We start from the raw sequence: 71,745 nt of genomic DNA on the forward strand, positions 1-71,745 counted from the left end.
CAATAGATATAGTAAGTAAGAAACCTAGCCAATCACTACGTTCTGTTTCGAAATTCGTTTACATACCTAGCTAGTAATTTTTCATAGTGCTTTTTTGGTAACATTAGTGTGAAATAGATGATTAGACTAATGATCATTGTCATGTAATTTGTTATGCTCAATCTTGTTTAAATTAAATTATTTTTCTTTGCAATTATTTGTTTATTGTGAAATAAATTATACACCCGACTGAAAAGTAGAATCAAGCATTGTCATTATAGTGAGTTGCTTAGTTTATATACATAATAGCAAGAAACATACGGTAAATTTTTCATGAGAGAAAAGCACAGATTGCAGATAAAATATTAATGGCCTGATTTAATCAAAGTGGGTTTATAAGAAATAAATAATAAAATTCAATTTACCTACTTTATGACGCAAATCGCCGCGGGATGCAAACAATTTTAATCTTTTTTTACAAATTAATTTACGCGTAAACTTAAACATAACCTGAGGGCAAACACGCGTGTAGGTAGACCCATATACCACGGTTACACTACACTACCATTTAAACCTATGATATATTACTTACTCATATAAACCACAAGCGGTTTTCCCGCGGTTTCGCTCGTGTCCCGTGGCAACTACTGACCGTACCGGGATAAAATATAGCCTATGTTACTCGGGAAGGATGTAGCTTTCCAACAGTGAAAGAAGCTTTGAAATGGGTTCTGTAGTTTCGGAGTAGGCGTACTACAAACTTTTAGTCGGCCGATAGTTGGCTTAGGCTTATAAAGCCATGTATTCACTGGGAAACAATGTTTCAGATACACAGTTTCTGAAACATCACGTAGATGTTTATAGCAACAATGTTTCGGAAACTCTGCCGTCCACATCGTCCACAGAAACAAAATTATATGTTTCTGAAACAAATAATTTTGTTTCAGAAACACGTAGATATTGTTTCTGAAACAGTGTTTATAAACAATTGTTTCTCAGTGAATACATGGCTTAAATCAGTATGAAGATGGATGGAAGTACACACGTGACAACGATCAGGTATTTGTCCGATATCAGATCGGCTAAAAACTCCACGATTTTCTAAAAAAAAAAATTTTTTTGCAACCACCGGGCCAACAGTTGGCCGACTGTTTAATGTCCAGTGTACGTACAGGCTTAAGGTTAGGGTACCACCAAACAAACAAAAAAAATGTTTCCTTTTTATTACATTAGTATAGAAAACAGCTGTAATGATGATAGATGGCTTTATAATCATATATTTTTGCACTACAAAAATGAGCTCATTATATTTCACACATAGTTTCAAGGATGACACGACTTGTAGTGTATTGCAATTGACGTGTGATTGAAGGCTGGAGTTAATATTAACGTTAAATATTAACTAAGCTTTAAAGTAATTAAGTTTGCGTAGCTTTTACTACGAGGTCAGATGTTGTTTTTTAGGGTTCCGTACCCAAAGGGTAAAACGGGACCCTATTGATTTCGCTCCTCTGTCCGTTCGTCTGTATCTCATGAACCGTGATAGTGAGAGAATAAAATAAATATTTTGGGGCATGCAACAAACGTGTGTTTTTTGTCCGTTTTATAAATAATGTTACGGAACCCTTCGTGCGCGAGTCTTACTCGCACTTGGCCGGTTTTTTTTTAAATATTTTTGATTGATGTGTTTGAATACTGTTGCGAAAGTTAAGTTTTAAGAAATCTGTCTTGTAACACGATTTTGTTCACGTTTTGAGGAAATACTTCCGTATTAGAAATAACAGGAGTCTTTCCCTTATACCAGTGGTTAAAACCGGTGGTCCGCGGACCACTGGTGGTCCCTGGAAGCATTCCAAGTGGTCCGCGAAGCTTCGCTTCGCGACGTTGCTATACGTTATCTAACTTTATTTTTATCGACTTATCTATGCGAGCGGGGGTTTTCGCATGGACGTATATCGGGTGTGTCGTACCTACCCATTCATGAAAATGTATGTTTTCGCTACATTTTACGTAATTTTGGTTTTGAGTCTTAAAAAAATATATAAATTTTGCGCTCGCTTCGCTCGCGTATTCAGAAACTATATGCCCTTGTTTTTGCATTTGTCAACAAACAAAAAGTTAAGTACGTTGGGGCTAAATTTACGTAATATTAGGTTTAAGACTGATAAACATTTTGAGCTCGCTTCGCTCGCGCATTTGGACTACATGACCATATGTTTATCTTTCTTTGCATCTGCTTACCTACAACTGCCGACATGCGTTTGAGTAGTACTGAACCAAAAATTCAGAAATTAGTAAAGAGAATGCAGTCACAAAAATCTCATTAAATTAAAATCAAAATTAAAATCAAAGAAGAAATGAGTGTTAATTAAAAAGTATCCTTGTATTCTTTATCATAGAACTCTCAATTTAGGTAAACCGATGGGGTGGTCCCTGGCAAGACAAACTTTAGTTAAAATGGTCCCTCATGACTAAAAGGTTAAGAACCACTGCCTTGTACCTATAATGTGTCAACGATTGTATATGTAAATGGTAGATGTTGTATAAAGTATACTTCTTTTATATGCAAATAAATTAGATTACATCATCATAAACAATAAAGTTATAAACATTAAATGTTTAGTTTCTGTGAAAACTTAACTGTCGTAACAATAGCAAGTAATTATAACATAAGTTAACTATACCAACAACAATTAAGTTAAAATACAGCATAACGTTCTAATCTTTTAATTTGTTTTTGATCATCATAAACTTATTCTATAGTAGCAGTCGCTCCTTGTAAAGCTCTGGTACTCAGCTCATCCGGTTAGACTGGAAGCCGACCCCAACATAATTGGGAGAAGGCTCGGCAGATGATGGTATCAATCAGCCTCTAATTTAAACTAAACTTTTAGCAAAAAACTAAAGCTAATTGTTTTGCAATTTACGATAGTTATTAAAATATCCAATGTTCTTCTATTTATTGGACACGAATTTAATAATACCTAAGTGATCACGATTCTATCGTCTCTAAGGCAGGACATTTTATTGTTACATAAAAACTTCAGACACATACAATTTCCTGACTACGCATAACGATCATAAACAAGAATCGATTCATAGAAAAACATCAATTATGAAACATTTAATCGAAAAATGTAAATCGATTTAATTTTATTATCATCTAAAAATAAGTTTATTATTTCAGTCTGACATTTGAAATATTTAGACAAGAAAGAAGCCTTTCTTTTTATTGGTAAAGCCAATTACGAAGAATAAATCTTATTTTATGTTTTAGTAATATTTCCTACAAATAATATAAATTAATTAAAGACTCTTCACTATATTTCTGTATTTGAAAGGCTGGTACATTCATAAGATTGCATCCTAAATACGGAGAGCAAAATGATTATGGAATATGTCATAACGCAAAATCTCCTAAGAGAGTAGTGCAGCAAATAGTCTGGTCTGGTATAGTTCGGCCATTTAGAGAATGCGTTCCTGACACGTCGCGATTGAACTGACGACGTAACTTTGCAATGGCGTTGCAGTTACGATAAAAATATTTTTGCTGGTTGTTTACCGTTTTAACAATTGAGGAGCATTAAAACAACATTATTATATCAATAATCAATGAATGTTATAATTTTGTGCCAAACTGAGTGTCAAATAACTTGGTAAATAAATTTTTCTAAATCTATACTGCGCTATTACAAGGTTATGTCAGCGGTTTATATTTTGTAGTGCTGTGCTAAAAATAACAGGCAAGTATCGTAATCTGTTCTTATACAGTTATAATATAAAATAATACGTTTTGATTTTCTTTTTAAGAATTGGAAAATAATGGACTATAAGACTTAATTATAACTTTTATGAAATATAAAAATAAAACTATGACCAAACCGCATTTTTATACTTAGATTAAAAATGGTAACCCCAAATGGCGTTATGGGCCGCCATTTTGTGACGCTAAAACAGTCGTCCGTTGTCGTTTCGTGCGCATAGACCACGTTTTTCAAGTGTTTTCGATCTGTTTTTATTTGATTACCCGGCTTTTGTTAGACCGAGATATCAGGATTGATTCTGTTATTGATAATAATATAATTATACATGTAGGCGAAGATGATGATGAAGACACCACCTCCTCAAGCAAATCGGAGTCTGATTAATATTCTGTTCGCACATTCAATTCAATGTACTTGTAACAAAGAATAAATAAAACAATTTTATTATATGAATATTACCTTTTTTTGGTTTCCACTTAAATAACTAAAATATAAAACAAATGATTCCGCCAATTTAAAACGAAAATAATCTTAAAATAATGCGGCGGTTCATTTTGAAGGAACGGTAACGAACTCAGTGTTATGTTGTGCCCATCACTAGTCGTGACTAACTGATAGGTGTCAGGAACGCATTCTCTGAACGGCCGAAGTATAGTGCAGCTGTCTGGGATACTATTTTCAAAATAAAATCACGAATCTTTGACAGATTGGTTTTGATTTGACAAGGATCCCGAACGCTTCGTTAGATCTAGTAACTGATCACGCCTTGTCCTACAAGAATGCGTTTGACCTACCTTCCTTATGGTATCTTCGCTATATTTCCTTCCTCAGTGTCTTCAAAAGATTCTGCTAAACAGGTAAATTGACATTACCAACATTACATTAACAGCAAAATCTGGGCCTGCAATATCTTGAAAAATCTCTATATTATGAGAAAGGTCATAGGCCTATCAAATACAGTGACGGTGTCTTTGTCAATAATCTTTCGGTATTGTAATTTTATCTTTTTGTGATCATTTAAGCATTTGTTCGTTCAAACGGTTGCACCATCATTAATCACAATAACCTTTCTTTGAATGCCTGAATAGTTAGAAACGTGATCATCTTTCTTTTGATTGCCATCAGACCAAATGTTGGAAATAGATACTTTTGACTGATAGCTCATTTTAGAACGAACATCAAGGTTGGTTATATCAGCTGTTATAGAATTTTTATTTTCTTTGATTGACAGGGATCGACCGTCAAAATCTATCCAATCTGTCTCCAATTTTATTTGAGGTTGAAACAATATATGTTTTCCGCTCCCATTGCTATTTGTAAAACTAACATTTACCCTGATCTTCTCCCTATTCATGTCATCTTTCAGCTAATCTATCCATGCTTTCTTTGGCCTTTTTCTCACTCTCTCTGCTTCCACTTAGTGGCATGTACTTAATCATTTCTTAACTCTTCTGTCTCTGGCTTCATTTAAAACTACCTCTAATCTAGGTATAAATTGTGGTTGGCCAAAGTTATGCAATTTTTTGAGACAATGGACGCGTTAATTAAAATCTTTTATCATAAAACAGTCCGAACAATTTCAAGGTTTTATTTACACTTTCTTCAAAAGAAAAATTAGATCAAAGGCTGATGCAACTTCATCAATATCAAACTCTAATGCAGCTAAAAGACAATAAGTACAATTAAATGGTAACATTGTTCCGATCAGTGTTGCCACACGTATTGAATCCTCTGGACTAAACAATCAGTACTTTATAATGGCGAGTCAGTCAGATTTGACTGATGGCTCGCATTCAATTTGTCCACGTCTTTTGATGACTGACTAATGGACTTTGAGCTACCTTTTGACAACCTGATGACGTCATGAGGACTGGTTTGTGAGATAATTGTTAAAGCGTATGCGTGTCCGGTTTAATGCGACGCATAGCGGCTTTTACGGATACAAAGACTTGAAAGTTATGGAGATAAAGAAATGGTATGACGTGATTTGTAGATCATCATTTAAGAATGGAACCCGAACCTGTTTAGAGAAGTAAGATATTATTTAGTGCTAAATATGATTTTATTAAGTCATTAAAGTTACCTAGTGATTTTGTCCTCCGGGGTACTTACTATTTTTTTTTTTAGTTTTTTTTTTACAAGAATTATCCAACCCGTAGAACGTTTTATTTGACCGTATGTTTTCAAAGTCTACATTGCAAATCTTAGGGCTTACAAACCAATGCCAATCACACTCTTTAGCAAAAACAAAAGCTGATCTACAAACCACAATAAACAATACACATAGTAACCTTAACAATAATTAAACTCGATCATTATCACGCGACAGGACGGCACAAAATCACGGTTTTGATAATCAAAATATAATAAAAAGAATAGGTACTTATCTACCGTCACGAAGATGCGTGGTCGTGGTACAAATGACCTGGACTGTTCAGTTCAATGTATTGGTTTTGATAATACGATGGTTGATTGAACTGAGGAGTTCGTGGTTCTGTACGTTATATTTTTTGCCAACTATAATAACATATATGTAAAATCCTCCACCGAGTTTGCCGTAAAAACTGTGCTCAGTTTTTCATTTGGTTTCACTAACAGATAAAGTGTTTCATGAGAAAATTTAAAGTATTAACTGAAAGTAGAAGTTATAATTATTTTATAGACAATTAGGCATATCAAATCTTCATCGCTCTCGGATTTATTTATCTACCTACCCAATGATATATCATTTCACGAAAATAATGTTATGTTATCGCTAACTACTCAAACAAATCTAGAATTGTCAATTGATATGGCTTTCTAAGCCGATATCAGGCATTTTTAAAAGATTGCTGGACCGAATATTTCAACACAAAGCTTGATAAAGAACATAGGCTACTTTTTATCCAGACGCGAGAAGTAGTTCCTTTGAGATGCGAGCGGAACCGCGGGAAACATCTAGTCACACATGATATTACCTAATTCCTTAATAGAAAGTCATTTATTCTGATTTCGAAGTGATGTACTCTTAATAGCCTAATTTACTTTAACGATACGCGTTATTTTTCACCTATCTACATATGGTAAAAGGTTTTCTCACGTAAAACGTCTCGTCTCGTATTAACTCGTTTTTAAAAGCTTTTTTTAAGATACAGATTAATAAATGTGTAGTTTTATAGGCATTAGTTTTGTAGTAATTATTTGGTAACCGTAATTATCTAATGAGTAGATTACTAGCAAGTTATATTTTTGTAGATGTCTTGTGTTCCGTATATTTTTATCTATTTTATTTCATAGCTTTACCTATAATTTTTACAAGTTATTTATGGAACAATATAACTTATTAATAACTTATTTTCAACAGTGTCTAGTTTCAAATTTAATTGATTTCGGTTTTACCAATATGATTCCTAAGTAAGTAAAAAAAAGCTTTTAATAAAACTGCTTATTAGTGCATTGGTGCAGTTGATGCAGTGTTAAGAAATCGGCTGACACTCAAAATGCACGAATAATTTTCGTGACCACTAGCCGTTCAATGTAATTATGCTCTTATGCTCAATAGTGCTTACCACGGTCAATACATGGGTGGTTCCTATCACACTTTGTAATGTTATGAATGATAAATTGTGATGTATCAATCTACATATAATTTAGGTTGTTCGCTAAAATTATTTAGTCATATTTAAGAAAAAATGGTTAAATAACAAACTACGTACGCTATACAAAAATAAAATGGTGTAAAAAAATACCCAAAATTTCCCAACAAAAAAAAATATTTTTACGATAGCAAAGTATTTTTAAGACGAATTTTCTGATCAAACATTAGATTTTACTATGTACTTACCGTCTGATTTATAGTCCAACATCTGAACATTCAAAACACATAATGCCTACAGCTAGGCTTTTATTAAGGCTCTAGTACTATTCTCATTTACAAATAATACATTTAATATCCACATAAGTTCAGCTGACTCATGGTATACAAGTACAAATTTCTCATGGACTCATCGGTTACAAAAACCAGGGTCCTGATTCTCCTAAGTTAATAATGTCAAAATTGAATAGAAATTGAATCGCAATAGCAGTTTTAACCATATCGGGCATTCTGCTACTAATATAAGACCAATCGTATTCCAACGACATTCGATTGGTTTGCTATTAGTCTGCTATTTTGGTGATTTTGGTCTATGCGGTAGTTTAGTTGTAGAGCAACTATCATATTGCAATCGTAAATCATTTGCAGACAAAATGATTCATTATTGAATGACAGAAAAGGATAAAAACGTTTATTTCAAAGAAAAAATTGCGGAATGCCACATACGCTTCAATCGATGAGTCGGGATTGGATCTCAGTCGAACGTGAATCGTATGTAGCTGAAGTAAAATTAGGAGAATCGGGCCCCAGATAAATAGCGGAAATGTCTCAATACGGCAAATTGTCTACAATTTCAACTAACTATAATAAGATATAGGTACCATAATTTGCCTTTCGATAGGCACATGTGCTTCGTAAGTATCTTGTAGGTAACGGCTGTAATTTCATGTGATAATCTGTAGTTGGTTTTGGATTACTTTATTAGACGGATGTCAATTTCAATCCTGTTATTGTTGCTAATGAGCTTAAATATAACTGTGTACTGTAGATTTTTTTCCAGACCTATACATATGTAGGGACTAAATAGTCTTCAATTAAAAGAAGATCCAAAATAATCACTTCTTAAAGACACAAAAAGTAAATATTTATAACACAATAATAATTAGCATAGTTTTTAAAAAGTTTCATTCACGCACTTTTTTCCAATTTCAGTCTAATCAAGATTTTTTAGTTGTTAGCAAATAAATAAAGATCACATTTTAAAACTAAAAATATGTCATTACAAGTCTAGTTATGTATCAAGAAAGAATTCAAATGGGAATCGTGGTTCTCAGTACATTAAACTATTAAACCCGGATGCGGACAGTTCTATATTAATAATAATCTCGCAATTAAAAACAATAATTAAAAAATAAAGGAACTCAACAAGTACCGACAAGCAAACACACATAGAGTGTGCACAGCAATTATAAAAATCATTTTATATGCATGCATGTTAAATGTTGTTAAATTGTTTTTTATTGTTTGCAATTATACTTAATATATACATGTTGTATATAATTTGTATATGCCTGTAGGTTGATGCGTAATGATTATATTAAAGTTACGATTTGTCCGTGAAAACAAAACCTCTAGGTAAAATATAATGGAGTTAGATATGACATCATTATGGTTAAAGTATTATAACCCTGCAGAAGTTAACTGTATAAAATTGTGAAGCTCAATGTACTTCAAAAACATTATTTCAGTTTAAGTATATTATTATTTATTAATCTTGTAAATAAGTCTTTACATATTTTAGTTGTGAATAAAAAAGGTCCTATTAAGTTATAATAATCAAGTTTTTACTGAAACTGAAAAGTAATTAATTTACTACTGATACTAATGCTAATGCCGTATGTCATAGTAATCTTAATTAACAATAACCTCTTAACCAGACATTTATGGGAAATAATTAATTCTCAAATGAAAGCAAATTAAATTTAGATTTCATTATCTTATTATTTTAAAGTACTTAAATCAGGTGCTTCACAAACGTAAATCTTACATTAGCATTGCTTTTAATTCCCACTAAAATACTAGCGAAATACTACTGTTTTTGCTACCAGACACATTGGAGCCCTTCATAAAATGTTCCGCAAAATCACTTATTGAATAAATGAAATAAAAAATAGTTAATAATAGGCCGTCTATAAAGGTATCATAGGCTAAAAAAAATCTCCACGGATCCCTGATAATAAAATAAACAAAGTAAATCCCACCATACATGGGTGATCACACACACACACACGTCACGCTCACAGTAATTAGAGTATCAGTAATATTGATCGAGTTATTGAGTAACCACACACACATACAAACATCGTGGAATCTTCACTATTAGTACTGTCAAAGGTTAGCTCCGTGAGCACAATTTTGAGTAACTTAGCATGGTGAACGAATTAACTTCATATAAATAGGATGCAGTTACTGTGATATGCACATTCGGTGATCATCCCGTGGTAGCACAACAGCTTTAGATATGAAGCTGGTAATATATTCTATATTTATAGTTGAAAATAAATAACAAACATTTCATAGAAAATATAAATCCAAATAAAAAAAAATGTATTCAAAAAATATCAGTGTTAATAATTCAAAAGTTTTCAAAAAATGGATTGCAGTGAAAGTTTCATTAAAAAGTGCAATTAAAAGTTTAATAAAAATAAAATTTTAAAGTAAACATTGACCTATGACATGGCAGGAGTATTCCGTAAACTAGATGATTCGTTCAAATCAAGGGCTTGCCTTTCTAACTGTGACTCAATCTATCATGACAAATCTGTGCCTTCAATTTGCCGTGCAATACAAACGTTTATTTTAAGTCTAATTTATTGAAATTTTATCTTTTCAGCTTATTATTTTATCAGTGATAGCGTGCAGCTATGCTGACAAATTGGACAGGACGTACTTGCCTCCTGCAAGTGCGGGCTCTGCTGGTGGAAGCCCAGGGTCCCTGACGGCCCCTGGAAGCGAACCTGCCTTTGGCCTACCTAAAGGCCCTTCGTCGTTTGGCCAGCCTGCTTCTCAATACAACGCTCCTGGAAGCCCTACGGCCGGACAAGGCCCTAGTGGTTTTGGACAGCCTTCAGCTTCTGGACAGTCCGGATTTGGACAACTTACCTCACAATACGGTGCTCCTACTGGCGCCGGCCCAGCCGGACAGGGCTCTGCGGGCAGACAGCCTGCTTCCCAATACGGTGCTCCTTCAGGTGCTGGCCCAGCAGGACAGGGCTCTGCAGGAATCAGACAGCCTACTTCCCAATACGGTGCCCCTGCTGGTGGTGCAAGCCCCGCGCCCGGACAAGGCCCCGCTGGATATGGCCAGCCTTCCCAATACAACGCTCCTGGTGATGCCAGCTCTGCTCCAAGCCAGAGTTCTGCTACCTTTGGCCAGGCACCTTTCGGAAGCCAAGGATCTCAAGACGCGGCTGCCTACGCCAGCCAGCCTCAGCCAGAACGCGAACGCGCCTCCATCGACAAGAACGCTGAAATCCTCAGATACGAAAACCAGAATGACGGTGAAACTTTCTCGTACAGTTTCGAGACTTCGAACGGCATTTCTGCTGAAGAATCTGGTGTAGCTACCGACGGTGTTCAGGCTCAAGGTGCCTTCTCTTACACTGGTGATGATGGTCAGCAGTACAGCGTGACTTACACTGCTGACGAGAACGGCTACCAACCCCAGGGTGATCACCTTCCTACTCCTCCCCCGATCCCTGAGGAGATCTTGAAGTCTCTGGAAGAGAACGCGAGGGCCGCGGCTGCAGGCACACAAGAAGGTTAGTCCATTGTTTCTCAACATTTACTTTTATGCCATTATATTAGTTATTGTCATATTTGTGGGAAGTTCTCTTGATCGTTCAAGTGATTATATGAAGCGATTGAATAACTTTTTTATTGATACAATGTAAAATCACGGGTTATAATCACGCGTGTTTTATATAAATTCGTTATCAGTTCCTATTAGTTGTTCCGTGTGAAACCGCTTGCAAAACTGTGACACACTGCACGAATCGATGAGTTAAATCAGTAAGGAATCTAGAACTCGAAACTCGACTCATCGCTTTACTTAGAATTGCTATTTCAAAGGTTCAGGTTTTACTACCATAGTTAATACCTACAAATTGAATAGCTGTTAGTTTACTGTGAATTATAATACCTATAGGCACTCATTTTGTACATCAACTGAACTTCGCGACCAATAACTCTGTAATTCCGAAATTAGCCTTTTGCCTCCTTGCACATACTTTTGTTTGTAAAGATATTTTAGTCTCAAGAACCTCTGCTTTCCTGAATTTGGTTGGCCACTATTAGGTACAAATAGAAAAAAAAATGAACTAAACATGTAAAATGTAAAGTCATTTAGCGCAAACTGTGAGTGGAGCTTAAAATAAAACTGAAACTATTTCAGTACTTCTTGACTAAGTTTTGTGATACACGAATGAATTCTGACACGTTAATTTCATGAGACCTTCGATATGATCTCATCACTAAATTCACATTATTATAATTACAATTTATTGAGTTACCAATGTTCAAGAAGACATTGACTGACATTGATTTCTGACATCATTTTTGAACCTTATGTTGGGTAACTTTAATTATAGCTATTAATATTTTAATAGCAGTTAAATCGCCTCTGTACTAATATGTTTTTTGCTAAATTACTATTACTTTTGGTTGGCACGATTTTTATGAGAAAATGATGCGTGATGGCGTAAATGTATGTCCGCAATTATATGTAGTAGTTACAAGTTCAAAAGTCAAAGTTAAAATATTGCAATACAGGTACTACGCGTATGTAACGTGTGTAACTTACTGATTGGGAGGAACTAATTTAATATTTTTTTGCACCAGGTGTAGTTTTTTGGTTCATAGTTGTTAAGTCTGTTAATTTACTAGCAAATTGGCTTATTTTTTTTTTGTTGTAATACCATCAAACAATAATTTATAACGATGTATCTTCACACAACATTGTATGTAACAACGTAAATGAATGTTAACGTGTAAATGAAAGAAACATATAAAGATCAAAAAATTATAATTCATCATATTTATACCTCTTAATCTAATCAATTGTAAATAATGTTCCAGGCGCCTACAACCCAGAAGAAGACAACAGCCCAGTATCCCAGCAGTACTACGGTGGAGCTTCTCCATCCTACCAGGGTCAAGGCCAGCCCGGCCAGGGTCCTGCCTCTCAATACGGAGCCCCCGCTCAATCCGGACCTGCTACCAGTGGATCAGGATTCCCAGCTCAACGTGGTCAGTCACCAGCTTCCCAGTACGGCGCCCCTGGTCAAAATGAACCTGCTTCAGCTTCATCAGGACCCCAAGGTTATGCTACCCAGCCTGGTCAAGGACCCACCTCTCAGTATGGCGCTCCTTCTCAAGCTGGAGCTGTGGACACAAATGGAATTGCTGGTTCCCCTGCTCAGCGTGGTCAGTCTTCCACTCCTCAGTTTGGTGCCCCTGCTTCGTCTGGATCTCAGGGTCCTTCGTCTCAGTTTGGTGCCCCATCTGCATCGGGCCCGTCTAAAACTGGAGCCCAGGGTGGAAGGGACTCAGGTTATCAGTACAATGCACCTGGAAGCGCTCCTTCTGGATCTGCCCAATCAGGACCTGCCTCTCAATATGGCGCTCCTTCTCAATCTGCTTCATCTGGTTCCAACAGGCCTTCTGGATCAAGGTTCCCGGCACAGGGTGATCAGTCTCCTGCCTCTCAGTACAATGCTCCTGTCTTTTCTGCATCTCAAGGTCCATCCTCGCAGTTTGGTGCCCCAGCATCCTCATCTTCTGGCCCAGCTAGGCCTTCTGGAGCCCAAGGTGGTCGTGATTCGGGCTACCAATACAATGCTCCTGGTGCGTCCCCATCTGGATCTCAAGGTTTCCAAGGCAATCAGGCTCCCGGTAACCGGTATGTTGCTCCTACACCCTCTGGATCTCCCAGGCCCTCAGGTGCTCAAGGTTTCGGCCCTCAAGGCAGCCAATCTCCAGCTTCTCAATATGGTGCTCCCTCTGCCACTTCTGACCCCGCTAGGCCAAGTGGACCTCAAGGTTTCCCCACTCAGGGCAGTCAAACTCCCGCTACCCAATATGGTGCTCCTAGTGCCTCTCCTTCTGGTTCAAACAGACCTACTGGAGCTCAAGGGTTCCCATCTCAGCCTTCAGGAATAAACCAAGCTTCTCCATTCGCTCCCGCTGGACCTTCTGGTAACAATGGCCCTGCTCGTTTCGGATCCCAAGGTCAGCCAGGACAAGGTCAGGATGTCGGATACCAATACAACAGACCTCAGACCCAATTTGGTGGACCTCAAGGATCAGGAGCTAGGCCCAACGCCCAAGGTTTTGCCCCATCAGGTCAATCAGGATTTGGTAATGGACCTGCTCAAGGATCAAGGCCTTCATCTGGTCCCGCTTCCCGACCCAGTGCAGGATTCCCCTCCGGTTCTCCTTCTGGCAACGGACCATCTGGTGCAGCTCCCGGTCCCATCGGCCAGGGCTCACCTTTTTCCAAGCCTAGCTCAGTAGGACAGTATACACCCTCAGGCCCAAGTGGCTCACCTAGCCCCGCTGGCTCAGGATTCCCCAGGCCAAGCGGCCCTGCTGGATCAGCTGCCGGACCCGCTCAGGGACCTTTCGGAACTCAACGTCAGCCTTCGATGCCTGGCTCTGGCTACGACTACAGCCGCCCTGGATCTCAGGGCTCTCAGGCTGGACCTGCTCAGGGAGCTCAACCTGGTTTCGGTCCTTCAGGCCAGAACAGACCCGGACAAACTGGTGCTCAGGCTGGTTCTGGACCTTCTGGCCAAAACAGGCCTGGCCAGACCGGCTCTCCATCTGGCTTCGGACCTGCTGGACAGAACAGGCCCAGCGAAAACTTCGGTGGACCTCGCCAGCCCCCAAGCTTCAGCCCCGAGGAAGGATACAAATACTAAACCAAGGATAGATTAATTAATTTATAATTAAGAGACAAGCAAATAGACAAAATGTAAAAAAAAAACTACGTAGTACGCTTATAAAAATATTTTGTACATATTTATACGAAATGTATATAATGTGGAGTCACTATGTGATTGAAATGTTAATGTAAATTAAATAAATGATGCAAAGCTAACACTAGCTTTTATTACATTTAAGAAACAAAGTGTTTCAATAAAGTACCTAATCCTTATTTTAGTCAAACTACCTCCCACTAAGATTTTTCATGACGGCATGTATATTGTATAAAAGTCCCTAATTAAAATAAAGAGAAAAAAAAAAGATTTTTCATGACATTTTATTCTTATTTTTCTGTACAATACACGACACGCGAATAAATAACTTTTTGATAGCCGTATCCATCAAAATAGTATTCTTCATTCACTTTTATTTCACGATATTATATAATCAATAATCCAAGCTTAATAATAGTAGAAATAAATGGTCTAAAATAATAACTTTACTAAGTTTTTTCTGAAGACAATATTGTAACAAGAAATCATTTAATTTTAATCAGTACCTAGCCGATTTCAAAGCTCCTTTAAATTATATCCCTTTTCCTACAAAAATAAAAAAGTGACTTAGGTACATCTGATTATCATCATTTTTGTAATACTGATGTCGGCAAACCAGAAAACTTAAAAAAGCTCATCCCATTACAGTTTCGCATGTAAAACCATCGAGTTGAAAATCTTACAATCTTTCTTCTAATCTGCTAGACATGATATAATCTATGATAGATCATCTATCATAGATATAAGGATAGATCATCTATCCTAATATATTTTATAAAATAAATATGAACCCTTGGGTAAGAGTCCAATAGCACTTTCATACTAGCGATTCCGAGCCGCAAATAATCTTATCGGTGTCATGTTTAGCACTTACTGTTACTGTAACAGCCTTTTTATCGTCCCGCTGCTGGGCACAGGCCTCCTCTCACACAGAGAAGGATTGAGCATTAATCACCACGCTTGCTTAGTGCGGGTTGGTGATTTCAGACTTTACAGTCCAGGTTTCCTTAAGCTGTTTTCCTTCACCTTTTTATCAGCCATTGGTGTCCAAGATATACTTAGAAAGTACATAAAAACTTAGAAGAGTTGCATTGGTACTTGCCTGATCTGGAATCGAATTCACACCCTCATAGTCGAGAGGTTGGTTCTTTACCCACTAAGCCACCACGACTTTTTTATCTTTAGCACTTGATAGTTTTATATTGCGCTGAGCGATTTCGCGCGGAAAAACCTAGTGGAAAATCCTCTAGTGTGTAAGAGCTTTTACGCCAGTTAAGACTACGTAGAAACATACATGTCGTCATAGCACGGTTGGTATTATATCAAGATACTCTAATAGATGTGGTGATCATCGAAGTCTATGGATTACAGAATAAATGAATAATACATGTACTATTACCAAGGAGACTATTACAAACTTGGTGGATGTATGGATCTTAGAGAATGTGGCAAACCGGGAACTCGTAGGCTTCACATGACATTTCAACGCACTATCTTGAAATGATATTTTTATTCATAAGGTAAGTACATAATGGGAGTATATAAGGAGGTACATAAGAAAGTTCATAAAGTAAATACATAAGGGGTGTACATAAGGAAGTAGTTTAGTTAGTTAGTAGTAGTTTAGTTATAGCGTGATGATATGTAGCGATAAAATGGGCTATCTAACACTGAAAGAATTTTTCAAATCGGTCCAGTAGTTCTTGAGATTAGCGCGTTCAAACAAACAAACAAACTCTTCAGCTTTATAATATTAGTATAGATTATTAGTAAATAATAGATGAATGCACTCGCACAGACGCACAAGGGTATGTAACTGCCAACTTTCTTAAGTACAACTGTCAATTGGCAAATTGTGTCAAACGCCACCGAGAGCTTTTGAGAAAACTTTATCACTAGGCCTCATTACGTCAGCAAATCTGCAGAGTGCGTGATAAGAAGAAGTGCATTAAATTCCTTAATAACATTGAACCTGCAAGTCATTGCGCCTCAGGCAACAATTCAATCTACTAACGTTGATGAAGGCTGCCAAAAACTTTAAACGCAAAAATAGCCTCATAAAAATCACTAAGCAAAAATAAAATATGACTTATGAACACTAAAAATCACTTTAAACAGTAAACTACGTCAATAAAGGCCTATAACCAATTGATGGTCTCCTATAAGCTCAATAAACGTTTAAAAAAAACACGTAAAAGTAATAACAAGCCCAATAATGGTTAGTAAACTAATTTAAACTAAATAATGTGTGAACTAAAGTGTTTGGAAACGGTTCACTTGCATCACGAGCACAGTCGTGTGAAGATGGCTCGGTATAGTGAGGACAGCGAGGCGTGGCATCATGATTAATCTATACTCAGTATAATAAAAATACGTGTGGCACTCGGGGACTGCCGCGGTAAAGCTATTGCATAGCATTCTGTATCAACTTATGCAATTATAATTATTTATTTTTTATTTAATAAATGCACTTTGTTCATTCATATTCAAAACACTTTATACACAAATTTTACAAGTACAGCCGTTCACTGTTGTAGATAAATACTTATACACCTATATACTTTCTCACAAACAGCTGATTATGTATTCGTCCGATTTCGGAGCAGCTCGTCTCGATTCGGGCGAGTTCCGTAAAGTCGTACAATACGTCTAATCGCACGACACACAGCGCCGTGTCGAAGACTGCCGAACTGACACGACGTTAGACGATGCACGGCCTTCAAGCCACACCTCCGTGCCCGTCGGAGTGGGGAGCGTGAGGTTTTTTCGTTACGGAATTTCTGGATTTGGTCCCCGCGCTCAAGGCCTGCGATAGAAGCTATGCAATAGCTTAAAAGAAAACATTTTTTTCTTTGTTTGTTTATTTGCAAACCACTGAACCGATTAGAAAAATTCTTTCACTGTTGGAAAGCTACACTCTTCCCGAGTAATATAGGCTATATTTTATCTCGGTAAGGGCAGTAGTTCCCACGGAACGTTGGTAAAACCGCGGGTAAATGGCTAGTGATTGATATTTTATTTATTGAGTTCAAATATTCGGTGATTTATGAGTACATGTGGAGTGTAATTACATTGATATTTATGAAGGTTTCGATGTATTGAGTGATGTATGGTCTTGATTGTGGCCTGCGGGTTAATGCTGGTTATTTATCACAATTACTTATGCGTGCTTAAAATAAATGCTCAAACATAATATTACGTGTATAACATAGATTATTTTTTTAAGTTGTCCGATTTTTAATATTTTATTCTTAATATTTTTTTTTGACAAATTAACATAAAAGAATAAATAATCAGAAATAATGTAAGATATTAAAAAAAATTACACCTTGATTTATTTCATTTTTTTTCTTTATTCAACTTTTCCGTAAGTACCTATATGGAAAACTTAATAAATTAAATAGAGAGCATAAGAATATTCCTTTTATTAAAAAATCCCAGTAAGCCTACATTATGTAGATCAACACTAAAATAATACTAATACATATTTTAAAACTAAACTACAGTCTAAAAGATAAAATATAAATCAAAAGAAGGGCAATGTGCCTGATCATGACTATATAGTTAAAACTTAAAAGGTAATTGTGCAAAGGCGCACTAATAACAGTGATCACGCTATCGACTGTGACGTTGGTTGCACAGATACTCATAAGTATACACATACACGGTCCAACATTTTAACTTTTTTTATTCGAATTGTGATTTTATTCTAAAGAGAGGAATGTTTGGTTTCGTTATTAAACATCGCTTCGGTTTTAAAACTAGGAATGGCACTTCAAATGGTCACATAAGATGTATGTTCTAGAAATAAATTATAATGCTACCTGAGTTTATATAACAGTCTTGCATTTACTGATCTTCTGCATCAATACTATTTATTTCCCACAGCTGCACCCAAGGGAGCACACATGGAAATAACTGCGTTTCTTGATAAATGGGCTAGTATCTAAAAAAAAACTCTGAAAAAATGTGAAACCATTATTTACCTGAGATAAGTGCGGTCAAGCAATCACACGTAACAAGTACAGAAAATTAAATGGAAACATTTATTTATTCCTAAAACTACTACATATTAACAGCTAAGAAAAGTTTCCTACATAATATTACAACATCAAATAAATTCGCAACACCACAATGTGGGTTCATGTATCGACACTCTAATGTTACGACCCAAACATCACACGTTGTTCTCCAAATGACGATAATAATAATAATACAATGATGCGCATAACCTGTGCTTTATGTACCTAACATAATACTCTACTAGCTGTGGCCCGTGGTTTCACTTGCGTATGTAGACTAGATTACATGGCCCTCGCAGATAAAATTTGCGATTGAATGGGCTACCTACTAGCACTAGGCATGCGTGTTGGTGAGCATAGTGTGAGGTATTTTTAGCTTCAGACATGGTAAGAGAAAAAAGGGAACAGAAATAATTAGGTACTTGGTACGAAAATTGCTTATACCCTTTCCCAATAGAAGCGCTTTATAAAATTAAAAGAAAATAATTTTTGAAATGATACTGGTTCCTGATATAAACAAACAAACAAACTTTTCAGCTAAATTCTATCAGTAAAGACAGTGAAACCTGTGTGCGCGTGATACTTTCAATTAGACCGTCTTGTAGGGTTAAATGTACTCGTAAATACTACGGTTTGTTCATCGACAATATTAGAAGGTGTTGCCAGGATTTGAGCACAATGAGAACTGAAACTTTGCAATATACGCTTGCATAATGTCATCGGCATCTATTTCCTATATGGACCAATAGTTCGAAGTTTTAGAGTGCATGTAAGACCTGATAAATAATGTAAAACGCGTCCTATGATAAATAATTTATATTTCTAGTATGCAGTAAGGTTGTAACAAAAACTGGTGGCTTTGGAAATGATTTAGGTGCTTCTAAATGTGCCTGTACTAATACATATTATTAAGCTCGACAGTTTGTTTGTTTAACAGATTTTTGAAACTACTAGTATGAATGAAATTAAATCTTTCAGTACCCACATAAAATAACAACAATTATTATTATTTATAACTAACTATACTCCATTTAAAATAACATTAGAAATTTAAGTAAACCTTTTTTACTGTTTGTTCAACCGATTTTGACTTCTATTGCGTTAGTAGTATGATTAATGGCGGCTGCAGAAAATACTTGGTATTGTAACCACTATTTTGCTTTCAATTCCGTTCTTTTGTCTACGGAATAGAAGTCAAAATCGGTTGAACAAACAGTAAAAAAGGTTTACTTAAATTTCTAATGTTATTTTAAATGGAGTATAGGTACATAGTAAAATTTTCGATGATTAGTAAAATTTGTATGTATAGAACAGTTGTCACGATAATATACGGACAAAACGGACGGAGAAACTAGTATTTAATAAGTATTTATAAAATCGGTCATTCCTAATGAGTGTACATATTGGCTTGACATAAAAATGTGGTACCTTCTTCATTTGGTCCCCAAGATGAGCAATTATTTATTCCTTTTTTACTTTGAATAGGTTTTAGTTCGTTGTATCGTTTTTTCTTAAGCAGCTTATTAATAGTACCTTATATGCACACAAGTAACATACTTACCAATATTTGTGTCACATAACTGAGCCTAGCAAGTACCAATATGCTTTTAATTTTATCTCGCAATCATCTCCCGAGTCTTTTCCCAACCGTGCTGGCATCGGCATCCAGTTTAACCGGATGCAGTTGAGTACCAGTATTTTACAATGAGCAATAGCCTATCTGACTTCCTCAACACAGTAAACCCGGTCAACCCAATACTGACTTCTGACTATCCCTAACGACTGTCATAGATGATCAATGACAGCCGGGACCTACAGTTGCCATCCGAAACACAGTCATTGGTGTCCCAGGTTTACTTAGAAAGTACATACAAACTTAGAACTGACCTGGAATTGAACCCGCAATCTCATACTTTTAACCTAGTAGGTACCAATTTGCTTGTTAATCCTATCTCACAATATAGCCCAAAAACTGTTAAAAATAATGGCCAACTAACACGTTTCTTAGTGAGTACTCTATTTATTCACTAAGATGAAGACATAAGACGTTATTAACTAACGTTGCCGCCTGGGCGGCGCGCGCATCACGCCGCAATATGAACCTATCACGTTTAGCTGTGGGTGCTTTGATTTAGTTAGCTTCTAAATTATCCGGGTGTTGGAAATGTAGTTCAAATTTGAAGATGATTTCATGGTTGATGTTTGTATTTAGCGGGTGTAATTACGTATTACCTCAAACGTTTGCGAAAGCTATTTTATTAAGGGACTAGCTGTTTGTTTAGTAGAAGTTACATCACTAGATGACCCACCCTTTATGCAGCGGAGGGGATTGTCAGCCTAAAATTCACAAATTTTACAGTATACCATACCAGGAACCATTTATGTTTCACAGACGTGGTAACTAAACTTACTTAAAAATCCTAAACGCAGCTAGTAGTACCTATACTTTATATATCAGTAATAAAATTTGAGTTTCTAGCTTTCGCTCGCAGCTTCACCCGCCTCTGGCTGAACTAATGCTTTCCTGTAAATTATTAGTGATTTCGTAGGTAAATGAAAGATTTCAAATATTCGTCAAATACGTCGTTATTTGTAGCGCTTTAACTACTAACCAGTTGAAGTATTTATTAAATCGCTTTGTAGCTTTACAGACAGGTTTGAGATGCAAGCATTGCATAACTGACTATTGTGGTTTCAACAAAGGTAAACGAGATCGAAAATCCTTACATTTAAAGCAACAAAACATGATTTAAACGGTACCTAATATTCACAATACCCATATTTATCTTCAGATTTATGTCACGCTATTCTCCGGCCATGATCTCTGAAAACGGATGCTGGGTAACTGTTTATTTAGGTCAACGCGAGATGTCTGATCTGTATCTAAACGTTTTGAGCTAACGATGGATTAGACAATAGAAGTTAAAGTTAAACTTGTAGATACATATAGTAAATTAATGTTTGATCGAGTCGTATTGTATAGGGTTTACTAGTGACCCGTAACAGTTTCACACGGGAAGTTTTTCTTTCTAATGCTTTTTACAAGTGCGAAAGACAGTGTGTAAAATTCCTGAACCAGATATACCGATAGTCTGAAGCCTGAGAAAGTACCTACATTCCTTCTATCCGGGTTTTTATAAGGGTACTGGAAGAAGTTCCCTAACTAGGCCAATGGAACCCAAGAAAATAGCTAGTAAGTATAAATTTTCCTTTGAATCACTGTAACTCTGGAAATTATATTTTTAATTTAATTTTTTTACTATGCTCTATTAATATTCATCGCTTTTTCATGCACAATTTATTCCAAAACCAAAATAGATTTGCATACTAACAAGATAATTGGCAAAATATATGGCTGTATTTAATTAGCAATAGCAAATCAAAACGAATTATATTTGTTATTAGTTATGAATATATTGACGTTTGTGTAATTAAGAGATTTTGAACGAGATTTGTCTTGATTATTTTTGCTGAATTGTTTGGACCCCACATGAGCATAATTACTTGAATCTGTTATTAATTGTTGAAGCACTTCTAATCATCAATGACACAGCCATTTTTTCATGATTTTCCATCGTCAAATCGGGAGGGGCCCGCTGTTGGTACAGCGTGAGGGAATTTCAGACACTTACTGGCTAAAACCCACCATGTTCTTTCTTAACTCTTTCAAACAATCCCGTAGCCCCGGCAGGCATCAATAGTATAGCCTAAGGTGCTACAATTACGACCGTTTCGCCATAATTACAAGCAACAGCAATTAAAACCCATACAATACAAAATCTAAAGATTCTCTAATTAACTTAATTGAATTCTTTGCAAAAGTCGAACCGTATTAACCTTTTAGAACATGATCTAAAAATCTGAATATTACGCAAAAAACCCAATTACTTTGTAGTCACTTATGTGTATTTAAATATTGCTGTAAATCGATATAAGTTTATTATTTGGTCGATATTATTTGGCAAATGTTAATTAATCACGATTTGGTCTGCTATCACAACGATCTTCGGAAGCCGATCCATATTGTAAGGTCATATCGGTGTAGGGTGACCATGCGTAGTTTATTATAGAGACTTTCTCTGAAGAAAACTTCACAGTATATATTTTTTGAGGTACGTACTCTCTGACTTTTGAATAAATCAAGGTAATAAAATTGATGAATGATGATTGATGTATGATTTGTAAAAATTGACAGATTATTGCAATGAAATAATTATAATTAATTTCTATTGTTGAATAATTATTTATTTGTTTTGTGAGTATCAATGTTACGTAGGTACAATCATGCCCTTGAAAATTCAGAATAAAAAATCGTTTTGCCCTTACGAGGCATTGTGATTGTTTACAATAATTAAACAATACATAACTTACAATAAAACTCTTAATAAACCTATTATTAAATCATGACTTCTATAAATGAAGAATTTAATTGCTGATTGATGCTTAAACAATGACAGAGCTTTCCGTCTCAAAAGGATCTTGATGTCACGTACAATAAAAGGTAATTAATATCTTGAGATTTCAAGGTCTATTTTGAACCCTTCTCACGTCCAAAATGTCAATAATATGTCATGTGAGCATTGTAGCATTATTGCAGTACAATGGTGGTTTTTATTCAAAGGATTTATTGATGTGTCATTAAAATACCTACATAAGTTCGACGAACTTCATTATAAAGGTTTTTGTATATTTTGTAGCTTTAGCTTTAATATAGAACTTTTTTATATGAACTTTTAAACTATACATTGAATTTTGGACAATATTTTAACACAATTTGATTTAAGACAAATAATTGCATTTTTTTTTTTAATTATATTTTATAAAATTTTGCATGCCTCATGGTAGAATGTACTGGACTCTACTTTCACTTAACACCATATTTTTGTACCTACATTCATAGCAAATAAATAATTTCATTTCATTTCATAGGATTTGTTAATCTGAGAAAGTAAATTGTAACACAAGCAAACAAGACCAAAAATCTATTTTGAACAAAATATTATTTTTATATTACTTTTCATCTTTCTTCATTTATTCTCGTCCACTTACTTTCTATTAGGAGTATAATTATGTCAATACATAATATTAAGTCACTCCAAAACAGACGTATAAGTTTCTGAAATGTGTTAATAGATTTATTTTTTTTTTTTCTAAAAAAGCTCTCCGCCCAAATGATGGTCACCGTACAAAAGAAGCTCGCAATGGAATTTGTAAGTGGGCAAGGTCGAAAATTGATGCGCGATCGAGACTAAGTGTCCGTATGCACGGTAATACGACCATTCAAATAGGATTTGTGTGTCAAGCGCACTATGTGGGAAGGAACCAAGCTTTGATGTTAATGTTCGTAGCCAATGCGTCAATGTGTTGTGGAGTTCAAGTTTAACTGAAACTATTACAAGAAAACGATGATTTGTAATATGTACAGGTACCAAGATGCCATCATCGTTTCCTTGTATTGACTAAAAACTATGTGAAATAATTTATTTATAAGGTTTTCTGACTCTACAGAGGTAACACTGGAAAACTTTCATTTAATTGCACAACATCATAAGAAAGTTTGAGGAAAATGTTTCGAATTCAGACATGTTTCAGCTAGAAAAAAAAAATGATAGACACTTTTTAATGGACCCTAGAAATATTATTAAAAGATACCATTGTTAAACCAGCTACAATAATCACCCATCCATCAAGATCTGCAGATACACTCAAAGTGCAAAAGATGACCTAACGAGGTATCTTGCATAAAGCCATCCCCGACAATTATACAAGTCCATCCTCGAAGTCATAATATCGTGATGATGAAACATCGGCCACGACTTGAGAAGAAGTAGATCGACCTACAACAAACTATATATACTGTACTGACGTTGTAAGGTTATCAGTTGCATCCACAGCTTCTGGGTATCAAGTTCATCTTACTAACAGCAAAACAAATAATAACAATGAAATTGGTGAGATAAAAGTTGGTTTGGATAGTAGAACAAATATTAGTTGTATCGATAAAAAATAACAAATATTTGGGAGATGTCAATAAATAGTTATATCTTGATCTAATAATAACCAGGATTTAAATGATCATGATTAAATTATAAACCCACAAACAATACTTAAATAATCATACTTATCTGTTTTTTCTTCTAGTTCATCGTGTTAGCCGCCGTCGCATTGGCCCAGGCCGCCAAATTGGACAAGACCTACCTCCCACCCAACGCCCAATCTTCAGCTGGATCTGCCTTCCTCGAAACTCCTCGTCTGTCCAACGGATTCCAAGACCAAACTGGTGCCTTCTCCAATGGATTCTCCAACACTGATGCTTACTCCCAGAATGGTGCTAACTCCCAGAATGATGCCTACTCCCAGAACGGTGCTTACTCAGGCTTCGAAACTCGTCCCGAGCGCGCTCAGGCTGCCTTCGAGAGGAACGCTGCTATCCTGCGTCAGGACAACTCCAATGATGGAGAGACTTACGCGTACGCTTATGAAACTGAGAACGGCATCTCCGCCGAGGAGAACGGAGTGGCGACCAATGGAGTCCAGGCTCAGGGCGGTTACTCCTACACTGGTGACGACGGCCAGGTCTACTCTGTGAGGTGAGAATTTATTTATCCAGACTGATATATTACTAGAAACAAAATTTGAACTTGGGCATGTTTAAAAACTATTGATATTAACAGGTACACCGCTGACGAGAACGGATTCCAGCCCCAGGGTGACCACCTCCCCACTCCCCCTCCCATCCCTGAAGAGATCCTGAAGGCTCTTGAACAGAACGCTCGTGATGAGGCTGCCGGTATCTACGATGACGGTAAGGATCTTAATTAACAATTCAGTTGGTTCCTGCCCTAGCTTTTACCAAATGATTTCAATAACAAATATTTTTCTTTGTCTGCAGGTTCTTACAGCGAAGGCAAATACGAGGGCACCAACCAACAACAGTACTACAACAATGACGCTCAAGCTATCAACTACAACAACGCTCCGTCCAACAACTACAATGATGCTCAGTCCAACAACTACAACAATGCTGATGCCGTCGTCACCAACAACGCTTTCCTCGGCAACGACGCTACTGGAAGCGGCAGCTCCGTCGCCGGCGTGCAGAAAGCGTACCTCCCTCCCTTCGCTCAGCGCAACAACCAGAGGAGCGGAGCGAGGCAATCCTCCTTCAACGCGAGAGACGGATACCGTTACTAGAGACTGTAGAATTATGATTGTTAAAACGACTTATTAAAATTAAATAATGTATTTATGACTAAAGTGATTTTTTAGTTTGCTTTATCAATAAAACCTTATTTAACCAACAAAAAAATAGGTCGATGTATAAGAGGCTTTAGAGAATCAGAAAAGATGGAAATAATGAAACATAAAACACATGAATTATAATAACAAACAAACGTCAAAGGAACAATCAGGATGTCTGGAACTTTGGACTCTAGTCTTGGACATTTCCGCAGTTTTCGGCCATTTTATAAGACATATTCAACCCGAGCAATATTTACAATTCGGCAGTGGCTCGCAAAAGTTCCGCTGCCTCCCTGTCAAAGGCCTCCTTCAAGCTGGGAGGATTTGCCTATAGTTACCGCACCGGGCCTGCGTTGGCGAGTGCTGTGTGGAATATTTTAGCTTCGGAAATGCTTCTGCCCATCAAGTAATTGGGGCAGAACAATGTTGGTTTACCCCCAAACACCCCTCTTCCCAATTCAGGAATTATAAAAATCCCCATAATATACGTAGGTAAATATAAAAGAACCAATATAAAAGTGTTTTTTATGCATGACATATACAAACAACATCAACGACGGTCGAATATTTCCACAAAATTAAGTATCATGTTAAAGTTAGATGTTATTTTGGAATAAGCTAAGTACTTAGATATCTCGTAGAACAAAAAACTCCTAATGGACACACACATTTTCTAGGAATTATTTACAAACGTTTTCCAAATTTTCTAATCATCAATGTTGAATGGCTCTTTTTCAGAAATGGTGAATCGAGAAAATATGAATCTTAACTATGTAGGGAATCAGATTTCTGAAAAAAGTATAGGTAGCTGCAAATTGTTTTGATAAAGATTTCAGTCATCTCTTTGCTCAAAACACACACAACAGTTTAACACCATACCTACAAGATATGTATAACAGCCATGATACATTTGACCCCTGAAATACTTCATCATCATCATCATCATCATCATCTCAGCCATAGGACGTCCACTGCTGAACATAGGCCTCCCCCTTTGATCTCCACAGATACCTGTTGGAAGCGACCTGCATCCAGCGTCTTCCGGCGACCTTTATAAGGTCGTCTGTCCACCTCGTTGGTGGACGTCCTACGCTGCGCTTGCTAGTCTGTGGTCTCCACTCCAGCACTTTTCGACCCCATCTGCCATCTGCTGCGAGCAATATGGCCTGCCCATTGCCACTTCAACTTGCTGATCCGGTGGGCTATATCGGTGACATCGGTTCGTCTACGGATCTCCTCGTTTCGGATTCGATCACGTAGAGAAACACCGAGCATAGCCCTCTCCATAGCTCGTTGAGTGACTTTGAGCTTTGAGATGAGGCCGATAGTCAGAGACCACGTTTCGGTGCCGTAAGTCATCACTGGTAACACACATTGGTTGAAGACTTTCGTCTTGAGGCACTGAGGTATGTCGGACGAAAAGACATTGCGTAGTTTCCCGAACGCTGCCCAGCCGAATTGGATTCGGCGGTTGACCTCTTTCTCGAAGTTGGACCTACCTAATTGGACTACTTGTCCAAGGTAGATATATGAGTCAACAACTTCGAGTACCGAGCTTCCAACAGAGACTAGGGTGGGCTGAACATGGACATTTGACATAATTTTCGTCTTGTCCATGTTCATTTTCAGGCCCACCCGTTGTGAAACTCGGTCGAGGCCCTCGAGCATCATACTGAGTTCCTCCATCGACTTTGCCATGACTACAATATCGTCGGCAAACCGAAGGTGAGTGATGTATTCGCCGTTGGTGTTGATGCCAAGTCTTTGCCATTTCAGGAGCTTGAAGGCGTCTTCCATTGCGGCGGTAAACAGTTTCGGGGAGATTACCTGAAATACTTACGAAAAAAATAAAAAAAATATGATAAAACCATTCCAGAATATGCGTTTTATGTAAGTTTTAGGTATTTGCGTATTATGGAAACATGCGAATTCGTATCTATGATTCGATTTGGAACTGATGTCTACTGATAAATATCAAAAAACTAATTCTGAAAACTTTGACTTTGTTTTTGAAGATTAGAAGCTGATCCCAACATTGTTCGGAAAAGACTAGATGAAATGCTGTTTACACCGACTTTTCACAGTTGCATTGTACATAGTTATACGCTTGACATTAATTTCGAAATTTCATCAAGGCATCAACTATCAATCTCAGTAGTTGTTGAGTTAGTCATTTCCTAGAGTCGATGCAACTGTTGCGGGTGCGGAAACTCAGGTGTCATCCCAATCATCAGAGAAATATTGACATGTACTTTGATGATATCATTTCCGTTTAGCTTAATTAATTAACTTAAGGTAATACGATTCATAAGAAACTACCTACATTATTGTATGTGACGTCATATACGTACTATACATTAAATACATACTGACAGTTAATTGGTCAAGGTGAACTAATGCTTCCGGTAACTGCGTTCCAGTTATTGACCCATCTGCTTTTTGCGCACATCACGATGTTACAATTTAAATCGGACAAGGTAATATTATTTTATACCAATCAAAATACATCATAGCTAAGAAGCATAAAATGATCGTTTCAGATGATCTAAAAAAAAGCCTTGCCCATTTATAGATTGGTAATTGACCATAGATACAAATATTTGATAAATCATACAACATATATTAAAATTTGACCCTAACAATATACCGGTACACGTTGCTAATATGTAACGAAACTTTCTTATCGGTGAGCTTCAGTAAAGGCCAACCGCAATAGAACAAGTTCATCCCCGAGCATCGCATCGTCATTAAGAAACATTGCCGCTACTTGCGATGTTACTAATTGATCTGCACCTGACTATATATACTGTGATAACGCGCAGAGGTTATCAGTTGCATCCACGACTTCTGGGCAGCAAGTTCAATACAACAATAAATCAAAAACATTAAAAATGAAATTGGTAAGCTGAAGTAGTGAAAGTGACCTAGTGAGTATTACTGTTTATCGAATGTAAAGTGTTGTTAAATATTAAATTATTTTTCAGTTTATCATCTTAGCTTCGGTCGCCCTGGCTCAGGCCGCCAAACTGGACAGGACCTACCTCCCACCCAACGCACAAGCTGCCGCAGGATCTGCCTTCCTCGAGACTCCTCGTCAGTCCAACGGATTCCGCGACCAATCCGGTGCTTACTCCAACCCCAACGCGTATGCCCAGACTGGTGCTAACTCAGGCTTCGAAGCTCGTCCCGAGCGCGCTCAGGCTGCCTTCGAGAGGAACGCTGCTATCCTCCGTCAGGACAACTCCAATGATGGAGAGACTTACGCGTACGCTTATGAAACTGAGAACGGCATCTCCGCCGAGGAGAACGGAGTGGCGACCAATGGAGTCCAGGCTCAGGGCGGCTACTCCTACACTGGTGATGACGGCCAGGTCTACTCCGTGAGGTGAGAATCCATCAATCCAGATTGCAATATGATTGCCAAATTCAACCACAGAAACAATGTTAAAATTATTGTTTTTAACAGATACACAGCTGACGAGAACGGATTCCAGCCCCAGGGTGACCATCTCCCCACTCCTCCCCCCATCCCTGAAGAGATCCTGAAGGCTCTCGAACAGAATGCTCGTGATGAGGCCGCTGGCATTTTCGATGATGGTAAACATTCAGCTTCTATTTCATGACATTAAAATTGTTTGTAGAGCCTTCGAGTTTTGGTAAAAGATACCTAAATGAGATCTGAATAAATTGTGTCTTTTATGTGTCCCAGGATCTTACAGCGAAGGCAAATACGCTTCTGATAGCCAACAACAGTATTACAACAACGCTGCTCTCGGCAACGACGCTACTGGAAGCGGCAGCTCCGTCGCCGGTGTGCAGAAAGCGTACCTCCCTCCCTTCGCTCAGCGCAACAACCAGAGGAGCGGAGCGAGGCAATCCTCCTTCAACGCGAGAGACGGATACCGTTACTAGAGACTGTAGAATTATGATTGTTAAGACGACTTATTAAAATAATTAAATAATGTATTTATGACTAAACTGATTTAGATGTTTGATTTATCAATTATTTATACCTTACCTAACCACAAACAAAATATTGATAGATGTATAAATGCAAAGAGGCTTTAGAGAATAAGAAATGATTTAAATAGTGACACACATAATACATGAAATATAATAGCAAACGAAAGTCTCTATAGAAGTTTCGAAAGTATAATTAGAAGATCTTTAGGAATTTTATAACTGTGGACTCTAGTCCTCGGCGATTCAGTAGTTTTCCCGCCATTTTACAAGCCACATTCAAACCCTGAAATATTTCTGCAAAACTTCCGCTCCTGTACAAAGGCCTACTCCAAGCTGGGATTATTAGCCTGTAGTTACCGCACTGGGCATGCGTGTTGGCCAGTGCAGTAGTTTAGTTTCGGAGATGCTGCTGCTAATCTCCTGATTATTTGGGCAGAATGAAGTCAGTTTGCCCCCAAATACCACTCTTTCCTATTCAGAATTTATAAAAATCCTCAAAATAAAAGTGTGTTTAATGCACTACAAATACAAACATGCTTTTAAAACAGTCGAGTACTTTAACTAGATTAACTATTATGTAAAGGTTATAAGCTATTTTTGAATATATAAGTAGTATAAAATCCACGTATGGTTTTTTTCTATGAATAATTTCCAACCGTTTTCCAAATACTCTTATTATAAATTTTGAATGGCTCATTTCATGAAGGGTGAACAAAGAAATGGGTCTTAACTTTGTAGAGAATCTGATTTCATATTGTTTTGATAAAGATTTCATTCGATATCAGCTCTTTGCTCAAGACACACACAGGCAGACACAGCATCCTACAACTCTAGTTTTATGCCAATCTCCCAAGATACAGCAGCCATGATACATGTCATCCTTGAAATATGCAAAAACTATACCAAAATGTGGAAAATTAGCGTTCTATACAATTTTGCGACTTAGTTAATTATGGAAACATACAATCGTATAATCTAGTGTCGACTGATAAATATTTATAAACAAAAAAAAATATTAAACTATTTTTTTGGAGAATAAAAGCTGACCCTAACACTGTTTGGAAAAGGCCAGGTGAGATTCTATCTATAGCAACTTTTTTTTCATAGTCTCCGTGGGCTGTTTGCTTGACATTGTTTCGAAAGTTTCATCATACCATCAACTATCAATCTTAATAACTTTTGAATTTGTCATTTCCTAGGCTTGAGGTATAACTCCAGAAACTCATCATCCTTATTGGGATATTTCTGTGATTATTGTCACAGAAATATTTTCATATACTTTGATGACATAATTTCCGTTTAACTTAACTAATTAACTAAAGCAATACTATCCGTAACGGATGACCTATATATGACGTTACATTTAACAGTCACTTGGTCAAGGTGAACGAATGTTTCCGGTAACTGCGTTCCAGTTATTGACCCATCTACTTTTTGCGTACATGACGTACGATGTTACAGTTAAAATCGGACAAGGTAATAATTACATACCAATCAAAATACGTCATAGTTAAGAAGCATAAAATTATCGTTCCAGATGATATAAAAAAAAGCCTTGTCCATTTATAGATTGCGAATTGTCCATAGATACAAATATTTGATAAATCATACAACGTATATTAAAATTTGACCCTAACAATATACCTGTACACGTTACTAATATGTAACGAAACTTTCTTATCGGTGAGCTTCAGTAAAGGTCAACCGCAATAGAACAAGTTCATCCCCGAGCATCGCATCGTCATTAAGAAACGTTGCCGCTACTTGCGATGTTACTAATTGATCTGCACCTGACTATATATACTGTGATAACGCGCAGAGGTTATCAGTTGCATCCACAGCTTCTGAGCAGCACGTTCAATACAACAATAAATTAAACATATTTGAAATGAAATTGGTAAGCTGACGTAGTGAGAGTGATCTAGTGAGTGCTACTGTGTATCGAATGTAAAGTGTTGTAAAATATCAAATTGTTTTCCAGTTCATCATCTTAGCTTCAGTGGCTCTGGCCCAGGCTGCCAAACTGGACAGGACCTACCTCCCACCCAACGCACAAGCTGCCGCAGGATCTGCCTTCCTCGAGACTCCTCGTCAGTCCAACGGATTCCGCGACCAATCCGGTGCTTACTCCAACCCCAACGCGTATGCCCAGACTGGTGCTAACTCAGGCTTCGAAGCTCGTCCCGAGCGCGCTCAGGCTGCCTTCGAGAGGAACGCTGCTATCCTCCGTCAGGACAACTCCAATGATGGAGAGACTTACGCGTACGCTTATGAAACTGAGAACGGCATCTCCGCCGAGGAGAACGGAGTGGCGACCAATGGAGTCCAGGCTCAGGGCGGTTACACCTACACTGGTGACGACGGCCAGGTCTACTCTGTGAGGTGAGAATTTATACGATGTAACAACCTAGCTTTGCTATCAAGTTGGCCTATGAAAACCTTTCAATAACTCAATATTGTTTCGTTTAGGTACACCGCTGACGAGAACGGTTTCCAACCCCAGGGCGACCATCTCCCCACTCCTCCCCCTATCCCTGAAGAGATCCTAAAGGCTCTGGAACAGAACGCTCGCGATGAGGCTGCTGGCATCTTCGATGATGGTAAGCCATCGGTTTCTAACATTATTTGTAGAGCCTTGGAGTTTTGTTATAGTTACCTAAATGAACATCTCAATAAATATTGTCTTTGTGTTCCAGGATCTTACAGCGAAGGTAAATACGCCACTGATAACCAACAACAGTACTACAACAACGCTGCTCTCGGCAACGACGCTACTGGAAGCGGCAGCTCCGTCGCCGGCGTCCAGAAAGCGTACCTCCCTCCCTTCGCTCAGCGCAACAACCAGAGGAGCGGAGCGAGGCAATCCTCCTTCAACGCGAGAGACGGATACCGTTACTAGAGACTGTGAAATAACTTGTTAAAATAAATTATATTTATTTCTAAATGTATTTGTTTGTATGTTGTCATTACGAATCCCTTTCAAGACAATGACATTAGATTAAATTGAGATAATTTCTTTTGCCCACCAGTTGTGGTTCAAACATGATGTCGCCTAGCGTAACTCGGGTGCCGAACAAAGATTAAAAGATCCCTGAATATGAAGATTGCCACGCAAATAGTCGATAAGTTACTGAGTTCAAAACTAGTATTCATAAAAATGAAATAAGAAACTACGAAAACGCCGAGTAACTTCATTACTTAGGTAACTAGCTTCTGCCTGCAATTTCGACCACGCCAAACAATAAATACGAGCATATCCAATTGACATTAATGCGAAGTAATCACTAGGCCACTCAAAAAAATCACCTTGTGACTTTGAAAATCACAAAACTTGCACTAAAGTGTTTGCCCTTCATATTACTACTTCATCCACCACGTGCACCTGGTAGCCTGATCATTACGCCGTGTCGTTGTTATTTGTGGGGCATCTTCTGATTGAAATAACTTGAAATCTATACGCATTCGCTAAAAGCATATTTGGAATACAAGGAGCAATTTTGTTGTAAATTATAATAATTAATGTACTTGTGATGAATAATGTATTAATTTGGACAAGGATTCATCCTTTGATGTAATTTTGTTACCAACAATTATTCGACAATTAGTCGTCTGACTCCTGACTACTGTTATTTGGAGGTTTCTCATTATGATTCTGAATCTTGATTTACTCTGAACGTAAAGTGGTGTTCAAATTGTTTAAATCATTCTATACACTCCACCTCATTAAATTTATTGATTGTTTACTTAATCGTAGCCTTTTCCCAACTATGTTTGTGTCCATGTTCAAGTGATTTTCATGGAGCCACTGCCTATCTCACTTCCTCAACCCGGTTTCTTAGGCAACCCGAAATGCCTTGGTGCATTTAGATTTATATGTCATGAAAGAAGTATATCCTGTACCCCTATAAAAAGGACCGTTTTCGTGCATTTCATTATCGTCAATCGGTTCAAGCGTTATAGCGTGAAAGCGTAGCAAACAAACAAAAACCAAATCTATGAGTAAGGATTCACGGTCGTATAATTTTTAGATCATGACATTTTGATGGTATGCTCTAATTTACCTTTCAAGGATACCCATACCTGATGACCGTTTAAGATGATGTTCATACATGTAATTATTTGTTACATCTTACAATCAATTGCTCAAGGTGAACTAATGGTTCCGGTAACTGCGATCTAGTTATTGACCCATCTACTTCTGGCGAATATCACGAAGTTACAGTTGCGTTATAAAGAGTCATTTCTTACTTATTTTATAAGTTATGGAACTGCATGGAAGGATGGCTTATCTTTTGTTGTCAATAAAGGTCTAAAAAGTTGCTTATGAGAAGTTCAAGTTTGTGGGGCTCGGGGCAATTCATGATCTATCTATCAACTCAACAGTTGCGTCATTGAAAAAGGAAGGCACAGCTCAAGAAGAAGTGTCATAAAAATTGTTTACTGAAATGAAATGTTCCATTCAAAAAGAAATTGCTCCTAAGACGATCCTTACAATACGATCTTATGAAATAAACATGGATTTAGACTAAATTGAAAAGCTTTAATTTCTTGTAAAAGAATTTCATTCGCGCCGTCCATTCACAGAATCTTATGTATTTTCACTAAAAAGCAGTGGTGCAACAAAATTCCCCTGATCTCTATCGGTTTGAAAAACATTTCTATATAATCTTAGGTCATCTTAATTACTATGCTAAATAACTTCCATGTGTTGTATAACATATAACTATTTAAACTTTCTTATCGGTGAGCTTCAGTAAAGGTCAACCGCAATAGAACAAGTTCATCCCCGAGCATCGCATCGTCATTAAGAAACATTGCCGCTACTTGCGATGTTACTAATTGATCTGCACCTGACTATATATACTGTGATAACGCGCAGAGGTTATCAGTTGCATCCACGGCTTCTGGGCAGCAGGCACAACAATAAATAAAAATACTAAAAATGAAATTGGTAAGCTGGCTTAGTGAAAGTGATCTAGTGAGTGCTACTGTGTATCGAATGTTAAGTGTTGTTAAATATTACATTATTTTTCAGTTTATCATCTTAGCTTCGGTAGCTCTGGCTCAGGCCGCCAAACTGGATAGGACCTACCTCCCACCCAACGCACAAGCTGCCGCAGGATCTGCCTTCCTCGAGACTCCTCGTCAGTCCAACGGATTCCGCGACCAATCCGGTGCTTACTCCAACCCCAACACGTATGCCCAGACTGGTGCTTACTCAGGCTTCGAAGCTCGTCCCGAGCGCGCTCAGGCTGCCTTCGAGAGGAACGCTGCTATCCTCCGTCAGGACAACTCCAATGATGGAGAGACTTACACGTACGCTTATGAAACTGAGAACGGCATCTCCGCCGAGGAGAACGGAGTGGCGACCAATGGAGTCCAGGCTCAGGGCGGCTACTCCTACACTGGTGATGATGGCCAGGTCTACTCTGTGAGGTGAGAATCCAGATCCAGAGAATCTGGATTGATTCAGATAGCAATATGATTGCCAAATTCAACCAGAGAAACAATGTTAAAATTATTGTTTTTAACAGATACACAGCTGACGAGAACGGATTCCAGCCCCAAGGTGACCATCTCCCCACACCTCCCCCCATCCCTGAAGAGATCCTGAAGGCTCTCGAACAGAACGCTCGTGATGAGGCTGCTGGTATCTTCGATGATGGTAAGCCTTCGGCTTCTATTTCATGACATTGTGATTGTTTGATGCGCCTTAGAGTTTATAGTATGAGATAATTAAATGAACATCTCAATAAATATTGTCTGTGTTCCAGGATCGTACAGCGAAGGCAAATACGCTGGCGATAGCCAACAACAGTACTACAACAACGCTGCTCTCGGCAACGACGCTACTGGAAGTGGCAGCTCCGTCGCCGGCGTGCAGAAAGCGTACCTCCCTCCCTTCGCTCAGCGCAACAACCAGAGGAGCGGAGCGAGGCAATCCTCCTTCAACGCAAGAGACGGATACCGATACTAGAGACTGTGAAATGACTTGTTAAAATAAATTGTATTTATTGTTAAATGATTTGTTTGTATATTTTCATTACGAATCCCTTTCAAGACAATCATTAGATTAAATTGAGTTTTTGTTGCCTACCAGTTGTGATTTAAATTTCATGATGTCTCCTAGCGCAACTCGGGTGCAGAACATAGATTCCTGAATATGAAGAATATCCATAGAATTAGTCGACCGGTAATTGAGTCCAAAACTAGTAAACATAAAAACGAAATATTACGTAAATGCCTAGCTTCATTACTTTGGTTACTAACTACATACATTAACAGTTTCTTCCTGCGATTTTGATCAGGTCATGTAGCAAATATGAGCCTATTCAATTTAACATCAATACGAATCTGTCAATTACTAGGTGATTCTAGCAACCCTACCACCTTAAAAAATCGCAAAACGTATAAAAAAGTGTTTGCTTTTTCACATTACTACTCCAGTCACCACGTACGCTTGGTAGCCTGATAATTATGCCGTGGTGCTGTTATGTGCATGGTGTTGGACTAACCATAATTATCTGCATTTTAAGGACTAGTATCCATATAATATAGTATTTTCGTCTGACTCTAGATTACTGTTATTGTGTTAGTGTTTGTTGTTATTTTGAGTTTTTCCATTAAATGCATCTTGATTTACTCTGGGCGTAAATTATTATTCAAATTGTCCAAACATACCTATTTCCCTTACCCACCAAAACATTAATTTTTATTATTTACTTAATCGTAGCCTTTTCTCAACTATGTTTGGGTCCACGTTCAGTTTAACCGGCTGCAGCTGGGTAAGTTCAAGAGATTTTAATGGAGTCACTGCTTATCTCACTTTCTCTACCCAGTTTCTTGAGCAACCCGAAACCTTATGGTAAAAGCACCCATTGAGACAAACAATAACAAATGTCATAAAGGAATTATGTCCTATCCCCGGAATAAAAGTACCGTGTTCGTGCATTTCATCATCGTCAATTGGTTCAAGCGTTATAGCGTGAAAGTGTAACAGACATACAAATAGACCAACTCCATGAGTAAGGATTCACGGTTGTATTATTTTTCGATCATGACATTTTGATGGTATGCTCTAATTTACCTTTCAAGGATATCCATACCTGATGACCGTTTAAGATGATGTTCATATATGTAATTATTTATTACATCTTACAATCAATTGGTCAAGGTGAACTAATGGTTCCGGGAACTGCGATCCAGTTATTGACCCAGCTACTTCTGGTGTATAATATCACGAAGTTACGAAGAGTGATCATCATCAGCCTATCGCAGTCCGAAGAGTCATTTGTTAATTATTTTATAAGTTATGGAACTGCATGGAAGGATAGCTTATCTTTTGTTGTCAATATAGGTCTAGAAAGTTGCCTGTGAAAAGTTCAAGTTTGTGGGGCTTTGGGAAATTCATGATCTATCTATCAACTCAACAGTAGCGTCATTAGAAAAGGAAGGCACAGCTCAAGAAGAAATGTCATAAAAAATAAGCTGAAAATGGAATGAAATGTTTCATACAAAAAGAAATTGGCCCTAAAACGATCCACACAATACGATCTATGAAATGAAAATGGATTTAGACTTAAGCTTTTATTTTCTGTAAGAGCTTTATTTCAATGTAAAAAAATTAAATCACGTGATGCAAAACGTCGTCCATTCTTCAATCTTATGTATTTCCACTAAAAAGCAGTAGTGCAACAAACTCCCCTGATCTCTGTCTGATAGGTTCGAAAAAAAAATCTTATCTTAAGTCATCTTAGTTGCTATGCTAATAACTACCATGTATATATTGTATAATAGTAATAACTTCCATGTTATGTACAATACATGGAAGTTATTACATATACCTAGTTAAACTTTCTTATCGGTAAGCTTCAGTAAAGGTCAACCGCAATAGAACAAGTTCATCCCCGAGCATCGCATCGTCATTAAGAAACATTGCCGCTACTTGCGATATTACTAATTGATCTGCACCTGACTATATATACTGTGATAACGCGCAGAGGTTATCAGTCGCATCCACGGCTTCTGGGCAGCAGGTTCAATACAATAATAAATTAAAAATATAAAAAATGAAATTGGTAAGCTGACGAAGTGTAAGTGATCCAGTGAGTGCTACTGTGTATCGAATGTAAAGTGTTGTTAAATATTAAATTATTTTTCAGTTTATCATCTTAGCTTCAGTCGCCCTGGCCCAGGCTGCCAAACTGGATAGAACCTACCTCCCACCCAACGCACAAGCTGCCGCAGGATCTGCCTTCCTCGAGACTCCTCGTCCGTCCAACGGATTCCGCGACCAATCCGGTGCTTACTCCAACCCCAACACGTATGCCCAGACTGGTGCTTACTCAGGCTTGGAAGCTCGTCCCGAGCGCGCTCAGGCTGCCTTCGAGAGGAACGCTGCTATCCTGCGTCAGGACAACTCCAATGATGGAGAGACTTACGCGTACGCTTATGAAACTGAGAATGGCATCTCCGCTGAGGAGAATGGAGTAGCGACCAATGGAGTCCAGGCTCAGGGCGGTTACTCCTACACTGGTGACGACGGCCAGGTCTACTCTGTGAGGTGAGAATCTTTACGATCTATAGTTCGGCCATTCAGAGAATGCGTTCCTGACACGTCGCGATTGAACTGACGACGTAACTTTGCAATGGCGTTGCAGTTACGATAAAAATATTTTTGCTGGTTGTTTACCGTTTTAACAATTGAGGAGCATTAAAACAACATTATTATATCAATAATCAATGAATGTTATTACGTCGTCAGTTCAATCGCGACGTGTCAGGAACGCATTCTCTGAATGGCCGAACTATGAGTTAGGTTTGCTATAATGTTGGCCTATGAAAACCTAACAATAACTCAATATTTTTTGTTAAGGTACACAGCTGACGAGAACGGATTCCAGCCCCAAGGTGACCACCTCCCCACTCCCCCTCCCATCCCTGAAGAGATCCTGAAGGCTCTGGAACAGAACGCTCGCGATGAGGCTGCCGGCATCTACGATGACGGTGAGGATCACAAAAACATTCCATTTTTTTTTTGAAAAAGCTTTTACATAAAGATTATGTTAATACATCCTCCCTATTTTTGGTCGCAGGTTCTTACAGCGAAGGCAAATACGAGGGCACCAACCAACAACAATACTATAACGATAACGCTCAAGCTATCAACTACAACAACGCTCCGTCTAACAACTACAACAATGCTGATGCCGTCGTCACCAACAACGCTCTCCTCGGCAACGACGCTACTGGAAGCGGCAGCTCCGTCGCCGGCGTGCAGAAAGCGTACCTCCCTCCCTTCGCTCAGCGCAACAACCAGAGGAGCGGAGCGAGGCAATCCTTCTTCAACGCGAGAGAGGGATACCGTTACTAGAGACTGCGAAATGACTTTGTTGAAATAAATTATATTTATTATTACCACTTAAATGTGTTATATTTTCTTATCACTAATGAACCCCTTTGAAAGCCGAATTATTTGAATTTCAGTAGATTAAAACTCTGATTATTATTTTTTATGTCCACCACCGGTGATTTTAATAATACAATGTCTTGCAGCTTAACCTTGGTTCAAAATCGCTTATACAAATCAAAAATACGAAGAATAAACAATAGTCTACGAGTTAATGGGTTGAGAAAAGATTACCCTTAAAAATCAATACACTAAGAAACTTAATAACTTTATTAATTTCTGACCACGTCAAATAAAACTATAAACAAGGATTCACGGTCGTATTATTTTAAAATCATGACTTTTTGATGGTATACTCTAATTTACCTTTGAAGGATACCCATACCTGATGACCGTTTAAGATGATGTTCATATATGTAATTATTTGTTACATCTTACAATCAATTGGTCAAGGTGAACCAATTTTTCCGGTAACTGCGATCCAGTTATTGATACATTTGTTTTTTCATTCATAAAGAAAATCTATTTTGAAATTATTTCACAAGTTATGGGAAAACATCACAGGATTGCTTGTGAAAAGTTGAATGCAGTCGTAAGATTTAATAATATTTGTGTGAACCAAGGAAATACATGATCTTTATAATTGCGTCATTATAATAATAATCATTACTAGAGAACTATGAAATGTTCCAGACAAACCAGCAATTATTTTTACTTAAACGACCCTTAGGTACACCACGATCTTATGAAAAGGACACGGGTTTGGATAAATATATTGAAATTAAGTTCAAAGGTATTTGTTCAAAACAACACTTTGCAATGTCAAAAAAATAACAAAAAAATTACTGATTCCCTGGTGCCTTTTCATTTGTGGTGATTTTATGTCAAAATTTCACTATAATCTTATGTATTTTTACAAAGAAGAAGTGGTGCAACAAACTCCCTTGTAACGTAAACCTGTCCGGTAGGTTTCAAGAACGTTGTTCTATCTTAGGTCATCTTAATTACTGTGCAAAATTACTTCCAGGTATTGTATTACATATACATACATACCTAGTTAAACTTTCTTATCGATGAGCGCACTATATTTTTGTAAAGGGCAACCGCAGAATCCCCGAGAATCGTATTGTCACTAAGAAACATAGGCCGCTACTTGCGATGTTACTAATTGATCTGCACCTGACTATATATATTGTGATAACGCGCAGAGGTTATCAGTTGCATACAGACCTTCTGGTCAGAAGGGCCAATACAAAAATAAATTAAAAATATTAAAAATGAAATTGGTAAGCTGACGTAGTAGGAGTGATCTAGTGAGTGCTACTGTGTATCGAATATAAAGTGTTGTAAAATATCAAATTATTTTTCAGTTCGTCATTTTAGCTTCAGTGGCTCTGGCTCAGGCTGCCAAATTGGTCAGGTCCTACCTCACTCCCAACGCACGAGCTGCCGCTGGATCTGACTTCCTCGGCACTCCTCGAGAGTCCACCAGATTCCTAGACGAAAGTGGTGCTTTATCCAATGTTTTTGCCGAAACCGATGTTTACGCCCAAACTGATGCTTTCTCAAGCTTGGAAAGTCGTCCTGACCGCGGTCAGGCTGCCTTCGAGAGGAACGCTGCTATCCTCAATCAGGAGATCCAAAATGCTGAAGAGACTTACGCGTACGCTTATGAAACTGAGAACGGCATCTCCGCCGAGGAGAACGGAGTGGCGACCAATGGAGTCCAGGCTCAGGGCAGTTACTCTTACGTTGGTGTCGACGGCCAGATCTACTCTGTGAGGTAAGAAAAAGAAACTTAACTTTGAATTGACACCTAAATGTGATAATTGTCCTATAACTCAAAAAAATTCTTTATCAGGTACACAGCTGACGAGAACGGCTTCCAGCCCAAGGGTGACCACCTCCCCACTCCCCCTCCCATCCCTGAAGAGATCCTGAAGGCTCTGGAACAGAACGCTCGCGATGAGGCCGCCGGTATCTACGATGATGGTAAGCTTTCTACTATTATATTCACATACCGTTAGACATTGAAAGCGTTCCTTATTGCCCTTCGTATTTAGGTGATGATTAATGTACTTATTTACTCCTTTATCTTTTCCCAGGTTCTTACAGAGAAGGCAAATACGCCAATGAATACCAACAACAGTACTACAATGCTGATGCCATCGTCACCAACAATGCTCTCCTCGTGCAGAAAGCGTACCTTCCTCCCTTCGCTCAGCACAACCACCAGAGGAGCGGAGCGAGGCAATTCTCCTTCAACAACGCTGTTCCCCGCTATGAAGCTTCCGATAGTGCTAGCTCCATTTATGGAGTCCAGAAGGCGTATCTTCCACCTGTAGCTCGAAGACATTCTTTCATTGCGAGAGACGGCTAGTGTTATTGAGACCGAGACTGATGTTTGTTACTGTAAAATAAATTATATTTTTGAACATTAAACGTTTTCTGTTTACAATTCTATCACGGTCAGTAAGTCGTATTCTGGTATGCATAGTTTTTCATAGTTTAATTTTCATTGCACCCAAAAAAAAACAAAACCCATACATAAATAATATTTATGTGGCTCATACAGCATGTCACAGCCTTTTTATTGTCCCACTGCCGGGCACAGGCCTCCTCTCACACGGAGAAAGATTGAGCATTAATCACCATGCTTGTTCAATGCGGGTTGGTGATTTCAGACTTTATAGTCCAGGATTCCTCAAGATGTTTTCCTTCACCTTTTTTCAGCCATTGGTGTCCAAGATATACTTAGAAAGTATGTATAAAACTTAAGAAGTTGCATTGGTTAACCTGGAATCGAACCCACACCCTCATACTCGAGAGGTTGGTTCTGTACCCACTAGGCCACCACGACTTTTATGTAACATGTATAGATTATAATACAATAAAAGTGGCTTAAACTTCAAAACATAAATTAAAAATAAAGAATCGTATGTCCAACTACAAATAAATGATTTTACAATACTGCATAAATGGCAACTAGTCTAGTACTTTACTTCGTTAAAACAAAAAGCAAAGCACAGAACTACGTGAAGTTATCAATGCCCTTGAAATTAATGTTCCAGTTCAACTATCTTGAACGAACTGTTTCACAAGGATCTTCATCATTAGACTACCCACACTGACAACTGTTAGTCGGCCGATAGTTTGTTTGGGCTCATAAATCCGTATAGATATGAATGGTAGAACGCACATAACAAAGATCAGGTATGTAGACTGTATGAGACTGACTAAAAACTTTGATTGAATTCACGATTTTATTTAAAAAATATTTTCTTCCAACCATCGGCCCGTTGCGTTGGTAGCAATATTTTTGAATATATTTCATGAACTTAATTAAAGTTTTTAGAAAGTCGGTTTAGTACCAAATAAATACCTGGTTGTAGTTACGTGTGTACTTCCATTCATCTTCATTCTGATCTATGAGCCCAAACCAATCGGGCGACTAAAATTTGCAGTGTGCGCGTACTCTTACTATATAATACTACAAATTACTTAAAGATAACGTGTCGTGATGTGTAGCAATTGAAGTTACGTGTATTAAGATTAAATTGAATTTTAAGACGGCATTGCACAAATGGATGAGTAGGCTGCTGTCTAGATCTGTTTGTATCGGATAACCTTGTGCAATGATCTGATTTGATGTATTTGTAGTTCATGAAGTTTGCGCAATTTAAGTTCTTTCTTTGGTATTCTTTACCTTTAAAAGATACACTATAACGAATCTCATAATGAGATGATAACAGGAGATTTATGTAAACCCGTAGCATTGATGAAAAGTTTATACTAATCAAAATTTGACTTCTCTATTTTATTGGAAAAATTAAGTGTTGATTGGACAGTTATTTGGCCACATATTAAGGGAATTTTTAAAACATGAATTTGTCTCTCTGATCTGTAATTTATGTTTTGGATGATGAACAATTTTGAAAAATAATGTAAATTCTATCAAAAATTACATCATTATTATTCAGCAATAATTTGAGTTTTCAAAGTATTCATTTTCACGAGCACGAATTGTTAAATTACAAAAAAATAGTGCTAGAAACTCCAAATGACTCAATGATGAAAAATCTAACAGCAATTTGTTTTACTAATCCCACGATAAGCGTGGGATGGGAAAGACTATTTACTTTATCACGATAACTTCGAGATTTTAACTAAGAATTTAATGCTTGATAGGGATTTTATAATGTTTCGTTTTATTTTGTTCTTGTTAGCACATTTATCAGTATTTTTTAATAATTTGTTTTAACCTGATGTGATTTGTAACGTTCAAGTGTTTTAAAATGACGTCAGTTACAATGTGCTTGGATCATGTTTTACAGGACAGTTATCATTATTATTATAATTGAATAAAGGATACTTAAGTTGTAAGTTGTATAATGTAAACATTAGAAGAAGAATTACCTAAGTAGTAAAAAATGCTGAACCTGTTATTCGATTTTTCAAAATTGTCCTTCTTACTAAGGCTGAACTTTATGATTGCATCTTAACGTCGCAAGGCGTAAGAAAATTTATTTTTCTTGTACTTTTAGTTATCAATTTCTTGATCAATGTAGCTGACGGGTATATCTGTAACTGCTTAGTTGAATGAAAAATTAAACCATATAAAATATCGTAAAAAATATGTATAATTTATTTTCAGATCATTTAACAATCATATTTCAACAGTCTCTAGTAACGGTATCCGTCTCTCGCGTTGAAGGAGGATTGCCTCGCTCCGCTCCTCTGGTTGTTGCGCTGAGCGAAGGGAGGGAGGTACGCTTTCTGCACGCCGGCGACTGAGCTGCCGCTTCCAGTAGCGTCGTTGCGGGCAAAAGCGTTCCTGTTGAAGGCAGGTTGTTGGGCCCTGATTCCTTGGTTGTTACGTTGAGCGAAAGGCGGGAGGTACGCCTTCTGGACTCCGTTGATAGGGCTACCGCTTCCAGCATTGTTGCGGGCGAAGGCGTTGTTGTTGAAAGCGGGTTGTTGGTTGTTGCGCTGAGCGGAGGGAGGAAGGTATGCCTTCTGGACTCCAGCGATGGGGGCTTGAGCGTTTTGGCTGTAGTACTGTTGTTGGTTGTTGCTGGCGTATGAGGCGTCACGGTATGATCCTAGAAAAATAGAAAGGATATGGATATCAATGTTGTTGGACCAAATTTTCATAAATATTTAACATCTTCAGTGGTCAAATGTTTTGCTCACCATCGTCAGATTTGCCGGCAGCAGCAGCACGGGCATTCAGTTCCAGAGACTTCAAGATTTCTTCAGGGATGGGAGGAGGAGTGGGGAGATGGTCGCCCTGGGGCTGGAAACCGTTCTCGTCAGCGGTGTACCTGATAAAGAAATTATTGAGTTATAGCACAATTAGATATAATTGGTTATTGGTACTTAGGTTTCAGGTCAAATTTAGGTGTAATTTTCTCACCTCACAGAGTAGACCTGGCCGTCGTCGCCAGTGTAGGAGTAACCGCCCTGAGCCTGGACTCCATTGGTCGCCACTCCGTTCTCCTCGGCGGAAATGCCGTTCTCAGTTTCATAAGCGTACGCGTAAGTCTCTCCATCATTGGAGTTGTCCTGACGGAGGATAGCAGCGTTCCTCTCGAAGGCAGCCCGAGCGCGCTCGGGACGAGCTTCCAAGCCTGAGTAAGCACCAGTCTGAGCATACGCGTTGGGGTTGGAGTAAGCACCGGATTGGTCGCGGAATCCATTGGACTGACGAGGAGTCTGGAGGAAGGCAGATCCTGCGGCAGCTTGTGCGTTGGGTGGGAGGTAGGTCCTGTCCAGTTTGGCGGCCTGAGCCAATGTGACGGCGACTAATACGATGAACTGGAAAACACAATACAGTTAGTCTTAATTTCCTTATGCAATTTTGATAGTTGATCAAGTCATTATATTTTTTAATTTTACTGATGTTTTGTATTTCTCAAAAATAATCTTATAATTTTCACGAAATTTTATAAGTACAATGTTAAGTAGCAATTTGGAATATTTTTTGCTTCCTATAACATCCTTTTCCATTATTTTCAGTTTGTTTTATTTAAAGTACATTTTTTTTGCTCCAAATATTGTTACTAGCTCACCAATTTCATTTTTGCTGTTTGTAAGATGAACTTGCTACCCAGAAGCTGTGGTTGCAACTGATAACTCTTCAATGTCAGTTCACTATATATAGTTGTGTGTAAGTCGATCTACTTCTTATTTACAAGCACATAATATTTCATAATCAAGATTCTTGTTCGAGGATGGTTCAGTCTAATTGTAGATGGCCTTAGCCAACTGATTGAGATAGCTCTGATATTAAAAGGTGTAATCATGCTATTGAACTAGATAATGATCTGGTTTTCTATTAGGTTTGGGAGGTCAAAAGTCAGACGCTATAAATCAAATATATTCAATCCAAATTCTAATGGAGTAATGAGGTAAAAGTAAGGTCTGTATGTTATGTGGATAGCCGTCTTGTATCATATTATGGCGATGTATTACCATAATTACCCGAAGATGTGTAAAGTTTATTAAACTGGTGCGATTTTTTTAAGCTTGAAGCTTTGTTTTGCCTACTACCAGGAGTATTATCATCATCATCATCGTCCTCTTGTCCTTATAGTATAATTTCAGTTAGTCCAATTTAGCACTTCCTCTTCTTCAATAGTTTGGTGTCTAACGTCATCTCACAAGTAATATTATATTCATTCTTTGTTTATGCTGTAATCACTTAAGACAAAAAATAATAACGATACAACAATAAATAAGACATCAACGTCAAAATCATCGTTAAACAAACACCTGAATAAATCTTTTTCTGCAAATCTAAATTACCTTTGTGGTTCATGCATAAAATCATAAAATAAAGTACTAGTACCAGTGATCAATTATATCATTATCTCGACAGTCTCGTTAGCCTAGTGGTCTAAAAGAACTGACTAATTTTAATAGGAGCTTTTGGTTCAATTTTAATATAACAATGGTCGGCAATGTTTATAAGTTTCCAAGACTCTATAAACATCGCTAAAACTGAAATTTTCTTTTTTGCGAAACCGATGAAGAAGTTTAAAACTCTAATTCTGTTCTAAATATGTTTCCTAATGTATTATTATATTCGTCTACAATAGGGGCAAACATTGGCCTCATTTGAAGATGTACTATTTGTATGTCAAAACCTTTAAGATGCACCTATCAAAAAAATCCTGAGTCATTCTTGACTGACACATAAACAAAACATTTTGACGCAGATCCATTTAGTATCAACAAATCTACATACAAATATGCATATCTAAACCTAACATCAAACAGCCATCATTCACATTTTACAACAGTAATAACATTACTTTTACTGAAACTATTGAACATTGCTACATAGAGCTTTTGATAGCATTCGAAACATGGAGAACAGAATGACTAGCGGAGGTACCATAGCGCAAAATCTGCTTAGAAAGTAGCGCGCTAAAATGAGGGTGTTCGGGGGACAAGTAACGTTGCCGTCTACGCTCTTATACGCCTTCTTTGGGCCCGCCCATTTTTTTTATAATAGCAAGAATCGTTGACAGATGTGTCAAAGAATCCGAACTCATCGTTAATTCACTCATGACTGATCGTTTTGATCATGCGCGCCTTTCGTATTTGACCTAGAGGAAGGTGCCTGACCTACCTGTCTTACGGTATCTCCGTTCATCTTTCCTTTCTCCATGATTCGAAGCTATTTATTTTAGTGTGGTATCATCGCGAGTATTGAGTTTAGAAGAGTAAGATATCGAGGTGAAGGTCGGACATTATTGTAGCGTTAGTTCTGAATTCGGTACGTAGGTGGCGCTAGATATCGATGTGTCTAAAATCTTTTGTAGTGCTTTAGTTGGTGGTAGGACTTTTTTGTAGTGCTTCTTTGTATTTTCCCTCTTTATTGTTTTGTGATTATGTGTCTCCTAACGTTAAATATAATTAAACATTTGCAATTTAATAATTTGTCTTGATAACATTTCTATGTTCGTGTGTCTCATTAAATGTCTGCAGAAAAGTAGAATTTCTAATACAATGGACTATCTTTTATTAATATCGTTGATCTGAAACTATTAAAAATTTATCATCATTTGGGCATCACACACAGTTTCATCACCACGAGTTAAAAAAAAAAACTTAGTATCTTAGTACCTAAAGCAAGTAAGTATCGTGGTATCATCCTAAATCGATATAGTTCTCGCAGCATTATGACATGGATCGGTATTATAATCGAATGATTCGTTGCATCACTTTTATAATGGCCGCCCATTCATAGCGTTAAGGTCAAGCTGTATTGAAGAAAATTTGTAGAAAATATAGTTACCGGCACGGATATTGAGCTCTCGACGGAAGAGTGGGGATCGCTTTGCGCACTATACACATAAGGCAATAAACCAATAAATCGCTTCTGCGCAGGTGAAGGTCAGGGCTCAATATCCGTGCCGATAACAATATCACATCGTAAATGAGAACATTTTGTAGTTTGAAAGCAAGATTTTGAAGGGATGAAAAATTATCAAATAACTCCTCATTATTATGTGAGAGACAAGTGAACAAAAAAAATGAATAAGTAGGTACTAAGTGATATTATAGAGCTGCATAGTTTGTTAACTTGAAGGCGCTAATCTATGGAGTACTGGGAACGATTTGAAATGTTTTTTTAGTTGTTTATAACTTTGCATGCTATGCATGACGTAGTTTCCACTGGATTTGAAGGGAAAAAAATTGTTTTGAACGAAAACTGTGGCTGCCTTGACTTCTAAAAAGCGGATCGTAATCTGCTACTAAATGCTGGAAAAATATTCCCCCGCCAATAAGAAATATCAAAACTCTTGGTGCTTTTAGAACACACCTACGAAAGTTCCTTATTGATTCACAAAAACAACTTGGTATGACGATCTCAAACACGTCCATAATATAGCGATAGCAGCATGTCGATTCTATAAAATATCACAACTCACTTCGACATCACTCTCACTTCGACTTCGATCTAAAGGTAGAATTCCGTGGACGCGACAATAGTCAACCTTTGAAAATGTATGGCACCGTTGTCGAGGCCCGTGACAGTCGCGCGCGGCCGACGAATTTCGTAAGCTGCTCGCGGCATTGTCAAAAATTTAATTCTGGTTTTACTAAAATTCTATAGATGTTATTAAGCGCTAGACCATGTTGAGAAGCGTACGGCCGCGAGCGGCTCACGAAATTCGTCGTCCGCGCGCGACTGTCGCAGCCCTCGGCAGCGGTGCCATACATTTTCATAGGTTGACTTTTGTCGCGCGCGGCTGCGACAATCGCGACCCACGGAATTCTACCTTAAAGTTTCGTGATTGACATTGTCAAACTACACTAGCGCTTCACTATCGAGCGTGTTGACAAGTTGAACTAAATCAAAGTCGAGATTTTGACAGATTTGTCAAAATCTGTCTATCTATAGGGGAGGTAGGGGAGAGATGGGCAGTTGGGAGACATGATCAAATCAGAATAAAAGGGGGGTCCTTTTATTCTGATTTCTGATCATAGTTTTGTTTTTTTTTAATTGGGTAGTTTACGTTACCGACTGGTAACGGTGTTCATCCATAGACTATCTGTCATTTCTGTGAGTTGTCAAGAACAAACACTCGTAAAAGTACTTAAATATTTTGTTGCGGTTTCGGATCGTTATAAAGAGAAAACTAATGAAAGGTATGTGTATTTTCTATTATTAATTATTGATTGTCAAAATCTCCAGTTACAATTATAGTAAGTCGATGCAATCCACACCTATTATACCTTTAGAAGAGAGTACTACAGCAATAGTTAATGGGCCCCACGTTTTTATTTTAGTCTAATATGACCGGGACCACCTACGTAGGTTGACAGGTAAGTAACTATTTTTTATTTTCTAGTTTTCAGTGCACATAAGATAAAACCGTTTAACTTAAAAGTTTTTTTACCGATTTTTTTTTCATAAACTAAGTCAAAAGTGTCCCATGCTCTCTATGGTAGGGAGGCTTTTCTTCGTCAGTGAAAATTTGTGAGGTTATAAATCTGCGCGAAAAATCCTTTATAGAATCTTGTTTCAGGTACCGTTGCCAACTTGATCTAGAGACTATTATATTTAAAATAGTGTTTAAATAAAGTTCTAAGTGTTTTAAAGTGATTAAGTGCCTACATTTAACGATGGCTAGAATGTTTTTGCTTAAATCTTTATTAGAAGAAGCTCATGCTTAAGATAATTTAGAAAAGCGTCAACAATCTGCTAGAATTCGTAGTTTACCTTTATTAACTCGCGATGATGACTATGTGAGCATATATAGATTGTCAAAGGAGCTAATTGACCAACTGGAGTCTGATTTACTGCCCCTGATAAAGCCCACAAAACGTCGAGGCAAAGGACTTACAACTCGTGTAAAAGTAAGTATTGACACAGTTTATAGTTGAAAAATTGTAATCAAGCACACAATAATAAGAAAAACACTTAGTTCTTAATAAGGAGTATTCCCTTTATGTGGTTTCCCCGCCAGCTGATATGTTTTCAAAAGCCTCTGTACTTCAGTTATAATATTGGTATTCTCTTAAGCATGAAAATAACCAAATTGGTCTCAATTTTGTTTTCACTAAATCCAGATTTATTGTTTCACAGATACTATGTACTTTATCATTCTTGGCTAGTGGCAGTTACCAGAAGGTTATTAAAGAGGGCATCAGAACTTATTTATCGCAACCGTCTGCATCTCGTTGCATAAATGAAGTAGTGGAAGCTCTGAACAATCCGGCCGTAGTAAAAAAATATATAAAGTTTCCTCAAAATCAGCAAGAAAGGCAAATTTTAAAAGAAAGGTTAGTACCTAGATATAATATAATTTTAATATTATTATAATTAAACTGACCCTTTTATTTTTACAGTTGATCATGTTATATAGTGATTATTGTAAATTACAGGTTCTACAAAAGGTTTGGGTTTGGAACACACTTGAAACCAAGACTATCGGCTATCGCATAAGTGGTTTGCTTTAAGGAATGTGAAGTGGTTCTAACATACTGCTGCAAAAAAAAATACTGCTAACCTTGGTCCACTGTTTGTGGGTTTTGATGGTGCCACCTATACTGTTTAAGCGCACGGCTAATTCCTCCCACTGGCTTCGACTTCGCTCTCTGGCATTTTGCGTTCTCACGAAACCCTTCGCCAGGCCAGGGTTTTGCTCCATAAACTCAACCAGAGTTTCAACCTGAGCCGACGAAGGGTGAGACGACCTGTCATTTGGACTGAAATTATTGTTGGATTAATAAAATAAACACTTCTTTAATTAATATTATTTTTAACTTTATAACAAGAAATATAAAATTACTTCATGATTTTATCACAATTACGGCGAAAACCGGCGAAAACAAACAAGCTTAAACACAATATGAAGACAGAAGATACCCGATATATTACTTTCCTCTATGACAGAAGAGAAGAAAATATTGTCCACAGATTAATAATGGTATTGGCGCTGTCAGTATTTTTTTTCGTAGGGTAAGCATAGATTATATTCACAGCACGAATTTAGAGATTTCTGTTTATTTTATACTTAAAAGCTGCCTCAAATGCCTTACAATAACAAATTATAACTAAAACATCATATTTAGCTAAAATTCTGTGTCAAAACTGATAAAATTAAAAACTGATTAATCTCGGTTGACATTTTGTCGAGTGGGGAAGTCACTAGCACAGCATTGGTCGATGTCGAGCTCACTTCACTTCGCAAGTGATTAGGTGATGTTTACAGAATGCAAAATCAAGGTCGTTCTGAATCGAATGCGAAGTGAGAGTGAATAGCGAAGTGAAATGCGAGTTGTTGTTCGAATTTTATAGAATCGACGTGCAGGCAGGCCTTGGCCCTGTTGCGCCCCGCTGGGGTTGCTGACAGTATTCTACTTGTGTAGCCCTTTCATTTGATACCCATATTGAGGGGGCTGTGCCATTTTGTGCCGGCGGCCATATTGGATTTAATTAAAGGTGTATACAAAATTTCAGACCAATCGGTTGACAGGAAGAGGGTGAAATTTGAATTACTAAATTTGATCCAAGAATAAATAATAAAACAAACGGGGTGAGCTAAATAAAACCGTTTAAATATCTCGTAATGTTGAAACTGATTGTAATTTTTAGGAAAGCTCTTTCATTATATCTAGCCGAATATAAGAAATGGCAATAAAAGTTGATAATGATCTGTAAAATCTGATTTTTTATGCAATAAATTGTGAAAAAGTGCCCATCCCTCCCCTACCTCCCCTAAAGTATGAAATGACATTACGAATCGAAGTGAAATGCGAGTTGTTGATCGAGTTTTATAGAATCCCAGTACAGGTGCCGTGATGGTGTTTCGTCGCCGTATTCCGGTGCACTCGTTTAAGTCTGAGATAAATAGTACTAGTAGTTTACACAATAACACATTTTTACACTTCAATGTTAACCACACATAGTTCATATTCAAACACAACACATACACAGAACATAAAACACTTATTTCAAATACACACAGCACTGAGCACACACACTATTCGTCTACTCAACGTCCGTGCATTATTTTAGGGATCCAGCAGAATACCAGCGTCAGGTATTTTACCTGACACATGCTGAGCTGGGCATCCATTCGGTGCAAACTGCACCGCGTCGTTAATTTCTGTTTATATTTTATGTCTGTCTTTCTACCCACTTTTTGTTTTGTATTTCTTATTGTGTATCTTTATGGTGTCCTTTTGTTTGTCCTGAATAAACGTTTTATCTATCTAATTTTGCATGGTAAATATATGATAAAATGTGTTCAAATATTCGGAAAAAACTTTTTAAAGCACACAATATACCCCTTAACCAGCAGTGCAGAGTTCACGGTCGACAAAGTAATTATATAGACAATAATGACCATTATCTTACAGAAGAGGTCCGATCGTGTGCTCTATGACCTTTCACTGTATTTGTATTGTAAGTTCAATGGGAGAGAAATGACGAAGTAAATTGACTTAGATTTTGAAGAAGAATCGTTGACTAATACGGGATTATTTTTAATTCCCACTTACGTACAAATGTACAAAAGAAAATTAACTAATAAATACGCAAACAAAACTTCTAAGCTACGTCTATAAAGAATGGGAAAGTAGAAATAAGAATAATAATAATGGAGTCCTGACCGATTTATCGGCCTATTCGGCTCTAAAGAGCCATATTAGGCATAGGTAGTCATAGTGCACAAGTATTTACACATTCATAGGTGCACTCCCTATTCTTTTACTTTCATAGCCCGGTGGGACGGCAATCCGACACGACCGGAGAGAGTACAGACGCAGGACCAAGATTCACCAACGTGTTCTTTGATGAACGGATGCATCACCACCAACAGCTTTTATTTCAATTTGGAGGTTTTTTCCACAGTTTTTCTTCAATGTACTGCACTTTGTAATATTTTGCTATAGTTTGATAAGTGTAAGCTCTTTTGCCATTTATTTTATTAAGGGATCTAAAACATAAAAATGAACGTTCAGTTTTTGCTGTTATACACTTCGAAAAAATATATCATATACCACCATATACGCCAGTTAAATTAAACAATGATTTATGACTATTTACATTTGCAACCTTTTAACAATGTCTAATTACAATGATACACATAATTAATCTCAGGTGTTATGAGGCCGCTAATGATTCATTGTCTAATAATCATCATCATTATGAATTCCTATCAGATATCCTCTTATTATGTCAGTGTTTCGTGAAATGTTACAATGATAAATAGGTTTAGTCATGGCGAGAATTGTCTAGATACTAAAATTAATAAGAAACGAGACCACAGTAATATCTGGATAAACGAAAAATTCGTATTAGACTAGCTTCGGTTTCACCCGCATCTCGTGGGAACTACTCCGTGCAACCTTTTAGATAAATGGGCTATCTAAAATTGATTTTTTTTTTATCGGTTTAGTAGTAGTTGATCGCAGTCTAGCAAACAAAGAAACAAAAGTTTTTCAACTACTGAACGTGAAATATCTGGAAAGCTTTATATTGAGTATCCATTTTGTTTTCATGTCGGGGTAGGAAATAACAGCACTATCTCATGAATCTATTAATATCAGTTAATATGTTAAAGGACCAATAAGACAGTGCTCTAATTTCCTAAATGAAAACAAAAGGATCCCCAATCGAAAGCTTTAACAAACTCATTATGTCACTTTCAAAACGTGGGCAAACATTTGTCACCAACAAATTACACTATTATACAAGCCATAATGCCAAGGCCCTATAATTTTACCACGTGATGAAATAATAATCAAAAAATACGCCTAATAATTTTGTGTTTAGTGACAGCAACAATTAGAGGATTGTCACGCTGTCTGTCTGTCACGTACCCACGAACATCTAAATGGTCATTATGGGTTTGTGGGTGGTATAAATATCATTTGTTTTTTTGGGATTGTCACACATCTCAATTGAGTCCTGGTGAGGATACAACGACAGAGATGAAGTGGCTTTTGGTATGTGTCTAATAACAATTTCACTTGAAATCCATTTCAATATAAAAAAAGTTTTTATCAATAAAGTAAAAATGGAAAGTAAAGATACTTTTCAATTAGATCATAAACATTAAATTTTCTTTTAAAGTGCAAATCGATCCTGGTGTACTTTTTTGTGTCCTGCAGTGTAAAGTGTAATGAGATCGAAAGCGTTCTTAGTGTGTAAGCACCGTCAGTGACAATACGTAGCGACAATAATCTGTCATTAAGGATTAATACAGTAATGTGTCTTCATTGTGTCTTCATCTAACACAATAGGATACATTTATTAGTATAGAATAGTGTCTGAGACTATCCGACTATTGACGCCGGGCAATTACTTAGGCTAGTTATGTGGAACAACTAGATCATCCATATAATTTTCTTAATGTTCTTTCCTTTGTATTTTTCAGATAACCCTGGCCATTGGCCTAGCAACTTCCGATAAACTGGACCGCACCTACCTACCACCACCTGGTGCTCAATTCTCTGGAGGCATCCTGGGGAGTCATGATGCTCCGTTGGAACCACCTCATCATTTACAACCAGGATTAGAAACTGCCGTAACCGAAGGACAGCTAGGACCTCAAACTAATATTGGAATAAACGGAGGAATAAACTTTGGGGATAAGATTCCTAAAGTTCCGTTTAACTACAATCCAGATAAGTTTCCGACAACAACAACTTCTTATGCTTTTTCGCAGACAACAACTTACCCGCCTACTGAAGGTTTTGAAACTACACCTCTGCCGATCAATCCTGTCACTGGATTACCAATTCAATTGGAACAGGGCAACATCCCGTTTGGACCTCAAGGAGCGCAGAATATTCAGAATCTACCAGGCTATGCTATCAATCAAGTACCAACCTATGGGACAACTGTTCAGCCTGCATTTATTCCTGGAACCAACAATCAGTTAGCTAACCAGCCAACAAGTCAATATCCAGGACAAAATATTATTACGCCAGGAGTCGTTGCTCAAACACCAGGAAAAGAGTATCAGACGTACGGTGTAAACCAGGGGCAGGTACAATATCCCGGACAGGATATAATTAAACAGCAAGGAACTCAATACACTGGTGCTCCTGATATCAATCAAAGCCTTAATCAATACCCAGGACAAAATGTGGTTTATCCGGGAGGTCTTCAGAATATTCCTGGAGCCACTCAAGGTTTGGTTCAATATCCTACCCAACAGACTTATACTGGTCAGCCTGGATTCACTTCAACAACTGCTGCTCCTACGAACTTACAGCCTAGTGGCAACCAATACGGTATAGTTATTAATCCTGATGGCTCTCAAGGTAGTTATTCGGGACAGCCGATAAATGTCCAAAACTTGGGGGAAATACAAACTACCCAATCTCCTTTCCCAAACCAAGAACAACTCAATATTGGCAGTAACCCAGCACAGTATCCTACTAACAATCAAAATTATGATATATCTGGATCAACGCCTTCGACCATACCTTCTAATTACTACAACGGTGTCTCTAGCACAACTTCTCTGCCAGAAGTACCATCATCTACTTCAGCCTATCCTATCCGTCGAGTTTATCGCCCAGAAAGACCACAAGCTGCTGCTGATAGGAACGCTGTGATTCTTAACTATGAGAACATACGTACTCCAAATGGCTACTCATACAGTTTTGATACATCAAATGGAATACATGCTGATGAAAGTGGTATCGTAGATAATGGAACTAAAGCTCAAGGATCGTATTCATACATTGGTGATGATGGAAAAGAATACAGTGTTATTTACACTGCTGACGAGAACGGTTTCCAGCCTCGCGGCGATCATCTACCAACCCCTCCTCCTATTCCTGAAGCCATTCAAAAGGTTATTGAACAAGCTGCTAAAGATAAACTCGCTGGAATATTTGATGATGGTAAGTAAATAAACTTTTAACTTATTTTCTCATGAGAAATATTATGTACAACTGCTAGTGAAGTAAAAGCAAATCCATATAATTAATCAATTATACTAATGCATTGTTGCAAGTTGTACAATTGAACTTTAGATTGTGATCTGGTTATGCAGGAAATGCAATCTATTCTATTGTTTAGAAGTTCAGCAATAAATGTACCTAATTGTTATAATGTCTTCTAATAAAATTAATTTTAATTCAGGATCGTATGATGAAGCTAAATACGGCGATAATAAATATCAAGGACCTGCAAACCGTCGCCGACCACAAAATGAAAAACACAAGGGCAGATTTGACAACAAACATCCCAAAGGTGGGCAAAAGGATCTCGCAGTAATCAAACCTATCGTAGGGATTGTGGACGAAGAATATGATGAAATTATTCCTCAAGATCAATTCAATAACAATGATCGGATCACTGATAGCAGAAAAAGCTCAAATGGAAAGTTACCGGTAGGTATGATAAATGATGGCTCTTCAAACAGAGGCACTAGCAAAAATAACATCCAGATTACTGAGCCAACCAAAACTATTTTGGGAGAAGGTGATGTATTGCTAGGAAGTGTTGATGAGTATGGACGGCCAGGAAAGAAACAACTTGACAGCTATGTGAAACCAGAATCTACCGGACGTCCTCCTTTATCAAATGGGAATATCTCGCCCGTAGATGCGAATGGAAATACCGTTCAAAGTAATGTTTCTGGAATGAAAAATCGTGAAGATGTTGGCAAAAACAAATACCCTGGAGCTCACGTAGATATTAGTGGAGAGTCGATACCTGGCAGTCTTGGTGATAATGATAGGCAGTACAATAATCCTAACAAGGCTGGATTTTCTGATGGGCAGAATAAGCAGTCTAAGTACACCAGTAGTACTACCACTACGCCGATAGTTGCCGATATTAACCAAATAAGGACACAAAAGATAAAAGATGATAAAACACCTGGTTCTGAAAGAACTAAATACAGTCAGAATCGCAACAACATACCACAGACGGAAACTCCAACTCAAGGAAACAACGAAACTCCTTCGATCTCAGATTATATTAACAATGCTGATAATGTTCCAGTAAGAAACCAACAACGAACTCAACAAGACGACAATGGGTATTATTACCAGCAACCAAACACCAAATTTGAACAGAACACCTTCCCAACACGATTCAATCCCCAAGAAGTATCATCAACTAGGAAACCAGATCAGGGTAGAAACGAATACCTACAAGGAACCACTCGCAGACCCTTTATAACCCCTAATGTATACGATAAAAATGAGAATATCATTAAGGAGTTTCCACAGTCCAATACACAATCTACGAGCCGAAGACCATTCATGACTATAAGAGTAACCTCGCCTGCAGGCAATTCTTACACTGATTACGATGATGGACAAGATTACGTAACCGATCAAGATATTGGTGATGACAGAATTTATTCTGATAAAACACTTCCTCAAAAAAGTAGAACTACTACTAGACCTTCGATTTATCAATCAACTCAAACCACGTCCGGGCCTCAATTCACTCCAGGTGATCAAAGAAAACGTGTCAACCAAAAAGGTTATGTAACTCCAGGACAAAGGACCGAATATTCAGAAACTGTCACGCCAGGATATTCTTACGAGTCGACCACACCCATGTTTGCTCAAAATTCTCGGTTTGGTACCACTCAAACTCCCCGAACAATGAAACCTCAACAAAATGGTTCATTGGCTAAAGTTATTGAATCTACTTTTGGTGTGGTTAGGCCTGTTAGTACTCAATCTCCATCACAAAGGAGGCCATCGGACTTTGAATATAAGACTTCAATTGTAGGGTCTGGCTACCCAACAACTCCCTCAATACCTGGTTACAATTTGGTGTCTACAACCCCTGGAGTGTCCTCGCCTCAGAACTACTACTCTTCTACACTTAGGCCTTCTCAAGAATACTCTACTACATCAATTCTACCACCAACGTCTGAATTCACAAGATACAATAACAACGAAGGTTCTGGCCCGTCTTCTCCTACGGCATTAAAACCTTCACAAAATGATGGTAGCTTCAACACTGGCTATCATTATGGACCTCCTAAATCTGATCATTCTACCGGTTTATCAAATCCTAACCCATCTCAAATTTCTGCAGTAGCTCCAACGCAGTCAAATGGTAATTACCAATCTTCTTACCAACAAGGTCCCGGAGGCTTTCCGAGTACGACTACAGCATTCCCAACAACTGGAAGTCAAGGGACTTATGGTCCTTACCAAGGACAGTATCAAAATGGCCCTTCAACGCCCGGTTATTCTACTAACATTATATCTTCTACACCAGGAAACAAACCTGTTTTCCAATATCCTGGATCTGGAACATATAATCCTCAAGGCACCGCTGGTTCTGAATATGGACCTTCGAAACAGTCTTACCCATCTTCTGAATCACCCTCAACTACAGGCACTACTCCAGGTTCCTTCGTACCATCGAGAACGTCTGCGCCAGTTCAAGATTACTCGACTACCTATCGCCCTGGTTTCCAGACCACAAAAGACTCATTTGTAGGTGGTCCTACAGTTGATGGCTTCGGTAGACCAATCACAACTGACCAGGGTGGTTCTTATCCTGGTTTCTTGCAGACTACACGAGGACCAAGTACAGTAGGACCTGACTATGAAGGCACTGGGTCGACCGCATATCCTGAGACTTATGTTAAGTCTAAAGTTATTGGAGAAGACTTCAGTGGACCCAAACAGCAGCAAAGATTCGATCCTAAGACAGGTTATCACTATTAATGATTGATGTGAATTGGAGATATTTATTTTTGTTATATTTGAGCAATGTTGAAAAGGAATAAAGAGTTTTGAACTTAAAATTATGAAGTTATATTTTCTAAAATTTTAATAATCAGAAGGCAATTGAAACTTGCTTCTAACCAATCGCTATTGCGACTTTATAGCTTTATTTTATTCATAGAGTTTATAAATAAAACAAAGTTTGTACTTAAAAATAAATGGGTGATTGATCATCTTCATTCAACTGTACCGGCCTACACTTGACACACCTGTTTTGGTCTAAATAATGATAAATGTATGTTATAAAATTATACATAAACACCATCATTAGCGATGATACACAAAAATCTAATCAAGGAAAGATTCATTCAATTTCCTATATCATTACCGCTTCACACACATGCAGGTAATTACTTTACAGTAAATGTCAAGATCAATATGAAATCTAGATCATTTAATACCCACACGTAGACTGATTAAACTGCATACATTTAAAATCAATTTAATTTGCATAAAAATACAGTTATAATTGCACAATTATTGTTTTTTTAATCAAACAAGTCACGTTTAAAGGATGCCGCGGTATAGCTCTATAAACACACAAATGTATTAAATAAGTGGCTTCTTGAATAGGATAACATTTCAGACCTATACGAAAATTGATAACTTTCAAAAGCTCTGTCTTAGGAAATACAAAGGTATTATTACAAACATGATACAAACAGATAAAGCTCCATCTACACATTAGCTTTGAAAGTCAATGATTCATAATGCGAGGCTGCGTACGAGTCGCACTCACACATGCAAATTAGCAATGTGTTGCGCCTAAACAAATATAGATGGCGCGTTCCCCAGTGGTTTCGAAATGTAATTTGTCGACAAAATGAAAATAGACTAGCTTTTGACAGAAAGTAAAATTATTTTGAGTTGGTTTCTGTTATCTAATCCTCAAATACATTATTTATAACGGTAGTTTAGGGTATGTTCTGTTCTTGTTGTGGTCAGCTTCCAGTGGAATCGGATTTTTAGCTGTGTTCCAAGTTGACGTGCTCATCTGTGATGATGATGTTCAGCTGTGTTAATAATATCGGGCGAAAACCTAGGTTAGCTGCAAATCTTTGCAAGAAACTTTCTAGCTTCTCACTATTTGTCACGACTACCATTCTAACTGAAATGGTGTAACACATATCATTAAAGCATAATTACAGTAAATGATACACTTGATAATTTAGCAACAAATCTATTGTTCTAAATAATCTAGAGAATAAATTGATCATCACAGTCGTATCTGATGTGATATCGTGAGAAAACCTACACGTTTACAAACTTATAGCAGTCGTGTGTGATTATGACGAAAGCACTAATGTGGGCCTAGATTGAAGTAATGAATGTAATGACGTAACGTGAGCAATTGTTAAATTATATGTACTATCCTAAAAACACATGATGTACATAAGTAAAAAGAAAAACATAACTTCAACCTCGTTACTTTTGGCAAAAATACACTCTTCTCAAACAATATTGATTTAAGAGTGATCATTATGATTTTTTTTCTTTACCTTTTACCTTTTCGAGTAGGATCTAACGTTACGATTACAATAGTCCGTTTGTCTTGGGTATCTTGTCTGTCTAGGACACGTTTACCGGCGCTTGCGCACCGATGAACTGTTTACTCTAACAAGGCTCTCTCACGTTTGGCATGGCTTTCACTGATATCTTCTATTTCATTGTTACTTTATGTTGAAACTTCTTTTTGTTCAATGATGACGCAATGGACCCACTGCTGAAAACGGTGATACAATACCAACTAATTCAGTCAGTAATTATTTATTTATTAAATACTTTTTTTACAACGGTGTATTTAACGCATTTACTCCATTGTTCACGTTTCTTCTGTCATTAAAATAGAATAATGATTCAGACTTGGCAAAACAAAAACTTAGCCCTTGATAAAGGAACGTCGATTGGATTACAGCTCAAGTCCCATAAGTCATAAGTTTACAGGCACGTAAAATACAATTGAAATATGAATATTAAATACTGCATACATCTTACCTGTAACATTGCATTATTGTTTAATGATCTAACATTGAAAGCCAACATTCAAAACCAATAAATCAATATTTCAATACAAATGCTGAAAGCTTCAAGAAAATCATGAACATTAATGTCTTACCGGATAACGATAGAGAGGATCGTTCTATGAACGCAGATTATAACAATTATCCTATTCCTAGAATTGATGAAGTAATAAAAGCCTATTAAAATAACGATTGCCTAATAACTAATAACGTTCAAATAATGTTGTTTAATGAACTCGCATCTTTTGATCCTACTAATGTTATTAATGCGAAAGTTTGTATGTATGGATGGATGTTTGTTCCTCTTTCACGCAAAAACTACTGCAGGGATTTTGTTGAAACTTGACAGTAATGTAGCTTGTTCATCGGAATATACATGAGCTGCTTTTTATGCCTGTGCTGGAAGCTGTGCCTTTAGGAAGCGAGTGAAACCGCGATCAGAAGCTAGTTTAATATAATGGTAGTTACTGTATGCTATAGTTTTTTATTCGTCTTCGTTTTTGTTGGTCGATAATGGCTTCGGGTCATTTTGGATCCGGTTGCTTTTATTTTGATCTCAAGGTTAAAGATGGGTTATGTTTTTATTGAAGGGTCTTCTTAAAGCTTTTTATTGAGAGCAAAGTTGTCTTTTGTTAACGTATTAATTGTCAGTTTTTGTTCTTATTTCTTCATGTGTAATATTTTTTATTGTTCATATTAATTTTGCTACGTTGGATTCAGTTTTATTCATATTATAGTATATATTGTATACAATCAACTGAATATAAATATTATACGGCTTGTTTTATGTTAAAGGACTTTTCAGTTAGCAAATGATAATTACTGGTTTGGTGATTTATTATTCTATGCTTTACTATTTTGACAATTCATATTTGCTACAACATGAGAAATGATCTATCCTCCACTATCATTAAATAAAACAAACACTCGTATTCTCACGTTTCACACACACATTATAAACTCACTTTAAGACCCAGATTAAGCAAATTAATTAATCATGAGGCTGTAAACAATATTCTAGATGCAGACGCTACTAATCCTGATCGCATTAGTCACAAATAAATCAACGGACGAGAAAGGTCACAAAGTCACTATAGACACTGACAGGTTGGCAGCTGAACGCCCACAAAGTCAATTAAGGCACAATCCACCATCGCGTGGGTTAGGCAAAGGATATGACAAATAAATAATAGACTACTGAATAATTTTAGTCTTTATGTACTGAATATCTGTGTTTAAAATGATGATGATAATGAAGACCTTATTGTGAATGTTGGTATTAATTTTAGAATGTAGTAACAGTTGGATGACAAAACTTTAGTGAGTGATGTGGTATTTGAAACTCAACTAGGTGTAGCTAATTTTGATACGATCACCACGATAAGTAGTTGAGTATCATTATATTTTGCGTGAAGCTCGATACTTGATAATTATAATTTTACTCTGGTAGAGACAGAAAGCCGTTCTTCTCCATACCATAAGCAGAAAGTTTGTATTTAATTAATTAATGCTTCAATGCTTAACTCAAGTTGTACCTGAGAATATTAGCATGTCATGCCCTCCCCAACAAGAGCGTGTGACACCATACAAATGTTTTGCGAAGACCCAGAATCCGTTCATAGCAATCGTGAGACAAAAACTATAATCGAATTAAAATTTAATGTTCAATAGCTGCACGTAGGATGGCAGGAGGATGATAACTATCTGCACTTGTAACCAAGCAACAAAGTGAATGTAGTCCGATCCCAACAAATTCTTAGAAAACGAACACTTTTAATCTTGAACTAACATTAAAACTTGAATTCTATGCATTAAGACCTACCGGCGATCCTTTCATTTCATCTGATGTAAGTCACGTCGGATCGTGTTGTACAATATCAATTCCGTATCGTGTAGCCGCACCCTATACTGAGTTCTCTTCACATTGACATGCCTATTATTTCTCGGATATAAATATATGTTGGAGCATTCGGATTGACACATCGTGATGTGTATGAAGCTTCTTTGCTGAGGATTTCTATAACCTATCCGTAGATTGTTTTGTTACTAGGGATTGAATTTTAACGTTATCGCCTTAAAATAACGTGGAATGACGATTGTCGTGATTCGTTGAATGGAAAATTAGAGCAAGAAGCTTACAAAAAACCTTAAATAAGAAGTTAGCGTACGAGGTTTCTAAAAACAGGTTTTAGTTGAAATTGCATGTCTGAAATAAGTAAAAATAATTTCAGAGAATGTAAACTTTTCATTACCATTTTTTGCATAATGTGAATACTTCTTAAGTTATCTGTTTTATAGTCTTAAGCCAAAGGTGGGTAAAACCACGGGAAGCAGCCATAAAATTATAGGAATAGCCTCATAAAATTATAGGATCTATGGAAAGAATGGGATGACCTACTCTGCCGATTACAATACGGAGGCATAACATAAATTATGATCGTGAATGCTCCTCTTACTGATATTAATATTATGAACTTTATTAGGTACTGTCGGAATCTAAAGTAAGATTGTAAACGCGATCATAATATTAATACGGATTTATTTTCTACATACAATGATGTCTGCAAAGAAGATGGATCAAAATTGCCCCACGTCCTATAACAATGTGACGTATCTCAAAAAAAAGATAAAAATGTTTAAAAAGATATGACATACTCTCTAATTCATTTTTTTTACACCTTCATACGAAAAAAATGCTTTAAAAATTGTTCAGGCGCTGTTATGAAAACATCGTTCATAGGACTATTTATGGACTATTTTATTACATTATTTTTTTGTTTGATAGGGTATACCTCACAGGTGGTCCCATAATCATCAGGTCAGGATCTGATGATGGAAACCCTGAGAAATCCAGGGCAACTTTTGAAAGTTGTAGGCATGCGCAGGATAAAAACTTGACTATAAGGTGTATGTCTTATAACAATATGCAACAGTGAAAGTTTGGAGCTGACCTGATGATGGAGACGAAAGAAGGTCGAGGGAACTCGACAACCGAATATGTAAACTACCTCGTGTTTGGGCTCATATTATTTGTATTGAATAGACCTTTGCAACAGTGAAGGTTTGAAGCTGACTTGATGATGGAGACCAGAGAAGGGCGAGGGAACTCGACAACTGAATATGTGAACTGCCTCGTGTTTGGGCTTATATTATTCGTATTGATAAGAACTTTCCACTTATGCGGATAGTGACAACTGTGCTTGTCACTGAAAAGCCAAAAATAAAAATAAAAACTTTTTACAATAAAAAAACTTCCAAAAACACTGAAAAGCAAAAAAAAAATAGTCTTAGGAGCATCGGCCTAGAAGTCGGCGGGGAAATAAACTTAGGTACATCCTTTAGACACCGACTTCTGAGGTAGTTTAAATATTTTCTTGTCGAGTTCCCTCGCCCTTCTCTGGTCTCCATCATCAAGTCAGCTTCAAACCTTCACTGTTGCAAAGGTCTATTCAATACAAATAATATGAGCCCAAACACGAGGTAGTTTACATATTCGGTTGTCGAGTTCCCTCGACCTTCTTTCGTCTCCATCATCAGGTCAGCTCCAAACCTTTACTGTTGCATATTGTTGTAAGACATACACCTTATAGTCAAGTTTTTTCCTGCGCATGCCTACAACTTTCAAAAGTTGCCCTGGATTTCACAGGGTTTCCATCATCAGATCCTGACCTGATGATTATGGTACCACCTGTGTGGTATACCCTATCAAACAAAAAAATATTTTAATAAAATAGTCCATAAATAGTCCTATGAACGATGTTTTCATAACAGCGCCTGAACAATTTTTAAAGCATTTTTTTCGTATGAAGGTGTAAAAAAAATGAATTACAGAGTATGTCATATTTTTTTAAACATTTTCATCTTTTTTTTGAGATACGTCACATTGTTATAGGACGTGGGGCAATTTTGTATGGATTGTGATCCGTCTTCTTTGCTGATTTGCTATGCAGTAAAGTTCTAAATTGCTGCTAAACTGTAACAACGATTATCGAGCATTTAAAATGTTTTTTTTTAGTTTGGAATTACTGATTAAAGTGTGAATTAACTGTGGCAAGCACCTACCTTTAGTACCGTTCTAAATTATAGAACATAAAATATTATAAAGCTATAAAACCCCATAGATTTTAATAGCATCATCTAACGAAGCACTAAACAGTTGGCCACGATTGGACAAGAGATTATACTCCTCAAATATTTGTAATAACGTGAGCAATTCAAAGATTCCTCAGTCTAGTAAAGATGGCATGTATTAGGATAGGAGCGGCAAAATGGCGCCGGAATCTAGTTTTTTGCAAACCGTACATCTTAGGCCTAAATACACACACAACACAAACGTCCAGTTTTCTTGAACTGCTGTTTACTGTGATACTTTTCGTTTAAAATAATTTCTTTCTTGAGGTTTTGAGCGCTATTATCAACCTCGTTAGGTTTGACTATCCCATCTCCCTATCCATTTCCCAACTATCTTGGGGTCAGCTTCCAGTCTAAACAAATGCAGCTCAATACCAGTGTTTTACAAGCGACTGCCCTATCTGACCTCCTCAACCCAGTTACCTAAAAGTTAAAGTAAAAAACATTTACTTTGAAAATTGAATGTGAATAATAATGGTAGGTAAACAGTAGTTTAAAGAAAACTGACGCTTACGTTGTCGGTATACTTGGGCCTCGGACGTGCATTGCATAAAGTCTAAGTCTGCAGACGAAAGGGCTGCCAAGGTGAGGGTACGTCCTAAAATAGAGTGCAATAATTATAACAGATTGAGTTGTATTTTGTGTCTGGATTAGACATTAATGTATCTCTTTTATAGCAGTATTTGTCAAGACACTTCTACTAGTGTTCTATTCAATTTTGATTAAATATCGCCATGAATATTGAATGTCCACATCGGTGGTATCTGTTGCTGTGAGTTCACGACCAATCTCATGTCATACTCCATGCTTCTTCTTCTTATTTAAAACAATAATGACATAACTTAGATGATTCACAGCTAGGTAGATATGACATTAGTTACAACCTATGTCAAGAGGTTTCTTTCATAGACGTGAGAACAACCGATGACTCATCGAAAACCGTGAATCAAACCAAAAATTCAGACCTGCCAATATCTGTCAAAATATCATACGTACTTATAAAATATCAAGGTTGGCTTAACAAAAGCTTTCGCAATCAGACCACATTGTGGCGAGTACATTTTGTTAGGACTTGACCTGACAACCTTAGTAGTAGAATGAATGGATATAGATCGAATGCCAACTGAAGATTTCGATGGCCATATTGGTAACGAACCACGATTTGTAGTGAATTGTTTTTTCTTGGAACAATGGATGTGGTTTTATTTTTAGGTTCTTTGGTGCTATTTATAGAAATAAGATTATGCAAGAGTATGGTTGCTTGCATTTTGGAACATAGATTTATGGTCTGATAGAAACATCGTTTGAAACTAGAAGAAAAACAAAGTATATAATATTTTCTTTGGGTATGTGGAACCAAAAAGGGTAGCTAGTATTATCCAGACTGTGTGACTCAATGCTTGCCACATTTTCACGATAAACAACTAACTCGCGATTCCTTTGGGTTTGGTTTTGCTATGTCCATGGCCTTCGGTAATCCCTTTCCTGAAGACAGCGCGTATATCGTTTGCTCCCATCACAAAATGAAAAATTTTGAATCTATTTAGGTAAACGACAGCGATGGGGACGAATTTGTTGATGCCTTTTAGTTTTAGAATATTTTTTAAGTAAATGTAAAAATGAATTGAATAAAAACACCCCCGTTTAAATAAAATATACTTAATGAGAACTTGAATATGGTTAAGGATGAAAAGTTCTCTAGTGCTATGAGAACACTAGAAAAATGTTGTAGTTAATAAATAACGTAGTATTTGCAATTAATGTTATTGCACATTGACATTATGCTAGCATTTCTAGATTTATGACACGATGTTCTCACGATGATTTCGCTGTTGACCAACTAGTCTCATCAAATGCCAATAATATTAAAATACTTAATATTACGGCGCCTGATGTTCATAAATTTTTGTTTTACGAGCTTGGAACTTATTATTGAAAGTTGATTAATTACTCGTTAATATGGTTGTAAATATTTTAATGGAGTTAGAGTTTATCTTGTGCTAAGTAATAATAGGACTTGAAGTCAATACAAATATTTGAAACACCAACTTATAATATCTATTTTCATTTATGCCAAATTGCAGTACTTATTTAGAAACTAAAGGTGTGCGTAGATAGATTTTTGCATGGCAACAATACTTACAGGTAGGGTTTTAAAGCATAAAGTGTTCTCAATATTTAGGTAAATTATGGTCATCCATCCATGGAGGCATGAAAAACAAGTTAACTAGATAACCAAGTCGAAGATCGATTACTTCGCTCGCTTGCTTAACAATAAACCCTATCTCCTCTCGACCAGATAAAGCATGACAAAAAGGTTGACTCCACTACTTAATGTATAGTGTGTTACAGATTATTAGTGAATGCATCAAACGTGTTGTTTGTTACGTTTTCATGCTAAAGCAGTTGAACCGATAGAAATGAGTTTTTGCATGAAGATGAATTTTGGGTGCAAGGAGATAGGCAAATTTTTAGAGCCACCTAACAGTACTAACTTTTATCCGGATTCACTGGGCTCATAAATCTGTACAGGAATGAATGTTAGTGCGCAATATTGCATTCAAAATATCTAGCCTATATGAGAGTCCAAACTGTCACTTTGATTGGTTTCACAATTACCTTAACAATAAACTGTCACACAACCATCAGGCCAACTATCTGCTTATAGTTAAGTCTGTGCCTCCAGTTCCTTTGGGACACATTTATCTTTGTTTAAACTGAATATCATCCCAATTAAATAGCCCACCTACTGTATATTTGTGTTCAGATTAGTCTCGATCTATCAAAAGCAGTGTTGCCAACATTCCACGCAACACCTACTACCAATTAAGGCACTTGCCGACTTATAATGATGCGCCGAACAACGATGATCTACATCGCATGTCGCAACATTGTGCACTAAACATCAAAGATCCAGTAATCTGTTCGATAGTGGTGTAGACTGCCGACTTTTTAATGCTGCGACGTCTTAAGTCGTATAGTCGTAAAGTCAAGGAATGTTTCGTCCTGGAAAATGTATGACGTCCAATATTTTTATCACAATTATACAAAGACTTACCCACAGTGAGAATGATATGTCAAATAATATTAAATAATAGTTAGGTACTCGTGTAATTTTTCTGTTTTATGCTCAGTTTTATGCTGCAATATAGCTAAAGAACGTACAATTTAACCCAATGAATTCAGGTGATTAACGATAGTTTTTTTTATTGAAAAATAATTCCGTCTCTGATGGGGAATTGTGTGGAAACCCGTGGAAACAAACTCAAAGAGATCATGCATAATCGCTTTCAACTGGATCCAATGAAGCATCAAAATGATCAAGATAGGTAAAACATAATGAGTCAGTCGGTCATACGATTGGTTTCGTAATCAGGGCTCGTACAGATGAAATTCGAAGCATTTATTACGAAGGCATCTTATCTTAGGTATGTAATAATTGTAAATAATTCGATAGTTTCGTCATTGAACATGACTGGGATATTTGACAGATCGACAGAAGATAAATTGACATTCTGAGGGAGTAGGGTTAGACAAAGATTGCCTTTTGTTCTTACTAAAGAAGCCTTTCTGTCCGTGCAGAAATGTTGGTATAAAAAATTGATAAAAATCAACTGGTTATAACGACAACTGAATAATTTTCAGTTAAGTTTTTAGTCAAATCGCTGATTTGACCATTGGGAGGCAAGTATACGGTTGTTTCTGGTTTAGTTATCCATGTAGTTAAATGGTGTAACTCACTCTAATGGTGAGTTAAAGTTCCTATTTAAGTAAATACGAAAAAATACGTTTGAAGCTGAATGTTACTATGTGAATCAAATGAATGTTAAGTACATTATAAACAAAAAAAAAACGCTTTTAAAACTGTATAATATTCTCGTGAACACACCTTAATGGAAGTTTAAATATAATCTAGTACCGATACGCTAATTTTAAGCTTCTGTTATTTGTCAATGCCTATCAGTTAGTCGGGCTATCTAGTTAATTAATTATAGATTTAAGCGGAATCCATACTTGAAATGTTAGTAATATCTTGCTATTTGTAAATGCAAATGTTAAACTTAAGATATTTATCAAGGTAAATATTTTGGTTTATCCTGAATGTAAATCTTGGTAGTTCTAATTGTATGTAAGTATAAGCACCACCCTAAAGAGGTAACTGTACTTGTTTCATACGAAGATTTTTGAGCATGAGATGTCAGAATCATAACCAGACGATACCCACATGAAAAAAGCTGTAAACATGAACATGCCCGCGAAAAACTCAGCAATGAAGAGACATCCAATGCCTATAACGAGAAAGGCTATAAGCTACTTTATATCTGGGTTCTGGGAATCAATTCGAGAGTGAAACCGATGGTGGACGTTAGAACAACAAAGATTTTAATATGTATTTCTCAGTCAAAAATAAAGATTTGAATATGTATTTCTCAGTCAAACTCAGTATCTCGTGTGCTCAGTTGAACGCATGCACCCGACCGCAGGCTAAACACCGGCGCACGAACTATTACGAAGAGCGATACACACTGCATTATGAGTTGCAACAACTGCCCCAATCTAGGCCCTTAGTGCTGCGACCTTTGAGCTCCGAAGTTATGGTAATTAGGCCTGATAGAAGTAGAAAAATATCTGGCAAAATTAGAGGTTGGAAAGTAAAAAAAAAAACTATTAATGAAATTGATCTTATTTCGTTATATCATAAAACTAGTTTTGTTCATGACAAGAGATACTTAAGGTTGTTATGTTAGATAATAACTACAAAATGGTAAAGCCGATTTCGGTGAAACATATCTTAGAAGCACCGCTTGATAACCAGCTTTCAATAAAAAAAAAACAAGCATCTAAATCGGTTACGTTTTAAAGCTACGTTGATACAGACTTTCATACAGCGGTTGTTAAACTAAAAACGCTGCTTTTTCGCGTCTGAGGGAAAACAACGAAATGGAAATGCCTATGGAAAAACATAGATTTCATTCTTGTCTTATGTCTTCTTTCATCCATTTATTTAAATAAAACTAACATCACCAAAAATATATACCTACTCTTCAAACGATTGCCAAACCGATCCCATTTACTCACCTAAAATAAAACCAAGTATACATCTGCTCTAAATAACCTTACACCTAAGGTGAAGGCTCACAGCCTGAGGGTCCATCAGCCATCAGCCGTTACAGATCAGCCAAGAGCATGTCAGGTACAGGGCCGTTTATACAAGTGAGCTTAATTAGACCTGTTTGGAAGATATTTAGAATTGATGTGGGTATTTTCCTAATGTAATAGAATTGATGGATGATACATAATGAGTATTTAGAAACGATTGTTATAAAAAGTCCTTCACTGTCATGTTCATAAATTCATTAAAGGTATTTACTTACGCTCATTGGGCATGAGGCCACTAGGGCCACGCCTGCCCTACGGAATTGTTCGAAAATGTTACCGCAGCCCTGGTAGGTAAAAAAAAAGGCTTAAAAAGGAATATACTGGGTTTAAGTCAGAGAGTCTGACACTCTCTCATGCTGCACCCACAGCGGGAGGGGTCATTTGATGATTCACCACCAAAAAAAGTCCCAGTACACAAGGTACATTTAGCCTTACATTTAATTTTAACAAATAAATAAAAACGTGGGTCAAATATATAAACTTAGACAATCCAGTGAACCGTAGAAAACAAAAGCGAAAAACATACGGACCGCCAGACAGATAGACAGACAGTCTATTGTTTTTGAACACGCAATTAACAAATCAATCAAAATCTCTAACAATGCACCTAATAACATTTATACAATGTGGGCATAAAATAGTACTAAAATGTTTCGAATTTTTAGTCCTTATTATCTAAGCGATTCATATAACCCAGCTGATTTGCATGGCTCCTTTTGCATTAAGAGGAACTTCTCCTAATTTGCAAAAGAGTAGCATTTAGACTTCCCTGCTAAATGGTCTATCCAACCCTCAAATATATCAATTTTCAAACGTTTAAAGCGTTCAAACGACAAATAAATAAGCTCCTCAGCTTTATAATACTAATGTAGAGAAACCCTTATGTAGGTTTGTAAGTATAGACCTTTCAGAAGATCATCATCTCTCGAGCCTTTTCCCGCCTATGTTGGGGTTGGTTTCCAGTCTAACTAGATCGGATCTTTCAGTAGATCTAGACACACGGAAGTGTGTCCGCCAAGTTCGAGCAAAAAAAGCGACACACCGGCCGTGGGTTATATTACACGAACCATTTCGGCCCAAATTCGACCCCCCTATAACTCAAAATCTATTTTATTTACACATTTCAAATTTCTAGTATCTGTTGAGACCCCCTCACTTATCTAAAATACAAAATTTCATTAATATACCTATTGTAGGTCTTGAGATATTGACGTCAGAAAATCGCTATTTTTACTATACACTCACTGACTGACTCACTGATTCACTGACTCACTCATCAAAAACCTAGACCACTTCCAATGGTCGTATTGACTTGAAATTTGGCATGGAGGTAGGTCTTTATGTCAAGGTAAAGGGAAAAATCTGAAAATGGCCAAGTGTGAGTCGGTTTCAAAATAATGAAGGTGTAAAATACCCAGTGTAAATTTATACCCCTAAGGAACTAAAACGAACTAAATTTATCTATATTTATATAATATATCTTCGAATGGTCGTACCGATCTGAAATTCGTTACAAAGGTTTGTATTTAGTCAAAGTAAAAATCTGAAAACTTGCCAAGTAACATCATTAAAAAGTAACTATTTTTAACTGAGGTATGTCTATGGAACTTGGTACTTATTCAGATCTCACTTCTTTTATAGGCGAAGGACTTCCATATTATCGAACTTGGCAGCCTTTCACATTTTTGTTTTGGGTGGGTATTACTTACTTAAACTTACTTGGCTGATAAAACGGTGAAGGAATATATCTTAAGGAAACCTGGACTATAAAGTCTGAAATCACCAACCAGCATGTCTGGTCATTAATGCTTAATCCTTCTCCGTGTGAGAGGAGGCCTGTACCCAGCAGTAAGATGATAAAGAGGCTGTAACAATACTTATTTATTTTTAAGTTTTTTTTTTTTTTTTAAGGTGAGCAATTAAAGATAACTTAAGCGCATTTCCATAACACCATTTTCTAAACTACAGCAACCTGACCTCTCATCTGAGTTTTTTCTTGTGCCTCCATCAATGGAGATGTCTCCATTATAAATGTAAGTGTGACAGACAGGCGGCCCACTTGAATGTGATTAGCACGGTAAGGCACCAACTATTCTTACATTCACGCCGTATAAGATGGACTAAAGGTCGCACTAGTGTTTGTATTTATTAATTAACATTATGATTAATAGATAATGTTTATAGATGACAAAAAG

At 37.2% G+C, this 71,745-nt stretch overlaps 8 protein-coding genes across 8 annotated transcripts; 7 read left to right on the forward strand and 1 right to left on the reverse strand.

The window, feature by feature from the left end:
* The first annotated feature begins 9,811 nt into the window (after window positions 1–9,811).
* LOC124638459 (collagen alpha-1(I) chain-like) lies at window positions 9,812–14,484 on the forward strand. The gene is made up of 3 exons (XM_047175429.1): window positions 9,812–9,847; window positions 10,211–11,138; window positions 12,454–14,484. Exons 1-3 carry the CDS (start codon window positions 9,839–9,841, stop codon window positions 14,295–14,297), a joined length of 2,781 nt encoding a protein of 926 aa, XP_047031385.1. The 5' UTR covers window positions 9,812–9,838; the 3' UTR covers window positions 14,298–14,484.
* Window positions 14,485–23,550: 9,066 nt separating this feature from the next.
* LOC124638471 (pupal cuticle protein 36a-like) lies at window positions 23,551–25,594 on the forward strand. The gene is made up of 4 exons (XM_047175442.1): window positions 23,551–23,586; window positions 24,518–24,966; window positions 25,051–25,181; window positions 25,269–25,594. Exons 1-4 carry the CDS (start codon window positions 23,551–23,553, stop codon window positions 25,568–25,570), a joined length of 918 nt encoding a protein of 305 aa, XP_047031398.1. The 3' UTR covers window positions 25,571–25,594.
* Window positions 25,595–28,463: 2,869 nt separating this feature from the next.
* LOC124638244 (pupal cuticle protein 27-like) lies at window positions 28,464–29,551 on the forward strand. Its single transcript, XM_047175144.1, has 4 exons — window positions 28,464–28,518; window positions 28,603–29,003; window positions 29,085–29,215; window positions 29,328–29,551. The coding sequence occupies exons 1-4, from the start codon at window positions 28,510–28,512 to the stop codon at window positions 29,528–29,530; spliced, it is 744 nt and encodes a 247-aa protein (XP_047031100.1). The 5' UTR covers window positions 28,464–28,509; the 3' UTR covers window positions 29,531–29,551.
* A 1,893-nt stretch (window positions 29,552–31,444) lies between these two features.
* LOC124638187 (cuticle protein 2-like) lies at window positions 31,445–32,529 on the forward strand. The gene is made up of 4 exons (XM_047175082.1): window positions 31,445–31,478; window positions 31,563–31,963; window positions 32,051–32,181; window positions 32,278–32,529. The coding sequence occupies exons 1-4, from the start codon at window positions 31,470–31,472 to the stop codon at window positions 32,478–32,480; spliced, it is 744 nt and encodes a 247-aa protein (XP_047031038.1). The 5' UTR covers window positions 31,445–31,469; the 3' UTR covers window positions 32,481–32,529.
* A 1,994-nt stretch (window positions 32,530–34,523) lies between these two features.
* LOC124638188 (pupal cuticle protein 27-like) lies at window positions 34,524–35,567 on the forward strand. The gene is made up of 4 exons (XM_047175083.1): window positions 34,524–34,532; window positions 34,617–35,017; window positions 35,116–35,246; window positions 35,356–35,567. Exons 1-4 carry the CDS (start codon window positions 34,524–34,526, stop codon window positions 35,556–35,558), a joined length of 744 nt encoding a protein of 247 aa, XP_047031039.1. The 3' UTR covers window positions 35,559–35,567.
* A 2,083-nt stretch (window positions 35,568–37,650) lies between these two features.
* Window positions 37,651–38,954, forward strand: LOC124638286 (cuticle protein 2-like). The gene is made up of 4 exons (XM_047175218.1): window positions 37,651–37,659; window positions 37,744–38,144; window positions 38,457–38,587; window positions 38,677–38,954. Exons 1-4 carry the CDS (start codon window positions 37,651–37,653, stop codon window positions 38,952–38,954), a joined length of 819 nt encoding a protein of 272 aa, XP_047031174.1.
* Window positions 38,955–40,267: 1,313 nt separating this feature from the next.
* Window positions 40,268–41,382, forward strand: LOC124638301. Its single transcript, XM_047175236.1, has 4 exons — window positions 40,268–40,276; window positions 40,361–40,773; window positions 40,852–40,982; window positions 41,096–41,382. The coding sequence occupies exons 1-4, from the start codon at window positions 40,268–40,270 to the stop codon at window positions 41,368–41,370; spliced, it is 828 nt and encodes a 275-aa protein (XP_047031192.1). The 3' UTR covers window positions 41,371–41,382.
* A 2,230-nt stretch (window positions 41,383–43,612) lies between these two features.
* Window positions 43,613–45,125, reverse strand: LOC124638232 (pupal cuticle protein 27-like). Its single transcript, XM_047175131.1, has 4 exons — window positions 45,062–45,125; window positions 44,407–44,807; window positions 44,184–44,314; window positions 43,613–44,092 (listed from the first exon to the last, which is right to left on the reverse strand). Exons 1-4 carry the CDS (start codon window positions 45,068–45,070, stop codon window positions 43,674–43,676), a joined length of 960 nt encoding a protein of 319 aa, XP_047031087.1. The 5' UTR covers window positions 45,071–45,125; the 3' UTR covers window positions 43,613–43,673.
* Between the last annotated feature and the right edge of the window lie 26,620 nt (window positions 45,126–71,745).

The sequence above is a fragment of the Helicoverpa zea genome, chromosome 17 (genome assembly GCF_022581195.2).
Source record: "Helicoverpa zea isolate HzStark_Cry1AcR chromosome 17, ilHelZeax1.1, whole genome shotgun sequence".
Taxonomy (NCBI): Eukaryota; Metazoa; Arthropoda; class Insecta; order Lepidoptera; family Noctuidae; genus Helicoverpa; species Helicoverpa zea.

Coding starts and splice junctions, on each gene's coding strand:
- LOC124638286 (XM_047175218.1), top strand. Junction 38,145..38,456: donor GGCCAGGTCTACTCTGTGAG/GTGAGAATCTTT, acceptor TTTTTTGTTAAG/GTACACAGCTGACGAGAACG. Junction 38,588..38,676: donor TGCCGGCATCTACGATGACG/GTGAGGATCACA, acceptor TTTTGGTCGCAG/GTTCTTACAGCGAAGGCAAA.
- LOC124638301 (XM_047175236.1), top strand. Junction 40,774..40,851: donor GGCCAGATCTACTCTGTGAG/GTAAGAAAAAGA, acceptor ATTCTTTATCAG/GTACACAGCTGACGAGAACG. Junction 40,983..41,095: donor CGCCGGTATCTACGATGATG/GTAAGCTTTCTA, acceptor ATCTTTTCCCAG/GTTCTTACAGAGAAGGCAAA.
- LOC124638471 (XM_047175442.1), top strand. CDS start 23,551: ATGGTCACCGTACAAAAGAAGCTCGCAATGGAATTT. Junction 23,587..24,517: donor AGAAGCTCGCAATGGAATTT/GTAAGTGGGCAA, acceptor TTTTTCTTCTAG/TTCATCGTGTTAGCCGCCGT. Junction 25,182..25,268: donor TGCCGGTATCTACGATGACG/GTAAGGATCTTA, acceptor CTTTGTCTGCAG/GTTCTTACAGCGAAGGCAAA.
- LOC124638244 (XM_047175144.1), top strand. Junction 29,004..29,084: donor GGCCAGGTCTACTCCGTGAG/GTGAGAATCCAT, acceptor TGTTTTTAACAG/ATACACAGCTGACGAGAACG. Junction 29,216..29,327: donor CGCTGGCATTTTCGATGATG/GTAAACATTCAG, acceptor TATGTGTCCCAG/GATCTTACAGCGAAGGCAAA.
- LOC124638459 (XM_047175429.1), top strand. Junction 11,139..12,453: donor GGCTGCAGGCACACAAGAAG/GTTAGTCCATTG, acceptor ATAATGTTCCAG/GCGCCTACAACCCAGAAGAA.
- LOC124638188 (XM_047175083.1), top strand. Junction 35,018..35,115: donor GGCCAGGTCTACTCTGTGAG/GTGAGAATCCAG, acceptor TGTTTTTAACAG/ATACACAGCTGACGAGAACG. Junction 35,247..35,355: donor TGCTGGTATCTTCGATGATG/GTAAGCCTTCGG, acceptor TCTGTGTTCCAG/GATCGTACAGCGAAGGCAAA.
- LOC124638232 (XM_047175131.1), bottom strand. Junction 44,315..44,406: donor GGCCAGGTCTACTCTGTGAG/GTGAGAAAATTA, acceptor TTTCTTTATCAG/GTACACCGCTGACGAGAACG. Junction 44,093..44,183: donor TGCCGGCAAATCTGACGATG/GTGAGCAAAACA, acceptor CTATTTTTCTAG/GATCATACCGTGACGCCTCA.
- LOC124638187 (XM_047175082.1), top strand. Junction 31,964..32,050: donor GGCCAGGTCTACTCTGTGAG/GTGAGAATTTAT, acceptor TGTTTCGTTTAG/GTACACCGCTGACGAGAACG. Junction 32,182..32,277: donor TGCTGGCATCTTCGATGATG/GTAAGCCATCGG, acceptor TTTGTGTTCCAG/GATCTTACAGCGAAGGTAAA.